The sequence below is a fragment of the Pelophylax lessonae genome (assembly GCF_965119305.1).
Source record: "Pelophylax lessonae genome assembly, chromosome: 9".
In the NCBI taxonomy this organism is placed as follows: Eukaryota; Metazoa; Chordata; class Amphibia; order Anura; family Ranidae; genus Pelophylax; species Pelophylax lessonae.
Genome location: NC_138776.1, coordinates 239,142,551 through 239,214,639, shown reverse-complemented (window position 1 = coordinate 239,214,639; position 72,089 = coordinate 239,142,551). Strand labels below are relative to the sequence as shown.

The window sequence follows — 72,089 nt, the reverse complement described above, 5'->3', positions numbered from 1 at the left end:
TATGAACTCATAATTAACTTTTAGAAAAATATAGATTATATTTATATTTATTTTAAGTTTATTTTTATGAGAGTTAATTATGAGTTTATAAATATAAATAATTGCGCTGCACTTAATTCATACATTTTTATTACACAGGGCAGTTTAGTGAGACACTGGTAAAGTGCTTTACACTTTGAGTATAAGGCGTTTATTTGTGTTCTAATTGAGGTTCACACTGTGAGAGGGTGATAGCGCTGACTGTATTACACTAAATATAAAAGCTTGCAAATTACAACAATGCAATCGACTGCACATGTGCTAAAAAAGGCCCAGACAGCTGAGCTATGGGAAGTGGGTCCGGAGACCACAGCTCCACAATGTATTGGAATAGGGTGGCTGCTCTTTACTCTTCCGTGATGGCTGCCTCGTTGGGGTTGTGCCTCACCTTCCTCCTCTGCTCTATCTAGGACCCAAGTCACGTCAGTGACCCCATCATCATCATCCCCTCCATCCTCATCACTGCAGCCATTTTGGCAATGTGCTGCGGCTGGGGGAACATGACTGACAATTTGTTGTTTACCAGTATTCTCCCCTCTCTGTAGGCTCATGTTCCTACCTTCCTCAACCTCGGAACCAACATCAGAATCAAGTAATGCTTGTGCATTGTCAAGAAGCAAGAGGCTGATGCTGTGCTTAAAAGCTCAGCTGACTCTTCCTTGTCTGGCAGGAGTAGCTGTGGACAAGGAGGCAGAACAAGCTGTTCTAGCAGCTGCGGTGGACTGCGCACTAGGCTCTGCTTGGGTGATAGAGGATGAGGAGGATGAGGATGGTTTAGTAAGCCAGCCCACCTCCTCCTCTGCATGCTGTGGCTGGATAGCACGGGCAACATCAATAAACAGAGGAAAGGGTGCCCTGCCTGAGGATAGACCACGTCCACCTTTGCCTGTGGACACAGACGCTGCTGTCCCCCTCACAGTGCCATGGGAATGTCTGCCTCTCCGTGTTGGCCTCCTAGACATGATGGGGGGCTTATTATTGAAATGTAATAGAGAAGGGGAAATGTGTTCTTGGAAGCACTTGTGTCAATGGACTTGTGTCAGTCAATGGAAAGTGGTGTTTAGTGCACTTTTACTTGAGTACCAATTACACAGACAAAACTCCACTGACACACTACAAGAAACTGCTGTAAAACTGCAATGAAGCACTTCAATATACTGTAGTAAAAGTGCACTGACTCACTTCAATATACTGCAGTAAAAGTGAACTAGCACACTTCAATATACTGCAGTAAAAGTGCTTTAGCGCACTTCAATATTCTGCAGTGAAAGTGCACTAACGCACTTCAATATACTGCAGTAAAAGTGCATTAACGCACTTCAATATACTGCCGTAAAAGTGCACTGACGCACTTCAATATACTGCCGCAAAAGTGCACTGACGCACTTCAATATACTGCTGTAAAAGGAAACTGATGCACTTCAATATACTGCCATAAAACTGCACTAACACATTTCAATATACTGTAGTAAAAGTGCACTGATGCACTTCAATATACTGCCATAAAAGTGCACTAACGCATTTCAATATACTGCCATCAAGGTACCCTGACAAACTTCAATATACTGGCGTAAAAGTACCATGTTGCAGTTCAGTATACTGCAGTAAATGTGCACTAACGCACTCCACTATACTGCCGTAAAATTACACTAATGCACTTCAATATACTGCAGTAAAACTGCATAAACGCACTTCAATATACTGTAGTAAAAGTGTACTAACGCACTTATAAATACTGCCATAAAAGTACTCTGGCACACTTCAATATACTGGCGTAAAAGTACCATGTTGCACTTCAGTATACTGCAGTAAACATGCACTAACTCAATTTTATATACTGCAGAAAAACTGCACTAACGTACTTCAATATACTGTAGTAAAAGTGCATTAACCCACTTCAATATGCTGCAGTAAATGTGCACTAACACATTTCAATGTACTACTGTAAAAGTACACTAACGCAATTCAATATACTGCAGTAAAACTGGACTGGCGCACTTCAGTATACTGCAGTAAAGGTGTACTAATGCACTTTAATATACTGCAGTAAAAGTACCCTGACACACTTCAATATACTGAAGTAAAAGCGCACTAACACAATTTAATATACTGCAGTAAAAGTACACTAACGCACATCAATTTACTGCCGTAAAAGTGCCCTAACACTTTAATATACTGCCATAAAAGTATCTGATGCAATTCAATATACTGCAGTAAAACTGCACTAACGCACTTCAATATACTGTAATGAAAGTGCACTGACGCACTTAAATATACTGCTGTAAAAAAGCACTAAAACACTTCAATATACTGCAGTATAAGTGCACTAAACCACTTCAATATACTGCCGTAAAAGTACCTTGACACACTTTAATATGCTGCAGTAAATGTGCTCTAATGCACTTCAATATGCTGCAGTAAACATACACAAACGCACTTCAATATACTGCAGTAAAAGTGCACTAATGCACTTCAATATACTGCCTTAAAAGTACCCTGATGCACTACAATATACTGCAGTAACCGTGCACTAACGCACTTCAATATACAGCAGTAAACGTGTACTAACACATATCAACATACTGCAGTAAATGTGCACTCATGCACATCAACATACTGCAGTAAACATGCACTAATGTACATCAACATACTGCAGTAACGCACTTCAATATACTGCAGTAAACTTGCACTAACGCATATCAACATACTGCAGTAAACGTGCAGTAACACACTTTCACATACTGCAGTAAAAGTGCACTAATGCACTTCATTATATTGTCGTAAAAGTACCGAGGTACTTCAATATGCTGCAGTAAACGTGCACTAGAGCACTTCAATATACTGCTGTAAACGTGTACTAGCGCACTTCAATATAATGCCGTAAAAGTGCGCCAGCTCGCTTCAATATACTGCTGTAATAGTGCACTAATGCACTACAATAAACAATATACTGCCATAAAAGTGCACTAATGCACTACAATATACTGCCGTAAAAGTTCCCTGACGCACTACAATATACTGCCAAAAAAGTACCCTGAAGCACTACAATATACTGCTGTAAAAGTGCACAAAGCACTACAATATACTGCAATAAAAGTACACTAATGCACGACAAAATACTGCCGTAAAAGTACCCTGACGGACTACAATACACTGCAGTAAATGTGCACTAACACACTTTAATATACTGCAGTAAATGTGCACTAATGCACTTCAAAATACTGCCGTAAAAGTACCCTGATGCACTTCAAAATACTGCCGTAAAAGTGCACTAATCCATTACAATATACTGCCATAAAAGTACCCTTACAGTACTAGTGATCAACTTCTCTTGCACAGAAATGTTGGAAAATTTGTGTTCAATCTGTGCATGCAGCCAAATGGCTACAGCACAAATCAGTGTATTCTGACAGTGGAGGAGGCCTGCTGTCAGAATACAATAGCACATCAGGGGAGGATTTCTACATCCATCTCAAATGTGTGGATTTGAAATCCGTTAGTTTTTTGTTTTTTTTTGACAAGCCAGCCCACTTATCAAAAAACAAACAAACTATTTATCTATGGCCAGCTTAAATAAAGTAAAAAAAAAAAAAATTAAAATGTGATCAATGGCATCATGGACAGTAATACAAAGCTAACAGACATATTTATTTTTCCTAGTCTATCTAAACATTTTTGCTGAAGTTAGGCTTTAAATCTTTTTGGCCCCTTTACATTATGCGGTTGCCTTATGTTACTGCACATACATTAACCACTTGACCTCTGGAAGATTTACTCCCCTTCATGACCAGGCCATTTTTTGCTATACGGTACTGCGTTACCTTAACTGACAATTGCACAGTCATGCAACGCCGTACAGAAATTAAATCAATTAATGTCATTTTTTTCCATAAAGCTTTCTTTTAATGGTATTTGATCACCACTGTGTTTTTTAAAACAAAAAAAGACTAAACACTAAAAAACTATTTTTTAATTTCTGCTATAACACATATCCAATAAAAAAAATAAAAATCAAAGTTCTTTATAAATTTAGGCCAATATGTATTCTGCTACATATTTTTGGTAAAAGAAAATCCCAATAAGCATATATTGATTGGTTTGCACCAAAGCTTTAGCACCTACAAACTATGGTATATACGTAAAAAAAAGAAAAAAGGGGGAAACAATTGCGCTAATCCAAAAATAAAATAAAAGCAGCAACCTCAAGTGAGACTAGCACCCAAAAAATGTCCAATATAAAATAAGTTGCGCTGTGGATGATGTATACAAGTTGATTGTATGGTGAAATAGTAAAGAATCCGAATAATGTCCAGAATGTGGAAACAAAAACGGGTAACTTGTGCAGGTACCGCTTACCGGAAGTAGGATAAACAAAGGCCCATCAGTATGTTCAAAATACGTCCTAGGGATGAGGTCCAGGTGGACTACCAGGTTCCAACGCGGATCCCTCAATGAAGTGGTAACATGTGTGATACAAAAAAATATACCGCCATAGCGTAAAACCAAAAAATATGTGTAAAGAAAGGACACCCAAAGTGCATTGAGAACACCACTACTCCCGTAGTGTAATAAACGTGATAAAGGATGCCAAAGAACCCCAATAGGTACTCCTTACCAAAATATAGATGAAAAATAGCAGATACACCAAAAAGAGGGGAAGGGGGATCACCCCAATAGGACAGCAGCTTACCACAAGGAGGAGTATGGAGAGCTTATATAAGACTGGATAGGTGTGACTTGAACATGCAAGCAAGTGGGGGGACACCTCTGATGGATAAAACACCCTTACCGACTCCCGATGATAAGGAGGCAGGAGGGATATGTATGGAACCGATCCGTTGTGTCTCCTCACTCAGATAGGGAACTCAGATAGACGGTATTGGATCAACCATAGATGATACAAAATATGGAAAACGCCATAGTGTAAAACCCACGGATGTATTTATTGTTAAAAATAGTAATGCACTTACAGACAATCAGAAGATCTAATGCAGAGAGGAAAGAAAGCCGCCTGCCGGACGGCTCCGCTTGCCCGTCCCTCGTGGACAACAACGTGTAGGTGACGTCAGCACGCCGTGACCTGACGCGTTTCATCAAAGATGATATTCTCAAAGGTACGGGCGGCGTGCTGACGCCACCTATTAATAGCCATAATGGTGATTAGATCGATGATGGGAAGTTCCCTAACCGCCATCTAGGTTGAGGTAACCCGGAACCGGAAGTTGCCTCCACGGTCCGGTAAACATCAATAGGAATAAAACAAAACAGACAAGGTGATCCTGTATAACCCAGAACCGGAAATCATGACGAACCCGGCACTGAGAGGGGTCAGGACCAACAGGATGTAAACAACATAAGGAGTAACCGAATAGTTAAACCCGCGCCCGTAGGGGTTAGGCCAACTACTGTATGATGTGAAGTAAAATTAATCAAAAATGATTAAATATTAGATATTGGATATTGAATAGATCCAACATAGTCGTTGCACTAGTTGAATAGTAAAACAAACTATGAATCCAATTTGTGCATAAATTAAATATATCAACAAGAATAATGAAAATATAAAAAATTAAATTGTATATATGTATTAAAATAAGTGGGAAATTCCGGTGATGGATTCTGACCCCAAAAGAAATTGTGCAGTGTTTATAGACCCTGTTATGAATTGAAAAAATATAATAAAATAATATAATAAAATATCCGTAACAGGCATCCAAAGATAAATTGGAAAATTAAAACAGTAACATATACCAAAAAAGAATACAGTAACATTCTATAAATTTTTAAAAAGCATATAGAGATAACAATACGATGATCTCTGGACATAGTAATGAATTGTAAATTGGACAAGATATAATCTACCACCTTGTGTGGACTATGAATTATCAATAAATGCATTGATTTCAGTATCTACATTTAAACCAAAAGGCGTGTAAGTCTTGGCCCTATAGATCCATGCCATTTCAAGACGGGAGATACCTCTAGTTTGGGGCTCCCCCCTCCAGTGTGGAGTGAACCTATCTATTCCCAGAAACAGCGTATTCCTAGGGTCACTGTTGTGGGCCTGTGCATAATGCTTGGAAACAGAGTGCTTCGGGAACGCTTTCCTAATGTTGGTTACATGTTCATTAAGTCTAACATTAAGGGGGCGTTTAGTCCTACCGATGTATTGGTAACCACATGGACATTGAAGCAAGTATACCACTCCTTTGGTGGTACAGGAGATGAAGGGGTCAATGTCAAATGTTTTCCCCGTACTTTGGGAAGTAAACGATTTGGTGTTACGCTTCCTCACAGAGTTAAGTGAACAGATTTGACACCTATTGCATCTATAGTACCCTGTAAGTTGATCTAGGAAAGTGGCCCTAGGTTTAGGGGGCTCCAATACATTGGGGGCTAGATGATGCCTCAAAGAGGATGCACCCTTAAATATGACTTTGGGCCTATCAGGTAAGATGGTTCCCAAAACTGGGTCATTGTTTAGGATATGCCAATGACGACGAATAAGATTTTTTATAGTCATATGTTGGCTAGAGAAAGAAGTAATGAAGGGTGCAATAGTCGAATTAGATGCACTAACGACATTCTCTACCTTCTTAGGTTTCAGCAGTTGTGCCCTGTCTAGTTGTTGAACTTCTGTGAGTGTCTCTTGAAGAAACTCACAATTATACCCCTTCTCCTGAAATCTTTTGGTCAAAATACCTGCTTGGGACAGAAACTCCTGGTGGTAAGAGCAATTTCTCCTAATGCGAAGGTATTGCCCCTTCGGTACTGCCTTTAGCCATGGGTCATAATGGCAACTATCCACAGAAATATAGGAGTTTCTGTCCGTTGGTTTAAAATATGTGGATGTTGTAAAAACATCATCCTTGATCGATATTGTTATATCAAGGAAGTTAATGTTGGATTGGCTGCACTCATAATTGAAATGTATACCCCTTGAATTAGTATTGAGCTCTTCCATAAATGAAATTAAATCATGGTGATGGCCATCCCAGAGGAGGAGGACATCATCAATATACCTAGCCCACAGCATCAGCTGAGGCCTATGGTGGGCATAGATGACGTCCTCCTCCCACTGGGCCATGAACAAGTTTGCAAGGGAGGGCGCATATTTAGCCCCCATTGCAACCCCTGTTACTTGGCGATAAAACCCCCCATCAAACCAAAAATAGTTGTGATGGGTGGCATACTCCAAGAGTCTCATAATGAAAGAGATTTGTAGGGGGGGGTATTTGTGAGTCTCTATTCAAAAACATTCTCACTGCATCTAGACCAAGATGGTGCGGTATGACAGTGTAGAGAGAGGATACATCTGCCGTTACCATCCATAAGTTGGCAGTAGGAGTCAGTCCAGATAACAAATTAAGGATCTGAGTCGTATCCTTGACATACGATGGAGTCTTCTGGACTAAAGGCTGCAAGTAAGAGTCAATGTACTTCCCCACCCGGGACGTCACAGAGTCTATGCCACTGACAATGGGGCGACCCGGGGGGGAAGTCAGACTCTTATGCAGTTTAGGGAGGCAGTATATGACAGGCGTACGGGGGCATTTCGGAACAAGATAGGATTTCTCCTTCTTATCCAGTATGCCCAATTCGTGGCCTTCTTCTACGATATTAACCAGCACCTTTTTGTATTTAGTCTTAGGGTCGGAAGGGAGTAAGGTATAAGTTTGACCATCACTTAGTAACCTGTTCATTTCCGCCATATAATCCTCCCTATCAAGGACGACTATTCCTCCACCCTTATCTGCCGGCCTGATTACTAGATTCTTATTATTACATAAGGAGTCTAGTCCTATTTGTAGGTCATTGGGCAAGGAGGTTTTGTGGACCTGAATACGATCTAAATCTCTTAGTATCACGTCTCTGAAAACCTTCAAAGACGGTGCTAGAGACCCAGGTGGGTTAAATACTGAAGCATTAGATAACCCCGAGTGTTGAAACTGTCGGGGTTCAAGAAGAAGAGAAAAACAGCTAGAGGTGGTGATATCCTATATTGCTGAAACTTCTGAGACCCAGTTACCTACACCTCTGGTCGGATCCCCTGGTTATTCGTAAACACACAGGCTTGGATTCAATTTGGGGTCGGTCTTTGGCTACTTGGTTTACCCTACAGGCTTGATACAACTTCATATGTGGTAAGAGGCAACTCTCACAGGTGTGAAATTGCTGGCTCCTGAGTGGTACACTGGATCTGTTTAGTGCACTTTGGCTAATCTATATCTATCCAGGGTAAGAGGCGAATTCAGCTGGTGGTGGTTCAGCACGATTACCTTTTTTTCAACGTTTTCTTCACTGTGTCATTATTTTTTCTGTTTGGTAAGAGGCCACTCCAACCGATACACATTAATCACTTAAGGCGTTAACCTTAACCTCTCTGGTAGGGGTTATTCACCCTAAGTTCCCCATATTTTTGCATGATTTATTTATTTCATTTATTGTGGTGGAGGTCATATCACATCACAAAATTCATTTACCCACACCTATGGTGATAGTCACAATTAATTTGTTTGTTGGGTTTTACGCTATTGCGGTACTTTTTTTTTTTTGCTTTTTATGATCCCATGTCCACTGAGTTGATCGATCATAGAAGCTTGGATCTACTGTCAAGGTGACAAGTTTCCACGCAGCGAGACTGCCTTTTCCTTACCTTCATCTGGTAAGCACATACCCTTAAGGGAGCTTGGTCCTGGAATCTATCAATAATATTATTTTGGACTTTTATGGACTTTACATCTCCATCTAATATATTTAGCGCGACTTATATGTATAATAATGTCGGGGTTCAATGCATTGTCGTTCTATGGGGTTACTCATAATATGCCGTTTAACACTCATCTTCCTCACAAATTTGTGGACGTCCATGTAAGTTTGAAACTTATTTAGACGTTGTGGTGGTGCAAATTTTAAGCCCTTATCCAGAATGCGTATTTCAGCTTTATTAAGTGTTACTTTACTTAAGTTAAAAATTCCTGCACCTTCTACGTCTTTGATTTCTTTTGATTTGTTGCGCCTCCCTCCTCTACATCCTCTTGGGGGTCGGCGGGCCTTTTTGTGCCTTGGTTGGCCTTGGGAAAACCCCAACCCGGATAGCTCTGTCCAGCAAACATCTCTGTACTGGAGCCATCTGAGGCCACATCCCTTGAGATAGGAGCATTGTTCTGTGTTTGGGGAGTTGCCCCCTCATTAGGTGCTTCATTATCTCTTAGGGGATAGAATCTGTTGTTGACCGGAACATTGTAATGGTAATTCCCAGGTCTATTGGGGGGTATACCCTTATTATGCTCATGAGGCTCTCTTACAGGCCCTGGAGGGCGATTATAAGGTGGATCATACCAGTGTGAATTGGATCTCGGAGGGCTATAATATGGCCGTCTATGGGGTGAACGATAATATTCTCGTTCAGGACCATATGGATGGGGATAATAATAACCAGAATCACCATAATTGTCAGGACCCCTCCTCCACTGCGGAGTGTTGGGGTAATCAAATTGTCCATACCCTCCATAGGGATTACGATCACGTCCTCTCTGCCAATCATTGTGTTGCCCTTGCCCAGGGAAATTAGTGTTATGTTTAGGTTGATTAATAATCGGTTTGTTGTTAGCCGAATTAGGTCCTCTATGGGGTGATTTAAATGAGGGACGTCTACCATTAGGTCGGGTTCCTTTTTTGGGCTTGGGAGCATTATTTGTAAATTGAGGTGGACCATTAAAGGCAACCCTAGGCGGGTTAGTGGATAACTCCATCTCCTCCTCAGGTGGCACCAATGCACCAATTATATGGTATATACGTATTTACCAATATACATTTTGTTTTTTTAATACAAGTAATGCTGGTGATCAGCGGCTTATAGCAGGACGGCCATACTGCAGTGGACAATCTGGCACTTACTGACACTTTGTGGGAACCAGTGACACTAATACAGTGATCAGTGCTAAAAATATGCACTATCACTGTACTAATGATACTGGCTGAAAAAAGGTTAAACATCTAAGGCAATCAAAGGGTTAAATGTGTGCCTAACCAGTGTTTTTGTGTGTACATTTTGGTGTTTTTACTAAGGGATAAACTGGATTGTATTCACTGCCTTGCAGGGAAACAAAATCCAGCACATCATCAGTGACAGAACAGAGCTCTGCATCGTTTACATATGCAGGGCTCAGTCCAGTGTGTCTCCTTACTGATCAGCGGGTGCCAGGGTTCATCCATTGGCCATCACCAGGTTATTGGCTTCTGCTGTGCCCTACCCGGAAGTGCACAGTGCGGCCACCCTGTAGCAGTAAAGCTAATATAGGGCGGTTGGCAACTGGTTAATGTGCTTTTTTCTTTGCAATATGTTCATGTGCTTTGTGCTAGTGAAGCCCATTTGTTTCATCCCATTCATTGATTTTGCATGGCAACTAAACAAAAACGATATCTGCATATTTTTAAAACCTGAGCACCATATGAAATGTGCATTGTAGCGTGTGGCTGTACAGATCCTTCAGCCCCTACTGTAGTGTTTTTTGGTGTCAATCTAAAAAAGTGGTACTGCAATGCCAAGCAAATAATGACCAACGACACCATAACACATGATGTGCCATGCATTACTACATTGCACAGCCTATAAAGCAGAGCAAAACCTTCCTTTCATTTTGTAGCCAAGTTCGGCACCATCTTAGCCTATTCTGCATTTTTCTTTTCAGGAAAGGGCTTGCATATTTCAGCAGGACAATTCTATACCGCATACTGCATCTATGACACCAGCATAGGTTTGTAGTAGAAGAGACTGGGTGCATAACTTGCCTGCCTGCAGTCCAGACCTTTCACCAATTGAAAATATTTGGCCCATCCTGAAAAAATATGACAAATATGACCCAGGACTGTTGAGCAGTTAGAATCCTACTATCAGGTAAGAATGAGACAACATTCCACTACCAAAACTCCAGCAAATGGTTTCAGTTCCCAGACATTTACAAAGTGTTGTTAAAAGAAGAGGGGATGCTACACCATGGTAAACATGGCCCTGCCCTCACTTTTTTGACATGTGTTGCTGCCATCAATTTAAAAATTGACTTATTTTTTCTTTAAATGGTCCATTTGATATGTTTTTCTATTTTCTATTGTGAATAAAATATGGGTTTATGAGATATGCATTCTGATTTTATGTAGATTTTGAACAGCGTCCCAACTTTTTTGGAATTGCGATTGTATTTTATTTTTTAAAAATGGCAATTGTTTATGATATACAGTGCTTTAGCAAACTAAGGGTCCTTTCACATGGTTCTGTGTTACGAATTCCACTTGCTCGGCGGGGGATCACTCCACTGGTCCCCGCTGAGCAGGTGGATGACAGGTCCGTGTCTGCTCACAGTCCTGCTCTCCTCTATGGGGAAATCGGATAGAAACAGACCGCCTGTCTGTTTCCATCCGATCCTATCTGATCCTATCCACCAGACGGATAGAAAATAGGACCACCATCCGTCTGGTTTTTGCGGGAAGGATCAAATAGGATGGCTGGGGGTATCAGCGAACATCCAGTGCACCATGGAGGAGACTTCTGGGTCCGATCAGATCCACCTGAAAACTGACGGACCTGATCGGACAGCCTGTGTGAAAGGACCCTAGGCATCATTAACCACTTACCTCATATCAACGTACCGATACGTCGGTACACTTTGCGGGTTTATACCGGGATGATGCCTCTAGTTAGAGGCATCATCCCGGTACCGTGGTTTGAAGCCGACGGTCGGCTTTCCGTCGGTAACGACCGATGCGGCTCGGGAGCCGCTCGATCGTTACCCGGGGGGCGGGAGGGGACGTCCCCCCCCTCCCGCCGCCTTCCGTGGCTTTGCCCGGGGCTCCCGTCCCACCGGGAGCCCCGAGCACCCAGCCGGCACGTCCGCCGGCTGGATGGAGTCCCGATGAATGCCGGAAACGGCATCGATCGGGGCTTCGATGACGTAACCCGGAGGCGGCGTCCATGACGTCACTTCCTGGTTACTGTGCTGCAAAAGGCGGCAAATTTAAAAAACGGCTGTTTTCGGCGTTTTGCATACAGGGAAGTGTAGTGGAGGGGTCTAGGGTCTTTTAGACCCTCGATCCCTGCATAAAGAGTACCTGTCACACATATTGCTGTCACAAGGGATGTTTACATTGCTTGTGACAGCAATAAAAGTGATCAGATTTTTTTTTTTTTTAAAAACCTGTAATAAAGTTTAAAAAAAATAAAAAATAAATAGGAAAAAAAAAAAAAAAAATTTTGCCGCCCCCATCACCATTAGCTCGCGCACAAAAAAAAACGTATACGCAAGTCGAGCCGCGAATGAAATCGCTGTTCAAACCCCACATGTGAGGTATCGCCGCGATCGCCAGAGCGTGCGCAATAATTAAAAAAAAAGAGCTACACTCTACCTCTAAACTGGTAACCGTTAAATAAATTTAAAGCGTCGCAGATTGAGATCTCTATTGACCGTAGTTTGTCGCCATCCCACGGGGGGGCGCAATTTTAAACCGTAACATGTTGGGTATATATTTACTCGGCGTGACATCATCTTTCACAATATACAAAAAAAATGGGCTAACTTCACTGTTTAGTATTTTTTAAATGCAATGAAATGTGATTTTTCAATTTTTTTCCAAAAAAATGGCGTTTTAAAGACCGCTGCGCAAATACCGCTTGACAAAAAGTTTTGCAATGACCGACATTTTATTCTCCAGAGTCTTTGCTAAAAAAATATATATATATATAATGTTTGGGGGTTCTAAGTAGTTTTCTAGGAAAAAATACTGCTTTTAACTTGTAAACAAAAAGTGTCCGAAATAGGGCTGGGGCTTAAGTGGTTAAGCACAAAGCAAGGTCCATAAAGACATGGATGAGCAAGTTTGTGATGGAGGAAGTTTACTAGCCCTCAACCCAATAGCACACCTTTGGGATGAATTAGAACGGATACTGTAAACCAGGCCTTTTCGTACATCAGTGCCTGACCTCACAAATGCGCTTCTGGAAGAATGGTAAAACATTCCCAACGATACACTCCTAAACCTTGTGGACAGCCGTCCCAGAAGAATTGAAGCAGTTATAGCTGCAAAGGGTGGGCCAACTCAATATTAAACCCTACAGACTAAGAGTGGGATGCCATTAATGGCACTTTTCCATTGCAAGTACCAGCTCGGCTCCACTTGGCCCTGCTTGGCTCAGTTTGGTTTTCCACCGCATGGTACGGTGTTGGAACGGTTCGGTATTGTTTTCTTTTCCACTAAAGTAGTAAGTGGGTGGGATAACAACGATTCTCTGACCAATCAGTGGCTAGTAGTGACAAACAGTCAAGGCTGCATGCAAAGGATTGTGGGATATGGTACCGGTACGGTCCTCTTGGAACCACAACCGAGGTGATACTGTTTAAGTGAGCCATACCGTTCGGTTCCATCCAGTGGAAAAGTGACGCCGTACCGTACCGAACCGTTCCAACACTGTACTATGCAGTGGAAAAGCACAAAAGCGAGCCAAACCGTTCGGTTCCATGCAGTGGAAAAGCGCCATAAAGTTCATCTGCGTGTAAAAGCAGGCGTCCCAATACTTTTGGGAATATAGTGCATGTGTGGCTGTGGGGTGGGGAATGCCTCGAACGCTTATGATTGGCAGTGTGCAGTGCCAGCTTCCTGTTAAGATAGCTCAAGTGGGTTCCGACTAGGATCCAAACATGCCTGAGCTCACCTCTACTCACCAGTTACAAAGAGGCAAGTATTCACAGTCCTCTATTGCAGCAATCATTCTTTAGATTTTTTTTTTTTTGGGGTGGTAGGGGGGAGAAACAATCTATTTTATCAATTAGGCAGCAAAGACAGTGTGGTATTGCAAACTACCGGTGTGTCAGTTTATAGGGAAATATCAGTAACACACAATCCATCTAAACTGGGACAGATCAAAAGCCCACTGAAAATGTATTACATTGCAAACTTGATAAGGTCACCATTGTGAAAGTAGCGTAGGAAGTCAGAGAGAGCAGAAAAAAGAGGGTGGTGGGTGAGGAGCAGAGCAAAGTCCAACAGCATATACAGTATATAAATGTATTCACGATAGCAGCACTAGAGCTAGGTTTACACCTCTGTGTTTTTCAGTGTGTTTGCAGAAACACGCCACACCCCATTTAACATTAGTTCCTATGGGTCACCTTCACATCTATGCAAGCAGCACGGTGCATTTTTGGCTCCATAGACTTCAATGAAATCTCATCAAAAACACACACACTATATTACCAAAAGTATTGGGATGCCTGACTTTACACGCATGTAGCACCCTCCAGTGGCAGCTGGTGCTCCATCAGTCGGGGGGGGGGGGGGGCATCAGGCGGCAGACGGACCCCCTCAATCACTTCAGCCCGCACCCCCATATCCCCCCCCATGCAGGTTTACTTACCTTGCTCCGTGGGAACGACAGCCGGCAGCGGCTTCCCCCTCTGTCTCCATGTTCCTTCTCGGAGGCCGTTTCCTCCCTCCTTCTTGGCCAATAGGATGCTTTCTCCTTTCGGCCAATCGGGAAACAGGTCTCAGGACCCGCTTCCTGATTTGCCAGGAAGAGAATCAGTGAGGCAATAGCGAATATTCATTTGCTATTGTCACACAACTGGGTGGGCTCAGTGCGCAGTCCTATACGCCCCGAGCCCACCCTTTTTTGAAGCCTATTAGAGCCTCTGGCTCTAATGACGTGCTTCAAAAAAAAATCCATGCATCCGGCGCCCTGCATGTAGATTAAGGGGTCGGATGCATGGATGGGGGGGCGGCGCCCCTGCGCCCCTAATGGACTGGCCGCCACTGGCACCCTCCTAGATAGGTGCTAGTGAGAATGTATAGTGCTCTGCGCCCTGAGCCCACCCTTTTTTGAAGCCTATTAGAGCCTCTGGCTATAATCACGTGCTTCAAAAAAAACAAATCGCCCATTGGAATCCATGCATCCCTGCATGTAGATTAGGGGGCCAGAGGCATGGATGGGGGGGGCAGCACCCCTGCGCCCCTAATGGATGGGCTGCCACTGGCATCCTCCTAGATAGGTGCTAGTGAGAAAGTATAGTTTGTTCTCTGTCTGCTTACCAGAGGGGCTGCAGGTAAATCTATATTGTTCTCTGCCTACCAGGGAGCAGAATCTGTTAGTGAGGTCTGCTCAGTGTGCTCAGGATGCAACTCATTCTGTTTAGAGAATGTTTCACGCTGGTCCAATAGGGAGGCATGTTGGACAGTGGGAGGAAACCTGACAAATGGGTGCATGGGCTTGTGATACAGTCCTGATGGTTGGCAGAGGAAAAGTCGCCTCAATACATGCTGGGATAATGTATAAAAGCCAGGAGCACATGTGCCCAAGGTCTTTTGGCTTGATAGCGGAGTTCCGGAAGGAGGGGGGCGGCTGCCTCCTCCTCTGTAGAGGTGCCATACGGCCTCAGAGAGTCATCCTGAGGGCCTGAAGAGTAGCAGTGAGGAGCTGAACCCAGAGGTCCAGTGAAGCTGACTGAGAGGGGAGACACTGGAGGATCTGGCTCTGCAGTACAGTGAGTGCAGCAACTCGTGTTAAGGGACCTGACCTGAGGGGGGCCACCCCTGCTCCTGGTATAGTCAGTGGACGGGTGTCAGTGGGAAGAGGAAGCTAGTAAGAGTGTCCTGAAGATAAGTTATCGTCCATCAAGTCATCTTGTCAAGGAGCAAAGAGAGCAAGAGACTTAACCCCATCTACACTTGTGGCAGCGTGGATTAACAGCCTGGCTGTTCCAAATTCTCAAGCAAAGTTTAGATTTTTACATTTTTTTTTGGGGGGGGGGGGGTTCATATAAAAATGTGAAAAATATTGTTATTTTTGCAAAATTGACGCTCTTTTTTTGTTTATAGCGCATGATCAAAAAAATCACACAGGTGATCAAATACCACCAAAAGAAAGCTCTGTTTGTGGGAAATCGCAAAATAGGCCCTGGTCAGGAAGGAAGGTAAAACCTTCTGGGGCTTAAGTGGTTAATGACCAAACCATTTTTTGCGATACGGCACTGCGTCACTTTAACTGACAATTGTACGGTCGTGCGACGCTGATCACTGGTCCCTAACCGTAGGATATACGAACACATGCGAACCACAACAGCTCCTGTCACGTTTTTAGGCATTCAGGTTTTTTTTGTTACTGATCTAAATGCAGCCTGTTGTTTTTATTGGGCTGTAGGCAAGTAGTAGTTAAGCAGGAGGGTTAGAGTTAACTCTACGAGTCCCAGCCGCATGGGAGAAGGAAAGGCTGACAGAAGAGGTCATTTATCTAGCCAGCAACCAACCACCCAAATGGAGAGGAACCGGCATGGAAACTGATGAGCAATGTAGTCTCACAAGACATCGGCTTGCTGGAGAATTCCAATATTATGGATACAAATATGAAGCAGCGCTAAAAACTGAACTGTGCAATATGTAGCAGCGAATATGGGCAGGCCTGCCCCTTGGAAGAAATCACAGATGACAAAACGCGTCGGTTCTCTCTCCCCAGCCTCTTTACTATGGCACCCGACAGCTTGCGGCTTCACAGCCGCGAGCCCACTGCGCATGCACGAGCAGCGCTGCACACCGTGAACAGTCCGGCAGTCTTCTGGGACACGGCAGGAGGGAGGGGGAAGGAGAACTTCTGCTTTTGATCGCCTAGGTCACAGGTGTCAAACACAAGGCCCGCGGGCCGAATCCAGCCCTCCAGGCCATTTTATGTGGCCCTCGCACCTCTCCTGTAGCTGCAGGAGAGCTCCAGTCCTCCTCCAGACCTTATACTTTCTGCTTTCCAGCAATGCCTCCAGCTTCTTCCCAGCAGCACCACAAGGTAAGGGAGGGTGGGGGACTCAACTTCTGATGGTGGAGAGGCTCTTGACGTCTTATGTAAGGGTAGGGAATGCTTTTGACATCTAGTCTTACAGATACAAACGGCCCTTTTGAGGGCAATCGTAATGCTGATGCGGCCCGCGATTAAATTGAGTCTGACATCCCTGGCCTAGGCGGTTGGAGCAGGAGTGGGAACAGGTACCTGTCAAAATTGGTTACCCACTCCTCCCCAAAAGCTAAATTTCACAAACAGGAGTGGGGGAAGAAGCAGAACTTCCCCAATTAAGTGGAGTTCCACTTTAAGTGAAATGCATGCATGTGCACGCATGGAGTCCATGCTAGGTGCATGGTGGGACCCCACTGTCTCTGCGTATCCCTCCTACATGCACAAGTGACCATGGGATGGTTAGTACACCAAGAAAGAGCTTATTCATGTTTATCATCTCCTGGGTCGTGAGCATGGCTCAGGTAAAGGTACCCCATGTGTATAGCAGTGGCATTGTACCCCAGAAGAGCCCACCCCAGGGTAGGCCTTCAGTGATGGCCAAAAATATTGGCACCACTTCGCTCAGAAATTGTTGCAATTACAAATGTTTAGCCATTCTCATGTTTATTTCTTTTGCATGTATTGATATGAAAAGTGGAGAAACAAAAAGCCAAATCTGACCCATTCCACGCAAAACTTCAAAAATGGACTGGACAAAATGATTGCCAACTTCTCAAAACTGTACGAAATAATTGCCTTCCAAGCTTGCGATGCTCCTGTAATTTGTTATTAAACTCACCTGTATCAATTAATAAGTGCTGACGATATAGAAATCACACCAGCAACCAGTTAAAATCGTGAAAAATTAACTCAACCTTTCTGTTGTGTGTCTCAAGGAGCATTGAGAAGAGAAAGAGCAGCAAAGAATTGTGGACAATCTCAAGGTTACAAGTCCAGTCTCCAGATCTCCAGAGATCTTAAAGGTGGGAGTAAACTCCCATGTATAATTTTTAGCTATAAGTAAGCCCAGTGGTGGCCCATGCATTGGGGGTGCAGGTGTGCTGCCCCCTCTATCAATGCATCCGGCCCCCTAATCTACATGCAGGGCACTGGACGCATGGATTCCAATGGGGTTTTTTTTTTTTTGAAGCACGTGATTAGAGCCAGAGGCTCTAATAGGCTTCAAAAAAGGGTGGGCTCCGGGTGTGATGCATACTAGCAGGGCCGCTGATAGGGGGGGACCACCAGCCCTCTTGTAGGGGGCCGAGCACACAGGGGGGCCCACACAGAGAGGGGGATTAGTGATGGACAACAAATACAGAAATATTCCTCCAGCACCTGAATCTGATCTGTCCCTCTCCCTGCTATCAGCTTTTATCTGTTGAGAAAGAGACAGTCGTCCCTCACTAATCCCCTCCCTTGTGTGGGCCCCCCTCCCAGCACTGGCTCTAATGTTATCTCTACTCAGGAGTGTATTTGTAACTTTGTTTCTGTCTCTCTGATCTCTGAGCTCCAACTGCCCAGCCTGCATATTTTTCTCATCTCATCTTCATTTTTATTTACCATATTTTTTTTTTTTTTTAGATTTAGCAGGAATTATGCGACTTATGTTATATTTGTGTCTGCTAATAGGGATTTTGTTGTAATTGTAGCTAAATATATCTTTAATATTTTCTTGGGGGGCCCTGCCAGGTAGTCTGTACAGGGCCCCGCGATTTCTAACAGCAGCCCTGCATACTAGCACATTATGACATTGCCTTGCAAGTTGCAAAAAAGTAATGTCATGTCACAAAATTTACAGCCCATGGCATTGTAGCTAATCTCCCTGGACATGGACAAAAGAGAAAAATTATTCAGAAAGTTGGCCAAAACTTACTTGAGGAAGCCTAAATCCTTCTGGGAGAATGTGCTGTTGACAGACCAAACAAAATTACAGCTTTTTGGTAAAGCCCATCATTCTACTGTTTTCAGAAAAAGAAATGAGGCCTTTAACCACTTCTCGCCCGTCATGCAGCAAAATGACGGCCGGGAAGTGGTTGCTCTATCCTGACTGGCCGTCACTCCGCACACACCGCATCTCTGATCCCGGTAAAGAGCCTATGACATAGGCTCTTTACCATGTGACCAGCTGTGTCCAATCACAGCTGGTCACATAGTAAAAAGGAGGTGGCGTTGATCGGATTTCCTCAGTTCGTGCCTGACAGGCATGAGTAGAGGAGAGCCGGTCTGCGGCTCTCCTGACAGGGGGGGGGGGGGTCTTTGCTAGTAATCAGAGCATTGATTACCAGTGCAGACCCTTGGGTGATGCCACTAGAGCCACCAGGGATCGCACACCTATGGCCACCAGGGATGCCCACCCATGGCCACCAGTGATGCCAATCAGGGCTCAGGGACCCTTTCAGTGCCCTCCTCATCAGAGCTGCCCATCATTGCCATCTATCAGTGCCACCCACCAGTTCCCGTCATTGCCATCTATCAGTGCTGCCTATCAGTGCCCATTATTGCCCATCAGTGCCACATATCAGTGCCCATCATTGCCGCCTATCAGTGCCGCCTATCAGTGCCCGTCAGTGCCACCTATCAGTGCCACCTATCAGTGCCCATCAGTGCCACCTATCAGTGCCCATCAGTGTAGCATATTAGTGCCTCATCATCAGTGCCACCCCATCAGTGCGGCCTCATCAGTGCAGGAAAAAACGTATCTATTTACAAAATTTTATAACATAAACAAAAAAACTTTTTTTTTTTTCAAACGTTTCTGTCATTTTTTATTTGTCTAGCAAAAAAGAAAAAACCTTGCGGTGATCAAATACCACCAAAAGAAAGCTCTATTTATGGGGAAAAAATGACATAAATTTGGTGTAGGTACAGTGTTGCATGACCGCGCAATTGTCATTCAAAATGCAACAGCGCTAAAAGGTGAAAATTGGCCTGGGCAGGAAGGGGGTGAAAGTGCCCGGTATTGAAGTAGTTAAAAAAAAAAAAAAGTCTCTATAGTCAAACATGGGGGAGGCCTTTAACCACTTAAGGACCACCCTCCGCAGATTTACTGTGGCAGGCAGCCCCTCCTGCGCGAACCGACGTAACTGTACGTCGGTCACGTGCCTGCAGCTAGGGGGCGAGCGTGCGCCGCCAGCGGCGCGCTCCCGCCCCCCACTTGGCAGCCGGGACTCTGATGCACGGGGCCGGCGGCTCTGATTGCCCCCTGGAACCCACGACTGCTCCCCGCTGAGAGAGAAGGATGGTCTGCTATTGTAAACACAGCTGACCGTTCTTCTCTCTGGAATGATCACAGAGTGCCTGTGATCCTTCTATGTAGGATCACAGGTCTCTGTGATCATTTCAAAAGCCACACCCCCCACAGTTAGAATCACTCCCCTAGGCTCACACCTAACCCCTTGATCGCCTACAGTGTTAACCCCTTCCCTGCCAGTGTCATTAATACAGTAACAGTGCATATTTTTAGCACTGATTACTGTAGTAATGTCATTGGTCCCCCCAAAAGTGTCAAAAATGTTAGTCAGGGGTCCGATCTGTCCGCCGCAATGTCGCAGTCCCGCTAAAAATCGCAGATCGCTGCCATTACTAGTAAAAAAAAAAACAATAAAAATGACATAAATCTTTCCTGTAGTTAGTAGACGCCATAACTTTTGCGCAAACCAATCAAAATACGCTTATTGCGATTTTTTTTTACCAAAAGTATGTAGCAGAATACAAATTGGCCTAAAATGTTAAAAAATTTTGATTTTTAAATTTTTTTGGGAATGTTATATAGCAGAATGTGAAAAATATTGTTTTTTTTTTCAGAATTGTCGCTCTTTTTTTGTTTATAGCGCAAAAAATAAAAATTGCACAGGTGATCAAATACCACCAAAATAAATCTCTATTTGTGAGAAAAAAAGGACATCAAATTTATTTAGGTACAGCGTCGCACGACCACACAATTGTCCGTTAAAATAAAGCAGTGCCGAATCGAAAAAACAGCCTGGTCATTAAGGGGGGCAAATCCTTCCGCTCCAGAAGTGGCTAAAGAAAAAAAAAGTCTCTACAGTCAAACATGGTGGAGGTTCACTGATGTTTTGGGGTTGCTTTGCTGCTCCGGCATTGGATGTCTTGACTGTGTGCATGGCATTATGAAATCTGAAGACTACCAAAGAATTCTTGGGTGCAATGTAGGACCCTTGACAGAAAGTTGGGTCTTCGTCAAAGGTCATAGGTCTTACAGAAGGACAATGACCCAAAGTAAATGTCACAAAGCACCCAGAAATGGTTTAAGACAAAGCGCCGGAGAGTACTGAATTAGCCAGCAGTGAGTCCAGATCTAAATCCCATAGAACACCTGTGGAGAGATCTCAAAACAGCAGTTGGGAAAAGGAACCCTTCCAATCTGGGAGACCTGGAGCAGTTCGCCAAAGAAGAGTGGTCCAATATTCCAGTACAGAGGTGTAAGAAACTCATTAATGGTTACAGGAAGCAATTGATCTCAGTTATTTTTTCCAAGGGGTGTGCTAACAAATATTAGATTGAGGGTGCCAATAATTTTGTCCAGTCCATTTTTGGAGTTTTGTGTGGAATGTGTAAGATTTGGCTTTTTAGTTCTCAACTTTTTTGTGTCCTACCAATACAAAGAAAAGAAAAAAACATGTGAATGCCTAAAAACTTGTAATTGCAACAATTTTCGGGGCGAGGTGGTGCATTATCTGACAAAAATGCATGGGTGCGAATTTTTTTGGCCATGACTGTATGTGCCGGAGAGGACTTCCGGGTTGACGAAACGCGTAGGGATGAGCCAGCTGGGACGTCACCACATTGTTGCTGGAGGTGACAGGGAAGCCATTTTAGTGTAGTTTTATATTGAGAAAGCAAATTAACCACTTTACCTCCGCTCACATGGAGGCTACTGCGGCAAAGTGCCGCGATCCCGTCCCGTCCATCTCGCGCGCCGCCGGAGGCTCGCTCCCGCTGTGTTCATTCACAGCGGGAGTCGGGCCAGCGGAGGGGCAGCGGCGATTGCCGCTGCTCTGCCCCGATCGTCGGGGATCGAGTCTGGAGATCCGCCCGCTGTGTGTAAACACAGCGGGCGGATCTCCATAGTGACAGGGACTGACAGATCGGAGTGTTCAGCATAGCTGGACATCCGATCTGTCCTTCTGTCACACAGTCACCTCCCCCCCCACACGTCAGTAAGCACCAGGCATACGTTAACCCCTCCCTCTCCAATAAAATTAACCCCTTCCCTGCCAGTGTCATTTTTACAGTAACAGTGCATATATATAGCACTGATTACTGTAGAAATGTCACTGGTACCCCCAAAAGTGTCAAAAATGTCAGTCAAGGGTCCGATCTGTTCGCCGCAATGTCGCAGTCCCGCAAAAAAAATCGCAGATCACCGCCATTACGCGTTAAAAAAAAAAAAAACACCAAAAATGACAGAAATCTTTCCCTTAGTTAGTAAACGCAATAACTTTTGCGCAAACCAATCAAAATACGCTTATTGCGATTTTTTTTTACTAAACATAGGTAGCAGAAAACAAATTGGCCAAAAATTTAAAAAAAATTTGATTTTTACATTTTTTTGGGGGGGAATTTCATATAAAAAAAATGTGAAAAATATTGTTATTTTTTCAAAATAAACGCTCTTTTTTTGTTTATAGCGCAAAAAGTAAAAATCGCACAGGTGATCAAATACCACCAAAAGAAAGCTCTGTTTGTGGGAAACAAAGGACGTAAATTTCGTTTGGGTACGGCGTCGCACGACCGCGCAATTGTCAGTTAAAGTCGCACAGCGCCGAATCGCAAAAAGTGGCCTGGACGGAAGACAGCAAAATCCTCCGGTGGTAAAGTGGTTAAAAAGTGGTCTGGTGAGTGACACACCTCCATCCCCATATCAACATACAAAACAAGACAAATTAGCCCCGGGACTTTCAATGAGGTGAACACAAGTGGCCATTGAATATAGAGAAAATATAATTTCAGGTTTATTAGAGTAGATAAAGTAATCATCATAGTACATCAAATGCATATACAAAGATGCCTTTACACGCACACATGAACTTTAATGGCATCCCAGTCTTAGTCCGTAGGGTTCAATACTGAGTTGGCCCACCCTTTGCAGCTTTAATGGCTTCAACTCTTCTGGGAAGGCTGTCTACAAGGTTTAGGAGTGTGTCTATGGGCATGTTTGACCATTCTTCCAGAAGCGCATTTGTGAGGTCAGGCACTGATGTTGGAGAGAAGGCCTGGCTCACACTATGCAATTTAATTCATCCCTAAATCATCATTTTAGGACCTCAAGAAATGAGATAGGCATGCCCCCTTCCTGTTCCAACATGACTGCGCACCAGTTCACCAAGCAAGGTCCATAAGGACAAGGATGAGCAAGTTTGGAGTGGAGAAACTTGACTGGCCTGCACAGAGTCCTGACCTCAACCCAATAGAACACCTTTGGGATGAATTAGAGTGGAAACTGTGAGCCAGGCCTTTTCGCCCAACATCAGTGCCTGGCCCCACAAACCCGCTTGTGGAAGAATAGTCATACATTGCCATAGACACACTCCTAAACCTTGTGGACAGCCTTCCTAGAAAAGTTGAAGCTGTTATAGTTGCAAAGGGTGGGCCAACTCAATATTGAACCCTACGGACTAAGACTGGGATGCCAATAAAGTTCATGTGTGGGTAAAGGCCGGCTTCCCAATACTTAAAGTGGAGTTCCACCCTATTTTTATACTTACCTCCATCTTCTCGCTCCGGGTCACCTGAAAAAGAAATGGATAATCGCATATTTTTTTTTTTTTTTTTACTTACCTCGTAGCGAAGAAAATATACTTACCTTACTTCCTTCTTCCTCCTTCCTCGGCCGCGGCCCGTCGTCACTTCCTGGCTCTGCAATGATTCCTGGGAGCTGGACGTCATTGCTCCCAGGAATCATTGCGCCTGCACCGGCCCCAACGTCAGTTCCAGGTCGCGCGCGTCATCCCCTTCTAAACAGCTTCTGGGCATGCCCAGAAGCTGTGGAGGGGTGACGCGCGTGACCCGGAAGTGACGTCGGGGCCGGCGCAGAGCATCGTGGGACCACAGAAGGCGGAAGAAGACGCCGAAGAGGACGCGCTGGCTTCAAGCTGCCCACATCTGAGATGGCAGCGCTGGACAAGACGTTTGCAAGGTAAGTATTTCGTCTTGCAGGTAAGTGCAACCCGGGACAGATCAGAGGCTAGCCATTGTGGAATGCACTAGCCCTGACTGTCCCGGGGGTATTAAAAAAAAAAAATAAAAAATCCAGGGTGGAACTCCGCTTTAATATAGTGTATATGTGACGGATGGTCAATTCCTTCTTGTAAGCCTTGCATGTTGTCACAGGGTGGAGGTTTGGATTACAGCACACCTTACTCAGAGATTGGTGCTACACTTTCAATTCACGATTGATCAACTCCTGGATGTAATTTTATGGACTTTTTTCTATACATTATCTTTCATTTGTATTTTTATGTCCATTGCACTTCAAGCGATATTGTGATTTCTGCTTTTCATGTGATGGACAATAGCGTAGCATTTTTAATTTCTATTACTATACTACGTTTACATTATGTGATATGCTGCAGCTGTGTTATTCTGGTTAATCTTGTACTCTCACCACAGCGTAGTATACATTTGTTACTTACATGACTGTATGTGACCCACACTTAGCGCACAATGAGGAGGGGAACATGGCGTCTGTGACGACCACCCTATAGGGTTAGCACCTTTTCTTTAAGCCAAACCCGAACACTTTTTAGTGGCGCACAGCAATTTTTTTTTTATAAGTAGAAACATTGTGAACTCTGGTGTAAGGGGGCTTCTGCTCACCAAAGACACCACATACATCAGAGTTCCCAGCATCCCCCCTTTAAATCAGGGTTCCTAATGCCCCCCTGCTCTGCAGAGCACCACTTATATCTGAGTCCCCCTTACCTAAGTGTACTCACTTGCTCCGAGGAAGGGAGGAGAGAGAAGGGAGGGAGGGAAGGGAGCGAGGAGACAGAAGGGAAGGAGGGAGAAAGATGGGAAGGAGGGGGAAGGAGGAAGGAAGGAAGAAAGGGAGGGAGGGAGAGAGAGAGGGAGGGAGGAGAGAGGGGATGGTAGGGAGGAAAAATAGGGGATGGAGGGAGGGAAGAGAAGTGAGGAGAAAGAGGGAATGGGGGGAGGAGTAAGAGGGGATGGAGGGAGGAAAGAGAAGGGATGGAGGGAGGAAAGAGAAGGGATGGAGGGAGGAAAGAGAAGGGATGGAGGGAGGAAAGAGAAGGGATGGAGGGAGGAGAGAGAGGGGATGGAGGGAGGAGAGAGAGGGGAGGGAGGAGAAAGGGGATGGAGGGAGGAGAAAGGGGATGGAGAGAGGAAAGAGAAGGGATGGAGGGAGGAGAGAGAAGGGAGGGAGAGAGAGAGGGGAAGGGGAGAGAGGGAAAGGGAAGGGGAGAGAGGGAAAGGGAAGGGGAGAGAGGGAAAGGGAAGGGGAGAGAGGGAAAGGGAAGGGGAGAGAGGGAAAGGGAAGGGGAGAGAGGGAAAGGGAAGGGGAGAGAGGGAAAGGGAAGGGGAGAGAGGGAAAGGGAAGGGGAGAGAGGGAAAGGGAAGGGGGGAGAGGGGAAGGGAAGGGGAGAGAGGGGAAGGGAAGGGGAGAGAGGGGAAGGGAAGGGGACAGAGGGGAAGGGAAGGGGACAGAGGGGAAGGGAAGGGGACAGAGGGGAAGGGAAGGGGACAGAGGGGAAGGGAAGGGGACAGAGGGGAAGGGAAGAGGAGGGAGAGAGGGGAAGGGAGGGGGAGAGAGGGAAAGGGAAGGGGACAGAGGGGAAGGGAAGAGGAGGGAAAGAGGGGAAGGGAGGGGGAGAGAGGGGAATGGAAGGGAAGGGGAGGGAGAGAGGGGAAGGGAGAGGGAGAGAGGGGAAGGGAGGGGGAGAGAGGGGAAGGGAGGGGGAGAGAGGGGAAGGGAGGGGGAGAGAGGGGAAGAGAGGGGAAGGGAGGGGGACAGAGGGGAAGGGAAGGGGACAGAGGGGAAGGGGACAGAGGGGAAGGGAAGAGGAGGGAGAGAGAGGGGAAGGGAGAGGGAGAGAGGGGAAGGGAGGGGGAGAGAGGGGAAGGGAGGGGGAGAGAGGGGAAGGGAGAGCTTCAGTAACAGACAGTAAATGGTGAGCTCAGTCAATTGAGGATGGAGGCTCACCAACAATGTAGCATGGAAGGAAGGGTCCAGGGCAGCAGGGGGTACCCGGCACACGCCTATGGGTACTCGATTTCTTGGGGAGCCAAAGTTCACTCTTAATAGTGTGTCCGGGTTTCAGGCAGTCTGAAACCCGGACACAATTCAAAATCCGGACTGTCTGAGTGAATCCCGGATGGGTGACAACCCTACCACCCTGTTACCCTGACGCAGGACAGTAGACGCAGGTGTGCAAACTTTTGCAGTGTATAGATCAGTTAAAAACAATACAAATCGGTGCCACTGGACAGTATGTTACATGTACACGCATTCTCTGCTTTCCTCAATACAAAAACAAATAAATTCTGGGAGCATGTTACACGTGTGCGGGTACGCTCAAAACACACGCATGCCATGTGCAGGGAATTATTGCCAGGAATACCAAACATCAGTACTGTGAGCAGGCACATATTACCATGACAACCATATAATCTATGACTTGTCTTTTATATGCACATGGCTACTGCAGAGGAACTGTCCCTGTCATCTATATCACTGTGCCACCCAATATAAATAACTACAAACCCCACACAGCAGGCAATGACTTTAGTATAACTGCAGCTGATGGTAAAATGCTGAGCACACCGACACCCCCATTGGCCCAGCTCTCCTGCCTGTACATGCAATCACCATGCAACACTCACTATTGCTACAATGACTACTGACAGCACTGACGTCACCAGCTCAGCGGTCAGGGCACCACGTGACGACCTCTAGGTTCTTTCCCCGCACAAGTCCGGGCGGCACACCCTCCTATGCAGATTACACATCTTGGGCGGAAGCGCCGCCCACTTTCGGCTTCCAGTCCTCGGCGCGCCGTGATGATGTAACTGGAAGCTGGACTGGAGCTGGCTGGATAGGAAGGTAAATAAAAGAGCGAGGTAATGTAAAAAGAACGTATGGTTTGCAGTGAGGGAGATATTTATTGTTCTCCTGGTTGATTTTATTGCTCTTTTTAGTTGCTATTTATGGACTAGGCTGGTGTTTTGTGTTGTGGTGCAAAGCATGCTGGGAACTTAAAGGGTTGCTCCACCTTGGTCATGGGAGGTGGTAATGTAGGGCAGCAAAGTAGTGAAACATGGAAGCATACATATGGTAGAATGGTGCCATAGGTTGGCACCAAGATAGGAAAATTGTGGTACAGTTTTCTGCCTTGGTGCCAGCTAGAGAAGGGCTCTGCCGCGTTCGGGATCGTACTCCCAACCCACCTTCCCAATCCCGCCGCGTTCAGGATCGTAGTCCCAACCCACCTTCCCGATCCCGCCATGTTGGGGATCGTAGTCCCAACCCACCTTCCCGATCCCGCCGTGTTCGGGATCGTAGTCCCAACCCATCTTCCCGATCCCGCCGTGTTCGGGATCGTAGTCCCAACCCTCCTTCCCGATCCCGCCGTGTTCGGGATCGTAGTCCCAACCCATCTTCCCGATCCCGCCGTATTCGGGATCGTAGTCCCAACCCACCTTCCCGATTCCGATGTGTTCGGGATCGTAGTCCCAACCCATCTTCCCGATCCCGCCGTGTTCGGGATCGTAGTCCCAACCCTCCTTCCCGATCCCGCCGTGTTCGGGATCGTAGTCCCAACCCATCTTCCCGATCCCGCCGTATTCGGGATCGTAGTCCCAACCCACCTTCCCGATTCCGATGTGTTCGGGATCGTAGTCCCAACCCATCTTCCCGATCCCGCCGTATTCGGGATCGTAGTCCCAACCCACCTTCCCGATTCCGATGTGTTCGGGATCGTAGTCCCAACCCACCTTCCCGATCCCGCCATGTTCGGGATCGCAGTCCCAACCCACCTTCCCGATCCCGCCCTGTACGGGATCGTAGTCCCAACCCACCTTCCCGATTCCGATGTGTTCGGGATCGTAGTCCCAACCCACCTTCCCGATTCCGATGTGTTCGGGATCGTAGTCCCAACCCACCTTCCAGATCCTACCGCGTTCAGGATCGTAGTCCCAACTAACCTTCCCGATCCCGCCAGGATGCCGACACTGCACAGCACTAATCACAGGCACCGAGACGTTACCCGGTCCGCGGCTGCACAGATCATAAAATGTCTCAGTGCCTGCAATTAGCGGTGTTCAGTGTCAGCTTCCTGCCAGGATAAGGAGGGTGGGTAGGAACTACGATCCCGAACACGCCAGACCCCATCTCTAGTGCCAGCATGGCAGCGTACCACCACATGTCCACCAATCAGCCATAACTTGATGACCACTAACCGGTTAAGTGTATAACATTGATCAGTTCCACTGATGGGGGGGGAACCACCAGCCCTGTAGGGGGCTCAGGCCCACGGGGGATTGGTGCAGTTTGACAGGGGGACAATTACAGAAGGAAGCCCTGTGCAGCTCTCTGCAGTAGCTGAAAGCCATTTTCTCCCCCTCATGCCAGCTTTTAGATACTGCAGGGAGAGACACAGACACAGGGCATCATTCCTGTAATTGCTTCTCCGACACTGATCCCCCTCCCTGTTCTGCCTGCTTCTGATCCCCCTTTCTTCCAGTGTGCCCCCCTTTCACTGTGCCACCCCCCGTCCCAGAGCACTGCAGGCTTCCCTGTCCTGTAAAAAAATATCAAATTTAAAAAAAATAATATCTATACATCGTAATAAATAATTTAAGAAAATTGTAAAATAAAATAATTGTAAACCTTTTTTTTTAAAAAAAGTAAAAAACAATTAAAAAGGACGAATTCACACAGATTCCCTGTTATGTTTGTGTCTGCTAATAATGATTTTAGTGAAAATATTGTCTTGATATATTTGGGGGGGGGGGCTGCCAGGGAGGTTCTAACAGCAGCCCTGACATTGATTATCTGGTCACAATGGCATCTGAAAATGGATAATAGGCAGAAAGTGAACATGTTGTCCATGACAAGAGCCCAATTTTAATGACTAGACGACTGGGTCAAAGCAACTCCGAAACTGCAGCTCTTGTGGGATGTTTCTGGTCTGCGGTGGTCAGGACCAACCAAGAGGGGTCCAAGGAAGGCAAACTGGTAATGGGTGGCCAAGGCTCATTGATGGGGAGTGAGGACTGGCCTTTGTAGTCTGATCCAATAGAAGAGCTACTGTAAATCAAATTGCTGAAAAAGGTAATGGTGGTTGTGATAGAAAGATGGCAGAACACGCAGAGCATCACAGTTTCTTGTGTATGGGGCTGTGTAGCTGCAGACCAGTCAGGGTGCCCATGCAGACCAGTTTCCACAGCCGAAAGCACCTACAATTAGGCACATGATCATCAGAACTTGACCACAGAGCAATGGAAGAAGGTAGCCTGGCCTGCAGAATTCAAGAATGGTTTGAGAAACACAATGAGTTTGTGGTGTTGACTTGGGCTTCCAGATTCTCCATATCTCAATCCAATTGAGCATCGGTGGGATGTGCTGGAAAAACAAGTCCGACCCATGAAGGCCCCACCTCCTAATTTATGGGACTTGAAGTAGATGTAAACCTGATTCATGAAATTTGACCTGGGCACATCTATCTGTAGTCTTTACCTATCCTCTTCAAAGCCTTAAGTCCCGTGACTTTCTCCTGCTCCGTTCTTCTGTTATCAGCATGATAACTTCTGACAAGTTCTCCGTCAACTGAGATAAAACCAGGCTGAATTTTGTGTCGGGGTGGGTGTTACAAATAGATTAGCAGGGAGCTGGTCTATTCACAGCACAGCTCTTCCTGATTCTGCCTATGTTGAGGGGGGGTATGTGTTTTTCCTCCAATCGACTTTCTCACAGTGTATGACCAAACCTCCTCCCACAAGTTAATCAGGAAGAGAACATTCTAACAGGAGGTGCACTTTCTAGAAAGCTGAAGACAGCAGATATACAAGTAAAAATTATGTAGGGAGATTTGTTTTATCTCTGTGTGTCATCTGAGGCTGTTCACTTCACTGGGTATATGTGAGGGTTTACATCTTCTTTAAAAGATCTGCTACTGACAGCTTGGTTCCAGATACCACAGCATACCTCCAGAGGTCTAATGGAGTCGACGGGTAATGGTTGGTGGTCATAATGTTATGGCTCATTGAGGTATGCTGCCATGGATTTGTTCCAGGAAAAAAAATATGGTTAGTATTTGATACCATTTTCCATTTTGGAGATGTAGTTGGCAAAGTTCCTTGGCAAATTGGTTGGGCACTTTTATTACAGTAGAAAGAAATTGCGACTTCATTGATAGCGACAACCAGTGTGCTGTCCTTTACCTGACAACACATAAGACATGGGGGGGCGGTTGGTCCATTTGTAAATTGGGAGAGTGTTCATGCTGAAAGAAAGACAGTTGACTGTTTAATATCCTTATTGTTGTGGTTTCTTACACTGGTGCAGGCTATTATGGTATCCACTGGGAACTGTTATAGCTTGTTGCTTTAGAGCAGTTGTGGTTAACTTTCTTGATATGGGGGGCCTCAAGTGTGGCCATTGACACCAATGGGCCGCGTACGTGATGCAAGAGGTGGTCAGAGACCGCGTACGTGATGCAAGAGGTGGTCAGAGACCGCGGACGTGATACAAGAGGTAGTCAGAGACCGGGGACGTGATGCAAGAGGTGGTCAGAGACCGGGGACGTGATGCAAGAGGTGGTCAGAGACCGGGGACGTGATGCAAGAGGTGGTCAGAGACCGGGGACGTGATGCAAGAGGTGGTCAGAGACCTGGGACGTGATGCAAGAGGTGGTCAGAGACCGGGGACGTGATGCAAGAGGTGGTCAGAGACCGGGGACGTGATGCAAGAGGTGGTCAGAGACCGCGGATGTGATGCAAGAGATGGTCAGAGACCGCGGACGTGATACAAGCGATGGTCAGAGACCGCCGGCGTGACGCAAGCGGTGGTCAGAGACCGCGGAGGTTGCCGCAAGAGGTGGTCAGAGACCGCCGACGTGACGCAAGAGGTGGTCAGAGACCGCCGACGTGACGCAAGAGGTGGTCAGAGACCGCCAACGTGATGCAAGCGGTGGTCAGAGACCGCGGACGTGATGCAAGCGGTGGTCAGAGACCGCGGACGTGATGCAAGCGGTGGTCAGAGACCGCGGAGGTGACGCAACAGGTGGTCAGAGACCGCCGACGTGACGCAAGAGGTGGTCAGAGACCGCGGACGTGATGCAAGAGGTGGTCAGAGACCGCGGACGTGATGCAAGAGGTGGTCAGAGACCGCCGACGTGATGCAAGCGGTGTGACAGAGACCGCGGACGTGACGCAAGCGGTGGTCAGAGACCGCCGACGTGACGCAAGCGGTGGTCAGAGACCGCCGACGTGACGCAAGCGGTGGTCAGAGACCGCCGACGTGACGCAAGAGGTGGTCAGAGACCGCCGACGTGACGCAAGAGGTGGTCAGAGACCGCCGACGTGACGCAAGAGGTGGCCAGAGACCGCGGACTTGATGCAAGAGGTGGCCAGAGACCGCGGACTTGATGCAAGAGGTGGCCAGAGACCGCGAACTTGATGCAAGAGGTGGCCAGAGACTGTGGACTTGCTATATTAGTTGTTGGAGATTGGGGTAATGCTTCAGGAGACATTCATGGACTAAAGACATGAGACTTCTAGAAATCACTGCTATAATAGGGCAATTAGTGTCTGCAGAAGCCCTAAGGGCTGCACAAAAAATGCCAAAGGGCTGCAGGTTGGGCACCAGTGCCACACGTTGGGTTATGTGCTTATGTTACCAGATTAAAAAGGTGTTCTATGTTTAGAGGAAAACTCTGTGAATCAGCCCTGTGCACCCCACTAATGGGGATCTGTGTGTCCGGAGTTCAGCTTTAAGCGTTTTGGATTACCATGACAGCTTGACCACTAGTGTTTTTAGAGAGAAATCAGCAATGACTGCCTATTTTAACCAAACATGATTGCTGCGGCAGGTTCTGTGTGCCTGAATATACATTTAAGGTATATGAGATCGACTGCATGAACTGTCTTCTCCGGTGTGCTCTAAATGCTTACTGGAGAGGGCACGTTTTTTCATATGATATGGGAATGTCAACCTATTAGAGCGTTCTGGTCGGAGGTCACTGCCTTTATTAGCTCTGTAGTCCAGATGCCCAATATTTGTAACCCTGTATGTTATATTTTTGGATATATTGATGATGAATCTCTTCCCAAAAACACGCAGCTACTTATACGTTTCGTATTGTTCTATGCTAAGAAATCTATTACCATACAATGGAAGTCCACGGCTCCCCCTACTGTAAACTTTTGGCTTACTCTTATCAATCAGGCCATCCCATTATATAAATTAACATGTGAGGCTGGAGGATGCCCCCGTAGGTTCCACAAAGTTTGGAATATATGGATGAGCTCGAAAAACACCATACCGACTAGTAATTAAACTAATACTCAAATTTATGGATTGTTCATTACTCTCCTATCTTAATCTTGTGCATAAAGGATGGATATAGTAGTACTCCTAGACCACTTGTATCACATTGTTTTGATCTCTGTCTGTGATCAAATGTTGGATATATGGTGTTTTCTTTTTCTATATATTCAATAATGACTCGTTTCCACTGAGCGGCACGGTACGGTTTGGTTCGGTACGGTACGCTATTTTTGCCGTTTCCATTGTGAATGGTACCCTAATTCCAAACCGTACCGTACCACTTTTTTGGGACCCTTTCGTTGGGGTACCAAGCACATTAGTACCGTACCAACAGGGTGGAGCTACACTCTGCAGAACTTTGATTGGTTGACAGAGAATCGTCTATCACAGCTTTCCTGCTACACCATGCAGAGCGTGCAGCGAGCGGCTGGACCGTGTGCAGGCGCACCGCATTGAGCTACCTTGAGTCATCCAAGGTGGTTGCCTTAGCTGGACGTTGTCCACTTATCAGTGCGGGAACGAACAGCTGAGCCGCCGGCAAAGAGGAGAGTACCCTACACACACCAGATCGGGGGATATCATTTCCATGCATGACACTATACTTGTTTGTGAGTACCTGTTTTTATGGCTCTAATTATTTTCATCAAATGGTGTTACACTAGGGCGGTGTGCGCTCTCTTTCTTTTGTTTTCTGCCTAGTTTCTCTGCCTCATATCCCATGGAGGGTTACGAGAGCTGCCACGCTTTTACTCATGTGTTTCACCACTGGCCAAACTACAAGGTTCCCCAGCTTGAGAATTAATCTCCAGGATCTGCGCAGGGACTGGTAATGTGTTTCTCTTTTGTGTTCCTGCTACACCACGCCTATCATGAAAGGGTACTATTGGTAGTGGAAACGCAAGGTTTACCGTTCCGAACCGTACCGTTCTGAACCGAACCGTACCGTACCACTTAGTGGAAACGAGGCATTACTGTTCTGTATATGATAAATGGATGCTTTATATACTGTCTAATGTGATGTTTGAGCATTGTTGGTTCTACCTTTTTCTTTGTTTGTTGCTCAGACTATTTTGTACATTATACTTTTATGTGCAATAAAGTTACCTTAAAAAAAAAAAAGTATATGTGAACCCCCACCTCATGAAACAACCCATTCAGTTTAAAATAGAAATGAAAGACAAAACGCTTGTGTATACATGGAGAGGCTGGCAGGAAAACCAGGGATTTCACGCAAAGGAAGCAATACAAAGAGAACAGGAGACCCATATCAGGAATACGAAATGTTGGGTGGACATATTCTTTAAGCTCACCATGCCTGCTGCAATTTGATTGTACAATCTCCTTTTGAACTGCCAACAATTTTAGAGTTCAAGAGCCCACCAGATGAGGTGCAGAATGAATAGGTGGATAAGGTAGGTCTTCACATTACATGGTTTTGCGAAGTGTGATGGAAAATCCAGAGATTGTAAATCAGATTGTGATGTTTATGGCCAAGTTTAGACTATAATTTTGTGGATCCCCCAATTCTATTATTCCTCAAATTTTTTTTTTACGCCTAAGCACAAACCCCCCCCCCCCCCCCCCCCCCCGCGGGTAAGGCAGAAGCTTCCTGGCTCATAGGAAGAGAACTGCATTGCATTGTGGGTGGCTGTTGAGGCATGCCAGCAGTCCCATATGGAGGGGAAGGCATGTGCCTGGATGGGAACACAGAACTAGATCTCTCGTCATCTTAAGGTCTTTGCAGGATCCTTTGTGGCTTTGTTCACCCTTCTGACTTAAAACATGCTACACATTTCTAATAGAACGAAGAGGACAAAAGGGTTAGGGAAGGATTCTTTAGCGATTCAATTGCTCATACTTACTTTACATCACGTCCATATGGCTTCTGAAGATGTTAAATATCTTCTCGGGAATGTAAGATGCAGATTGAGGCTTGCAGACAGTCAGGAGAGAAGTAATTTGATTTCGGCAGGGTCACCAGTGGGGGGGCTGGACTCTGTCAGACAACACCCTTCCCCCCATACATCTGGTCTGTTATCGATAACCAACCATTATCTGGCCAGCTATTGCTTAACTCATTCAGTTCCGGAGCCGAATCATCTAAGGTGGGACAGATAATAGGACAGATTTGAGACGATGTCGCATTTGGACTTTGTTGTCTTTGTGATAATAGGTTGGTTTATGCATAAAAAGATAACGAATGCACGGAGTGATGGTGTCTAGTACAGAATTGGAGTTTAAAATGTTATGGGTGGATGATGGTAAGCTTTTGTAACACTTGTCACGAATTCCTTGATTCAGTCACCTTCTGTAGTCTTTACACAAGGGTGTTGTTGGAATATTATTTAGGTTGTGGTGAAGCTTGCAGTAGGAGGAGCGAGATTCACATCTTTGGCTTCAAAATCGCTGCTACAGGAAATGCTGTACACTGGATTACTAAGGCGATAAGCCAGCAAGCTATTCATACTACCAGTAATAATGGGTTTTTGGGTGGAATGCCCCTTTTACGCCTCGTTCACACGTTGTGTACACCCATGGAGGGCCATGTTTACCAGCACAGGGATATACAGGTGTTCCACGCATCTCCACACGGGCAATCAGGATGCAGGGGCTGCATGGACTTGTTACAGATTCATATACACCTTACTGATGCATAAATCGCAAGTTCCACCATCTGTTGCACTTCAGTGGGGCAGACTTCTAATCTCTATGGTACTTATTTTGAATTCCAGGGATCGTTGTATATTTCCGCTACATCCAAATCCTGCATCCTCATCACATTTGCCTTACCTGCCCCTTCTTTCCAACATTCATCTTCCTTAGCACCAAAATTCCACATTTACTATGGTGATAGAGGTAAGAAGCCTCGTGTGCCGTTCAGAAGTAGAAGCCTAGCCTGAGCTGCTCCGACATGGTTTATATTGTCAGTAATAACCAGTCTGAATTCATTCTCTTAGAAGCCAATGGAATGTGAAAGGTGTATTCTGCATTGCCTCCCTGGACAATAATGGTTCTCTAAAGATGCATTTTTTCATTAAAAAAAAGTCTTATTTATATTATATTAGGAAAGAGAGTTGGCATCTGATGACTACTCTGTTTATCCTGCAGAGTTCGCCTTGTTACGGGATTCAGACAGTACCGATCCATGTAAGCCATGAACTCCACTTCATCGTCTCTGGGACTCCTATCAGGATACAATTCCTCCAGCTCAGATGAAGAGGACGGAGCTAAGGATGGCTCAGGGTAAATAAGCTTTGCATGCCTTAAAACTGAACCCCAGACAGATATAAAGACATGAATGCAGCTTTGTATTCCTTTATACATCATTAACCACTTACCGTTTATTGTAAAAAAAAAAACAGCAGTGCAGGTCCTCTGTTATCCTGGGTAGACTTCTTATGACGTCTTCCCGCTTGCGTGCTTCCTGTGCACCCTAGGGTCCTTGGTACCATGCAATCGCTGTGATTGTAAACAATGGCTTTCATTCATAGCCATTGTGTACCATTGTGATCTCTGTGATTGGCTACAGTGATCACATGGTACAGGGCCAGTCATGATCTCTGTGATTGGCTACAGTGATCACATGGTACAGGGCCAGTCACAGCAGACCATGTGATAGCTGTTGCTAATCACAGCTATCACAATTGTACACAATGGCACATGAATGGATGCCTTTCCAGTTTCACAGTATAAAATGATTGCTTATACAGTGATCATAACTGTAGTAAGCAATTACTGTAAAAATAAAAAAAAATACAACTTCAAAAAACTCACTGTGCCTCTTATTAAATACATTGGGGTTTTTACTTTCCAAAACAATGGACTTGTCCTGTTTTTTGACAAGCAAATAGTGCAGCGCTAATTAAGGATAATAAAACCAATAAATGAAAAAAAAAATACATATATACAGTGTATATGTATATATATATATATATATATATATATACACACACAGTATATGTAAATCATACAGAAAAGTCCATAAATAAGTGGTCAAATTCAGGAGAGAAAAGGTAAATGACACCAGCATTCCCAGAGGAACCACATACAGATAGGAGAAGAGGGTGACTGGAAAACCAGGAAGAAGCTTCACACCCTATGTGATATAGGTAATCCCCTTACCAGATCCAAATGACCACTAGCTCATAGGTGGTCAAAATAAGCAATCAACCGATCATCCATCCATAAGGCAATGATGCATAAAGGACCAGTCGTCATCCAGCTCATGAAAGGCAAAAGATAAAAACGCTCCCATAGTGCATTAAACTATTTATTTGGGCTAAAAGAGAAGTTGCACTTACAAAAAGTCAGACGATTACAGGTAAAAAAAGTAATGTGCTGCAGCATTCCTGCGGGGTTCATTCCAAAATCCTGGCTTCTAAGAGGGAAAAAGCAATCCTTCAATCAGAATCAAGAATGACGTCACGCCATAAACCATGCCCTACATGTTTCGTTATACGTGATGTCGTTTGGAGGTTGGTCTAGTCCCGTTTTTGGTTTGATAAATTTATCATCAAACGCATTTTATTATATATATTCATATAGTGTTAAAAAAAAAAATGACCAACTCTGCTCTACTATTATCAGCATTGTTCCCAGTTCTGTCTATGAGTTACTGAACACCTCCCACCTATGTTATGAGGTGAGGAGAGATGGACGTGTTCTTTAGTTCTGACGCACTTCCTGTTCTTGACTGAAAATGCTGCTCCTTCATAGAGACAGTACAGTAAGTAAGCATTGTAACCAGTGGTGGCCCCCCCTATCCATGCGTCCGGCCCCCTATTCTACATGCAGGGCGCCGGACGCATGGATTCCAATGGGGTTTTTTTTTTCGAAGCACGTGGCAGAGGCTCCAATAGGCTTCAAAAGAGGGTGGGCTTGGGGCGCAGAGCACTGCGCCCTGAGCCCACCCAGTTGTGTAACAAAAGCGAATGAATATTCGCCATTATCAAACGGATCCTCCTCCTGGCCAATCAGGAAGTGGGTCTTGAGGCCCGTTTCCCGATTAGCTGAAAGGAGAAGCCATGCCATTGGCCAAGAAGGAGACGCAGGAGACTGAGGGGGAAGCTGCCGCTGCTGCCTGCCTGCCCTCCACATGTCCAGGGTGAGTGAGGGTGGGGGGGGGGGGGATGGTGTGCGGGCTGGTGAGGTGCGGGGTGGGGGTATGGTGTGGTCTGTCTGCCCCCCCCCCCCTGGCCTATGGAGCACCAGCCGCCACTGGTTGTAACTAGGGATGCACCGAAATGAAATTCTTGGCCGAAGCCGAATAATAATAAAATGTTTGGCCGAAGGCCGAATACCGAACGCGGTGTTTTGCATTTTTTTCCATTTATTTTGCCAATTTTTTGTCCTCTCTCTTGTCCTCTCGTGTCTCTCTCTCTCTCTCTTGTCCTCTCACTCTCTCTCTCTCTTGTCCTCTCATGTCTCTCTCTCTCTCTCTCTTGTCCTCTCATGTCTCTCTCTCTCCCTAAATGTTACTGTAGGGAATGGGATTCAGTGCACACTGCAGCCTTGTACCATAGGGTTAATGTTAGTGACACTGTAGGGATTGGGAAGGATGCTGGGAATGGAAATCAGGAAGCATGCAGGACGCCTTGTAAATTTTAATTGCAGATACAGGGCACTGGGCAGGTCAGGGTTAATGTGGTAACATCAATTACTCAGTGACAGTCAGTCAGTGTCAGTGTGGACTCGATCAGATTATACAGTGACAGACAGTCTCTCATAGTGGTGGTAGTAGGAGGCTGGAGGTGGACTAGTAGTAGCCTGGAAAGGAGCACAGCCACATACGTACATTACTCACTCGTGCACTGCAGCCCGCCCCACACATTCAGTGAGTCTTACTCTCCTCCCTAGTTTTTTCAATGGCACATTCAGGAAGCCAATCACGCCGTGAGTAGCGGCACAGCGGAACCAATCAGGTGTGCAGGCACGCGTGATTGGTTCGCTGTGCAGCTAATCACGGCGTGATTGGCTTCCTGAATGTGCCATTGAAAAAACTAGGGAGGAGAGTAAGACTCACTGAATGTGTGGGGCGGGCTGCAGTGCACGAGTGAGTAATGTATGTATGCTCACCGCTGAAGTGTCCCGGCTTCCCCTGCCTAACACGGAAGTCTGTGAGTCCTCCTGTCCTCCTCCAAGTCCCTTCCCCCTGTAAATATCGTGACCTCGGCGATATGAATATCGCCTACGGCCACAGAACGATAGTCAATATCATATCGACTATCGTTCAGCCCTATTATTCGGCACAAAATTATTCGGCCTTTTGACTTATTCGGCCGAACACTGAAAGTGCTATTTTTTCTATTTTCGGCCGAATAATGTTCGGCCGCCGATTATTCGGTGCATCCCTAGTTGTAACCCTAGGATGGGAAGTGTTATTGACAAGATCACTAGAAGAAAATAAGAGGAAAGAAAAAAAATTGCTTAAAAAAAGGGGGCTTGACCTCGGTCTCTTGCAGTTTTCAGACTGGAACAGAGAGAAGCAGTGAAATAAAATTTGTATCATTTTGCTCACACAAATAGAGCTTTCTTTTGGTGGTATTTAATCACTACTAGGTTTTTTTTATTTTTTGCTAAATTAATGAAAAAAGACCAAAAATTTGGAAAAAAAAGTTACGGTTATAAAATTTTGCAAATACGTAATCTTTCTTCATACCTTTAGGCCCAAATGTACTCTGCTAATTTTCAGAAAATAACCCAAATCAGTGTATATTATTTAGTTTTCAGGAAAGGTATAGAATACTCGAACTATGGTATATATCTGATAATTGATCAGTCCTGATGTACTGATGGAATATCTCATTTTTTGAGGCCCAAAAATGTCAGGACAGTACAAATACCCCCCAAATGTCCACTTTTTGGAAAGTAGACCTTTCTAGATATTTAGTAAGAGGCACGGCGAGTCTTTTTGAAGTTGTACATTTTTTTGTCATAATTTTTTGGAAAATTAAGAAAATTAAAATTTTTGCATACTGTCACCAGTGCCTTACAGCATCCTCATATAACTGGTGTGGGGGTGATCAGGAAAACTGACTGATTACAGTATGGGGGGAGAAAAAAAAAAAAACATTTTTAACTACTTCAGCCCTGGAAGATTTTACCCCCTTAATGACCAGGCCATTTTTTTGAGATTTGGCACTGCGTTGCTTTCACTGAAATTTGGTATTTGATCACCTCTGCGGCTATTTGTTTTTGCGCTATAAACAAAAAAGAGCGTCAATTTTGAAAAACACCAATATTTTCTACTTTCTGCTATAAAACATTCCCAAAAAAAGAGAAAAAAAACGGATTTTTGTAAAATCTTACCATAAAATCCTTTTCTCTTAGCTCATTGACAGACGTAGTCCTCGGTGATTCAACACCCTCGGGTTATGCTGCCCTCCACAGGAGTAGGACTAGACAGGAAAGAAAATGCTCTGGCCACACCCTAGGGACAGTCCCCGAGGGTATATCCTCTCTCTCTCTGCTACAGCAAATCAGTTATGTCACAAAGCAGTGTTTAGAGAATTTAACCCAACCCAACTCAAAAACAGAGGGGCGGGTACTACGTCTGTCAATGAGCTAAGAGAAAAGGATTTTACGGTAAGATTTTACAAAAATCCGTTTTTCTCTGTCGCTCATTGACAGACGTAGTCCTCGGTGATTCAACACCCTCGGGACGTCCCAAAGCAGTACCACAAACGAGGGGTGGGAAAATGGAAATCAAATCCAATCTAGAAGGGTCAACCGGTGCCAACTAGAAGTTTACAATGCTCATCCTCAGTGATGAGACTCAACAGAAAATTTTCAACAGAAAAAAACCCTCGAGGTAGACCACCGGTCTCCTCAAATTGCGGCCTGCAAAACCTTGCGGCCAAATGAGGCATCCGCCGATGCCATCACATCAATTTTATAAAATTTTGTAAAGGTATGTACCGACGACCAAGTGGCCGCCTTACATACCTGGACTACTGACGCCTGATGGCGGAAGGCCCAGGAAGTACTGAGCGCTCGAGTGGAGTGCGCCCTAACAGGGAACGGAGGATTCCGACCCTTAATAGAATAAGCCTGTACCACCGTCTGTCTGATCCATTTGGAGATAGTCGCGGCAGATGCAGGCAACCCCTTTCTGGGGCCATCCGGGATCACAAACAGTGAATCCGTCTTACGGAACGATTCCGTCGCCTTCAGGTATACCCTGATTGCCCGAACCACATCCAAGGAATGCAACGCATGTTCCCGATGATGCTTGGGCTGAGGACACAAGGAAGGTAGTACAATATCTTCATTCAGATGAAAATCTGAAACCACCTTTGGAAGAAAGGATGGCTTAGGATGAAGCACTACCTTATCCCTATGAATCACTAAGTATGGGGACTGGCATGATAATGCAGCCAGTTCTGACACCCTGCATGCAGACGTGATAGCCACCAAGAAGGCTACCTTCTGGGATAAAGTAAGCAAGGGAATCTCCCTGATGTTTTCAAAGGGAGGTTTCTGTAGAACCGACAAAACCAAATTAAGATCCCAGGGCGGTAAGGGCGCGCGGACTGGTGGAGCCAGGTGCCGCACCCCCTGGATGAAATTCCGCACCAAGGACTTGGTAGCTAAAGGTTTCTGAAAGAAGATTGCTAATGCTGAAACTTGACCCTTGATGGTGCTCAAGGCTAGTTTCTGCTCAACCCCTTTTTGCAGAAAGGCCAATATTCGGGTCACCGAATAGGTACGTGGAGGAATCCCTAAAGATTCGCACCACGCGATATAAGTCTTCCATGTGCGATAATAGACCTTGCTGGAAGTCGCTTTCCTTGCTTTAATAAGGGTAGGAATAACTGAAGCTGACAACCCTCTGTCCTTCAGTACTTGGGTCTCAATGGCCAGGCCATTAAAACCAGCGACTGTAAAGCACGATGGAAGATTGGTCCTTGAGACCGCAGACACTCCCTGAGACGAAGTTCCCAAGGAACGTCCGCGACTCGCATGTCCAAGTCGGGTAGATCGGCTTGACGAGGCTAGCCTAGAATTTTTAGGACCACTGGCGCTGACTGGATCTGAATCAGGCGGCCCTAGAGCTATCTGGTCCCGACCATCCGACAAAGTCTGATCGTTCTCCGTTCCCACACATTTATCAGACACCGGATTCCTATCAGGAACGGTGATCTCTCCTGGTTGAATCTCAGGGACCGAAGTCACCCAGCTAGAGGCTTCTTGGTCTGTCTGTTCAACCGGATCCGATTCTTGTGGGGAACTGAGACTAATCTTTGGAAAAGGTAAAGAAAAAGATCTGTTCAGGGAACGGTAACTACCGCTCCCTGTAGTACTTAAATGTTGGAAGGGAAGAATCGCACCGGTAGCAGTGGTCGATGCTCGATCTAATGCCCTGAATACCGGTGAAAACGTCCCCCCACCCTCAAGCCGGGTGGGGGCGCACCTTCAGGCTGTGTAATCCTTTGCTTCAGGTTTGGCTGAGTCGGTCTTTTGTTTGTCTGACCAGCCCTTCTTGAACCCTCTTGGAGGAGCCTTGTCCTTCCCGCTTGCAGCAGTCGGGCGCAGAAACCCTTTATGGGCGGTAAAGAAAGGTCCCCGCTTGTTACGAGGTCCTTTAGCTTTAGCAGCCTGTGGCAAGAAAGTGCTCTTGCCCCCAGTGGCATCCTTAATGATCTCATCTAGGGTGGCCCCAAATAAGCGATTCCCCTGAAAGGGGAGATTCGTCAAGGTCTTTTTGGAACCTAGGTCTGCTGACCAGCATTTTAACCACAGCACACGTCTGAGGATTACCGCTGACATAGATGCATGCCCTAATAGGGGGGTAGCATCCAAGGCTGCGTCACAGACGAACTGTGGTCCTTGTATGATCTGTATCATCAAATCAGATGTTCCCTGGGGGATATCTTTCCCCTTCAGGTCCTGGCGCACCAATCTCGCCCATTCCGTTAGTGTCTGGGAAACTAGACCAATGACAATTACTGGTCTAAAGGCTGACCCTATCAGGGAAAAGATAGTGCGGGACTCCGCTTCTACCTTCCGATCCACCGGGTCCTTAAAGGACGAAGTGTCCTCCACTGGAATAACCGTGGCTTTATTCAGTCTAGAAATAGGTGGATCCACCACTGGTGGTACCGTCCATTTCTTAATGAGGGATTCCTCAAACGGATAGCGTCTAGCAATATGCTTGGAAATAGTAAAGGTATGTTTAGAATGCTCCCATTCTTCTTTAATTTTATTACCAAAACACTTGGGTACAGGAAAAACCTTCACCGTCTTGGTGGGTTTGTTAGTACCAAAGGGAATCTCTGTTTCAGTTGCCTCTGCCGGTAAAACCTCAAGTCTTAAGGTTTCCCGAACCTCCACAACTAGTGCGTCCACCAATGCTTCTTCCTGAATTATGGCGGAAGCATGAACGTCCTCCTCACTGTCTGAAGGAACTTTACCTGAGACAACAGCCCTTGCAGAGGGACCTGCAGCTGCAATGACCATCTCAGAATCTGAGTCTGAAGTGTCAGATGATATAGGGGTAGGCGGAGGTCGCTTTCTTGACCCCCGTTCCTGACAGGCCGTCTCCACCCGAGCCACCAAAGACTCCAAAATTGCTGTAAATGCATCTATACTACTGTGCACCGGCGGGTCCCGCAGCCCCCTCGAGGGAAACAGGTGGGGTTACCTGTGTGGTAGGTTCCATGATAATTCCAGTTACTACCCGGAAAACAATCATAAACTATCATATCAGAAATAAACTTTTTCTTTTTTTTTTTTTTTCAGACCCCCAGCGCCACAAAGCCCCTCAATGTTACCTGCTTAGGGACCCCTATCGAGCGAGAGAGAGAGAGATAGACTCCTAGGCTCACCACTTGATGCTCAGAGTTTACTGCAACTTGTGTCAGCACTGTCTAGAACAGACAGGAAGTATCTTGGCTGGCTGCCCGGGAAGAAAGGAGGCGGCTCCGCCCCTCTGTACGCCTTCCGGCGCCTCCCCTAGCTCCACGAGGTGTTTGAGTCACCTCAAACATGGCCGCCCCCATGCTGGAGACACGAGGCTACGCCAAAATGGCGGCCTTGTGCGATCTACCAAACAATGGCGGCGGCCTTTTACAGGATAGCGGCGTGACTGCAGAGTATCTCGGCATCAATAACCTTCTCTCTACATGGTGATCCGCGTGGCCGGCGGTACCGGACCCTGGCGGACCGCGTGGCCGTCGGGAGGCATTCTTTTGCTGGAGGAATGACCTGGAAAGCAGTATACATGTCCTGTGGCTACTGACAGGTAGGATACCATATCTATCACAGTAAGATTCTAGTACTGCCACTGATTACAATCATTTAAACATACTTGCAATTAGATTGTCAGCTCCCAAACCAAGCCTCCTGGCTTTTTGTACACAAAAATCACACTCAATAGGAGAATCTGTGCCATGTTATAGGATAGAGGGGAACCCATCCTTACCATACAGAGAGGGGCCCGCGTTCACCACAAGACCCGTCAGGGGAAAGGGGGGAACATACTACTCACCATACCGGAACCAGGCGGGCGCCAACTCCTGACAGTACCCCTCTCCACCGGGGTGGGAGGGCTGTTGACCAATACGGACGCCGTGACTCATTGTCTTTGGCGTTTCAGCGAGACGTTTAACTCGCAGGGTCAGTCCCCGTCCAGTGGAACTATGTCGCGGCCGACCCAGCGCGGAGCTATGGCCTGCACACGCTCGCAGGCTGAACTGGGGTGACCACTGGATCTCAACATCCAGCCCGTCGCCCAGTTCAGCTTTCTTGTTTGAAGATCTCACAGGAACACTGGAGAAAAAAGCTGTCTACAAAAAATCTTTCTAAGAAAAAAATCCTGCCAGGACCGAAGATCCCAGCAAGGTATCTAGGTCCTTACTCCTGACTAGACAGAAAAAAACTGATTTGCTGTAGCAGAGAGAGAGAGGATATACCCTCGGGGACTGCCCCTAGGGTGTGGCCAGAGTATTTTCTTTCCTGTTTAGTCCTACTCCTGTGGAGGGCAGCATAACCCGAGGATGTTGAATCACCGAGGACTACGTCTGTCAATGAGCGACAGAGAAATCTAATTTTTTTTTTTTTTTTAGGTTTAGGCTAATTTGTATTCTGCTACATAATTTTGGTAAAAAAAAAAATCCCAAAAAGGATATAGTAATTGGTTTGTGCAAAAGTTATCGTGTCTACAAAGTACGGGATAGATTTATGGACTTTTTATTTTTTTATTAGTAATGGCGGCGATCAGCGATAATTGTTAATAGTTCATTGGGACTGCACCATTGCTGCGGACAAATGTGACACTAAGTGACACTTTTTGGGGACCAGTGACATTAATACAGTCATCAGTGCTAAATAATATGCACTGTGTAAACACACAAGCAGCGCTGTTTAAAAAAAAAAAATTGTCAAAGTCCAACATAAATTGAGGTATTCCCAAAGCCTTTAAAATGGGAACTTCAACCCGGGTGCTGGAAAACACCACATCACACGCTGACTCTTACCGCCAAGCATGGACCATCGTCCCCACAATGGTCAAATACAGCAGTGGGTGAATTAGGATCACTCAATCCTAGACCTCTGGATTAGGGTGGAAAAAACGTCTGTGGTCCCAATAAGCCTCAAACATAGGGAAAAGATCAAAGAAAGAGGCCCATAACATTATATGTTTTCAGTATGTTTATTTAGAAAAAGCTTGGAATCGCACTCGCCAAACAGCAGATGAAATACGCAGAGTATACAATAAAAACACTCCTCAGTTCCAACCAGAGCAATTGCCGGCCTCCGGGCATGACGACGCAACGTAAGGCTAGCTCCTCCCAACGTGTTTCAACATATCCGACGTCATATGCACTGTTACTGTATAAATGACACTGGCAGGGAAGGGGTTAACACTGGGGGGTGATCAAGGGGTTAAATGTGTTCCCTATATGTGCTTTCTAACTGTGGGGGGGGGAAGGATGGAACAGAGGCACAGAGAGATCGGTGATTCAGCTTAGCTAAATCAAACAATCTTTCCCTGCCTCTCTGACAGGAGAGCCGTCTTGCATTGTTTACAACGGCTCTCCTGTCAGTTTTGCCGAATATTACGGGAGGCCAACAGCGATTGAGCCCGCTCCTCCCACGGTCTGCCTCCCACTGTGACACCTCGTGCACATAATCGCGTAGATCTATGTGATTATGCACAACCGGGCCGCCCTGCCACAGTAATTCAGCCTTAGGCGGTCAGCAAGTGGTTAAATACACTGCGACCAGAGCAATATAATGTTACAATAATAACATTATACTACTCTGGGGAAGTGATTAAGTATTTTTTTTTTTTTTTTTACACATTATGATTGCTTATAGCAATGAATTTCATTGCTATAAGTAAGCATTTTACTTCATGAAATGGATTCATTCAGTTTGTTTTATTGTGATTTGCTGACAGCTGCACACTTTACATATTTGACCTGGATGGTGTCTTCCCACGCTGATGAATGAATACAAGAAAGATCTGGCATCTATTTCTTTGAATATAGTGTTGGGCTTGTAGAACTCATTTGTTTGTGAATAAAATACTTTGAAAGATTAATAAAAAAAGTTTCATTAGGGTAATGCACTAGGCTAAAGTGAAGTGTGGGTGAGAGTACACTCAAGCTAGGAAAAAGTAGGGCTGACCAGGGGAGCAAGAAATTTAAACAGCAATAGGGACACAATACAGCCCTATCACTGCCCCTCTTCTGCAACCCTAACACTAGCCCCCACTGTCATGTTAACACTAACACATATACTAATGCTCCTTAAAACCCTAACATTGCTCACAACCTTGCAGCTAAGTCACATGACAACCTTTTCTGCACCCTAAAATTAACACGTGAACAAACCCTCCCTGTTTATTTTACACTAACTCACATACGGTACTAACCTTTCCTACAAGCCTAACACTCCTCTTGATCCCACTATTCCTAACACTACCCCTCACTCTACATAACACTAACCCTTCATTTAGTAAACTTACAGTGCATCCCGAAAGTATTCACAGCGCTTCACTTTTTTCCACATTTTGTTGTTACAGCCTTCTTCTAAAATAAATAAAATTCGTTATTTTCCTCAAAATTCTGCAAACAATACCCCATAACGACAACGTGAAAGAAGTTTGTTTGAAATCTTTGCAAATGTATTAAAAATAAAAAAAGTACATGTACATAAGTATTCACAATTGAGCTCAGGTGCATCCTGTTTCCATTGATCATCCTTGAGATGTTTCTACAACTTGGAGTCCACCTGTGATAAATTTAGTTGATTGTACATGATTTGGAAAGGCACACACCTGTCTATATAAGGTCTCACAGTTAACCGTGCATGTCGGAGCACAAACCAAGACATGAAGTCCAAGGAATTGTCTATAGACCTGAAAAGAAAAGAGGTCATGCATTAACCTGTGTAGTGCCATGCCTCATGTTTCAGCACAAATAGAAACTGCTGACACAGGATTGTAAAGATTTACACTACTATAGGCAGTAAGAACAGGGCAACAAATGACACCATTAAACTACAAGATCAATGCACATCTTATAGAAGTGAAAAACCCAGGATGCCGGTAAGTATATTTATCATGCCTTTATACCATTGTTTGCATATTCACATCTCCTACTGGTAAACCCTCTATACCAAAGACATCTGTGAAAGGTGCCAGCGCTAAAGTCTCTGTGCTGGAATCTCCTACCTTTAAAGCGGAGTTCCACCCTGGATTTTTTTTTTTTAATACCCCCGGGACAGTCAGGGCTAGTGCATTCCACAATGGCTAGCCTCTGATCTGTCCCGGGTTGCACTTACCTGTTAGGACAAATACTTACCTTGCAAACGTCTTGTCCAGCGCTGCCATCTCAGATGTGGGCAGCTTGAAGCCAGCGCGTCCTCTTCGGCGTCTTCTTCCGCCTTCTTTGGTCCCACGATGCTCTGCGCCGGCCCCGACGTCACTTCCGGGTCGCGCGCGTCATCCCTCCACAGCTTCTGGGCATGCCCAGAAGCTGTTTAGAAGGGGATGACGCGCGCGACCCGGAACTGACGTCGGGGCCGGTGCAGGCGCAATGATTCCTGGGAGCTATGACGTCCAGCTCCCAGGAATCATTGCAGAGCCAGGAAGTGACGACGGGCCGCGGCCGAGGAAGGAGGAAGAAGGAAGTAAGGTAAGTATATTTTCTTCACTACGAGGTAAGTAAAAAAAAAAAAAATATCCGATTATCCATTTCTTTTTCAGGTGACCCGGAGCGAGAAGATGGAGGTAAGTATAAAAATAGGGTGGAACTCCACTTTAATCTCCTACTCCTACCTCTCCTACCACCCTCCTTAAGTTCCTCCCCCCCGATCCTCGCTGTACTTACCTCAGGGGTTGCTGAGATGTCAGCCCCCACAGCCAGCTCTACTGGAGATTTGAAGGCCTCGCTCTTCTTCGTGCACTACTTCCGGGACAGATGAGATTGATTCTGATTGGACAGCGTCGTCACAGTGAATTGATTATGACCATCCTGGAAGCAATACATTAACCACTTAAACATATTGGACTAGGTGGGACTTTATATGAGACCCAAGCTGGTGTTGCCCGGCGTCTCCATCCCTATAACAAAACACAAAATGAGGTTGAAGGATTGTAAGAGGTGCATGAAAGTCAGCCAGCCCCCAGTCTGATGTACTCACCCTCCAGTCTGTCACCAACCAAATAAGACCTGTCTCTTGGTACAAAGAACAGGGGTTTAGTTGACACACATTTGCAAACGCATGTGAAAGCTGCAGAGCCACTTCACGGCACCCTGTTATATCTGCAGTCCTAACACTCCTAATTTAGTGTCCTCACACTGGAGGCACATGGCCGCTAATGGGTGGATGGGGGAACAGGTGAGAGGGAGACAGCTCAATCTCCCCCAACCCATCCTCATCCACGACTGGCTGTTGTCAGGGAGAGGGAGGTGACTGAGTGACACAAGGACAGATCGCATGTTCAGCTATGCTGAACACTGCAATCTGTCACTCCTTGTCACTTAGGAGATCCACCCGCGGGCGGATCTCCAAACTAGATTCCCCGACGATCGGGAAAGAGCAGCTGCGATCGCCGCCGCTCCTCCCCTGGCCCGACTCCCGCTGTGACTGAAAACAGCGGGAGCGAGCCTCCGGCGGCGCGCGCGCACGCCGCCCACAAGGGGCGGAGTCCAGCGACGTAGGTCTACGTCGCTGGACGGGAACGAGCCACTGTGCCGCAGTAGAGGCACAGTGACTGGTCGTAAAGTGGTTAAGGAGAGGGAGAAGAGCTGCGATTTTAAATCCCTTGACCAGCTTTGGGAATGTTGACAGCTCAGCAACTCCTGAGGTAGGTACAGCGATGACTAGGGGGATGAGGAGGGTGTCTGGTGGTCTTTTACCCTTACATTCTTCTGTAAAGGTGAACTAACTCTTCAAATATCTCTTTCACTGTTTTTTCTGTGACTTCTATTTCCTTTTTAGTCTCCTGCTGTCACCTTTTTTTTTTTTTTTAGGCCCTGCCCATCCAAAAAGAACTTCTTTGCAGATGCAGCCTCCAGCAGTGAAGATGAAGATGACAGTAAACGAGAATTCGAGAAACCCACAGAACCTCTTCCTTCTCCTCTACTCTCTGCACGCCTCCCCGCACCACGGCTTGGGACTCAGAGCAGAGTGAGCCCCAGTGGGGTGTTTTCAAACCCTTTCCGCGATGAGGAACGGGCCCAGCTGAGTATATTGGAACGTCATGTCAAACTGAGCGACAGCAACTGGGCAAAGGGTGTAAAAGGGGTCTGTTTGGCTTTCCAGAGAGATGGGCGGTGCCGATTCGGAACGAAATGCAAATACAGTCATGGAACTGATTTGCCACCAGGGGCTACAGTGTCAAGCCAAGGAGAACCTCCTAGCAGTGGAGGGGATGCTCCAGAGATGGTCAGAGACAGTTCAAAACTGGGGGATTTACAAAGTGTAGAGGAAGTGGGGGAAGAGACACAAGCCGAGAGGGGGAAGAGGAAAAAGCCAGGGCTTAGTAACACTCTCATGCCTCCAAAGAAATCACTGAAGAGTTACCAAAAACAACTGTCATCTGAAAGACCCTGGGCTTTGTAAATGGACAGCCGTAATACTTATTTAGGACATGCTCAACCACTGTCACTGAATGGGGCTTTCTAAGGAGCAATCGGCAAGAAGCTTTTCCCAATTCCACCCCAGTGAACTGTAATCTATAGAAGAGTGTCATTTGTATTTTCTGCTCTTTGGACTGTCACATTAAAACATCAGTTCAACCAAATCTGGTCCTGAAGTTATTAAGTGAATGCTGGTGATAAGCGTCACCTACTGGAGTTCTTAGCTCTCCATTCACCAACATAAAGCCAGCGGGTTGAGTGAGACTTCCTTGTTAAAAATATAGCAGTTGGGTTGAGGTGCCAATTCAACTGTTAAAATCGAACTACCACAGTTTTCCACAGACGGTGCAAACTAAAACCTATATTTGTGGCTGTATTGACCCTAAAATAAGCCATTTTCCTTCCTACGTGACTTACATTTGATGGGTTTTAAACTCTTACCAGTCTCTCTTTTCTTTCCCCAAAAGTTTGGAAAACCGACCGTCGTCCTCCACTACAACCATGCATGTTTGACGTTCGAGGTTAGGGGTCTGAAGTGGCAATGTTGGGATAACGTAACTTGTCACCAATACGTCTGATAGGGGCTGACTGGCAACTTTAGGCCCAGGAGGCAAGTGCAAACCAGAGGCCCATGGTGCAGCGACTTGGCCCCCCTCCCATTCCTCCTCTTCCCGGCCTCCTCCTGACTCCCATTCCAGGCTGAAGCTCCGCTCCAGGTACTCTCTACTCACCGGCCAAATCCAGGTTCCCGACCTGGCCAGCAGGGAGCGGTTTGGGGAAGCTGGGACAGCTTGGTCGGGCTAGCTAGGTGCTAGGGGAGGAGAGTCTCCAGATGGGCATGGAACCGTCCTCTGCTCAGACACAGTTTACACCATACTGGGCGGAAGCCTGCGCTCTGTCCTTGTCTTCATCAGTAGGTCAGCGGTGGGGACTTTTAACTTCTCTTCACCAGGAATCCTTTAGACATGTCTGTGGCAGAAGCAGTGCAGCCTTTTTATGGGGCATCAGAGCAGCCCGGGGGGAAATTGCCCCCCTGCCTCCTGGCCCAGTCCTCCCCTGATGTCTGATAACATCGTAATCTGAAGATCCAGAAATAAGTCAAAAGGTAACCTGTAAAAAAGCATTTTTCACAGAACAGGAGGTGGATAAAATAACAGATGCCTAAAAATATATCCAAGCCCAATTCCAACCCAAACACTTTTTTTTACTTTTAGATCTGAATATGTTTGGTGTCTCTCTCCCAATGGGAAGATTTTCCCATGTGTCCAATCGTAAATCTTGTGTCACAATGACAGGTAGTAATGGAGATCATTCCTCTCCAATGGGAGACAAACATCAAAAACACTTTTTTTTACAGTAGGGAAGTCATACCCATTCACCTAATCCATTATACTTGTAAGACCCCAAGGTCACCCAAACTGGTGTCCCCATTTGAAGATTTCCCTTCTATTACTATTCTGGGGACAACCCAAAATTTGGGATTTTCTTTTAATTTCACTTTCAATGAAAATGGTAAACCGGACAAATAGGGTGAATCTCCCTAACAGGGGCACAGAGAGCAAAAAAAAAACTGACATGCCTACTCTATCCAAAAACTTTATAAAAAAAGTTTGCATTTAGTTAGACTTTATCCACTTCTGGACAACGAAGATTTTCACCCTTAATGACCAGGCCATATTTTGCGATACGACACTGCGTTACTTTAACAGACAATTGCGCAGTCGTGCTGTACGCAAATAAAATTCATGTAATTTTTTTCCCACAAATAGAGCTTTCTTTTGGTGGTATTTGATCACCTGTGCGATTTTTATTTTTTGCGCTATAAACTTAAAAAGAGCGACAATTCTGAAAAAAAAAAAAAAAAACAATAATTTTCATTCTGCTATATAACATCCCCAAAAAAAAAAAAAAAAAAAATCAAAATGTTTTTAACATTTTAGGCCAATTTTTTTTCTGCTACATATTTTTGGTAAAAAAAAATAGCAATAAGCGTATTTTGATTGGTTTGCGCAAAGGTTATCGCGTCTAATACTACGGGAAAGATTTATGTCAGGCATGTCCAACCTGCGGCCCAGGGGCTGCATGCGGCCCGGAACCATAGGCAATGCGGCCCACTGCCCCCTGACAATTTTTTTTTGCTGGGGAGGAAGGAAGTCGAGTTGGGGGCACGGCCACCGAGGTTTCCAACTAACTGTAGGCAGAGGCTGCCTCGGAGGGGATCATCCACTAGTTGTGTTAAATTAGTGCTGGGGAGGGGAGAGGGTTGGGTGCGGCAGCGCGGGAAGGGCGCAGCAGTGTTTTATTACTTATATACCTTAACTATAGTATATATTTTATATGCGGCCCGAGAAAATTTCTCTACACTCAATGTGGCCCAGAGAAGCCAAAAGGTTGGACACCCATGATTTATGTCATTTTTATTGTTTTTTTTACTAGTAATGGCAGCTATCAGCGATTTTTAGCGGGACTGCGGACAGATCAGACCCCTGACATTTTTGACACTTTTGGGGGGACCAGTGACATTACTACAGTAATCAGTGCTAAAAATATGCACTGTTACTGTAATAATGACACTGGCAGGGAAGGGGTTAACACTGGGTGATCAAGGGGTTAAATGTAAGCCTAGGGGAGTGATTTTAACTGTGGGGGGGGGGGGGCGTGGCTTTTGAAATGACCATAGAGACCTGTAATCCTATATAGAAGGATCACAGGAGCTCTGTGATCATTCCAAGGAGAAGAACGGTCAGCTGTGTTTACAACAGCTGACCGTTCTTCTCTTTCAGCGGGGAGAGATCGTGGATGTCAGGCAGCAATCGGAGCCGCCTGCCCCGTGCATCGTAGTCCCTGCTGCCGAGAGGGGGCAGGAGTGCGCCGCCGGCGCCGCGCACTCGCCCCCTAGCTGCAGGCGCGTGACCGACGTAGGTCTACGTCATTTTCACGCAAGAGGGCAGCACTGCCGCAGTAAATCGGCGGCGGGCGGGCGGGAACCGGTTAAAGTGTAATTAACCCAGGAGCCTGCATTCACTATATCTGGTCTCCCACAGTATGCAGAACATGGGAATGCAATTATTTTAGTAAATATAAACTGCTAAATACTGTTTCTCATCAGCAGTATGTAGCAGTCTTTTGATTTCTATCAGTGCCCAGCACTAGTTAAAGCTTGTAGAAGGTGTTTTCATTCTCCTCTGACTGTCCTATGAGGCTGTATGACCCCTGACTTTCTGTCTAGACAGTGCTGATTGGCCTTGTGCTGATCACATGCACCCTCCCCTTCTCTCTAGCAATACACACCAAACTGAGCATGTGCAGAGTGCCTCCTAGGGCTCTGTACTATCAGCAGATAAATTGGGGACAGTAAAAGAAGAGGCGGATCAGAGTAGACACAATTAAACAGACTTTTTACACAATGCAGAGGTTTAACACCTTAGGTTCCACAGTGAGTATAACAAGCATGCTTTACTGCATATACACACTGATTTTACTGTTGTTGGTTTAGTAACACTTTAGTAGCAGTAAAGTTCTAACCCTTCCCAACTCTGGTCAACACTAATAAAAAAAAGGGTTTTTGTGTGGAGTCGGGGCTTATTGTTGACCTAATAATGAGGGAAACCACCCTTTGCTTGTGGAACACGGTCATTCCTTCTTGCTTTAACCACTTGCATACCAGCTGCCGCAGTTACACGGTGGCAAGTCAGCAGGTTCCCGCGAATCACCGTACCTGTACGGCGGCCCGCGGGAGCGATCCTGGGGGCACGCGTGCCGCCCACTCGCCAGCGGGGAAGCCGATCCACAGGGCCGGCGGACGCGATTGCCACTGGGCACCCGCGATCACTGCCACATTGCCGCTGTCCGGTTAAGAGCTCTGTGTTGTTTACAATCAAAGCTGGACAACACAGAATTATTTTACATATGTTTATTTTTTTATTACTGATTTTATCTTTCAAATCAGTAGGTTTGATTTGCAAAAATAAAAATCACAATAGCTGTGAGATTGCTTTTTTGTATGAATGGAGCATTTAACCACTTAAGCCCCGGAAGATTTTACCCCCTTCCTGACCAGGGGGTATTTTGCGATTCGGCACTGTGTGATTTTAACGGACAATTGCGCGGTCGTGCGACGCTGTACCTAAACGAATTTGACGTCCTTTTTTTTCCCACAAACAGAGCTTTCTTTTGGTGGTATTTGATCACCTGTGCGATTTTTACTTTTTGCGCTATAAACAAAAAAAGAGCGACAATTTTGAAAAAATAACAATATTTTTCACACTTTTTTTATATGAAATTCCCCCCCAAAAAAAAGTAAAAATCAAAATTTTTAAAAATTTTCGGCCAATTTGTTTTATGCTACATATGTTTGGTAAAAAAAAATCGCAAAAAACGTATTTTGATTGGTTTGCGCAAAAGTTATCGCGTTTACTAACAAAGGGAAAGATTTTTGTCATTTTTGTTGTTTTTTTTTTAACGCGTAATGGCGGCGATCTGCGATTTTTTTTTTGCGGTACTGCGACATTGGGGCGGACAGATCGGACCCTTGACTGACATTTGTGACACTTTTGGGGTTACCAGTGACATTTCTACAGTAATCAGTGCTATACATATGCACTGTTACTGTAAAAATACACTGGTTGTGAAGGGGTTAACTTTATTTGGGAGGGGCTGTGTGTATCCCTAGGGGCGTGCTTTCTACTGTGATTGGCTGTGGCTTGAGCTGTAAGGACACTGATCAACGGATCTACATACTAGATCCATTTGATCAGTGTCTTTACAGCGAGGAGAATGACAGGTGGCTTGTTTACACAAGCTGCCTGACATTCTCCCTCTCCCCCGCCGATCGCCGAGTGACCGGCGGACATCGGGTCCGCTGGTCATACGCGCGGGGGGGTCCGTGACCACGCGGGAGCGTGCCTCCGGGGGCGCGCGCTCGCTTCCTAGACCCTCACAAGCTAGTGACGTAGCCCTACGTCACTTTGCCTGTGAGGGGCTGACTGCCGATGTAGATCGGCGTTAGGCAGTCGGCAAGTGGTTAATTATAAATAGTCTTTCTTTCCCATATATTGGTGTTTTATTTGATAACTGATGCTTGAAATGGCTTCCTTCCCTGCTCTCTTCAATAGGTAGCCTATAGAATTTTACTGGTAAGTGTATGTATGGATATATATATATATATATATATATATATATATATATATATATATATATTTTTTTTTTTTTTTTATATATAGGTGTCCTGTCAAAATTCAAAAAATTCTAAAAAATATTGTGAAGTAGTTTTACATATTGAAAGTAATTTTGTTACACTAGGAAGGTGAAATGCAGTGTATAAAAAAGTATTATGCTTGAAATAAAAGTACAGCTTATTCAGTAAATAAACTGAACTTGCTTTTTAAAATGTTATTTTCTATTTCAAATGGAATAACAAGGGCTGTACATGTTAAAAATATTTCACACAGAGTGGGGAAAATAATTATTTGTAATTGTAATAATTGTAATATTTGTAATAATTATTTGTATTATAATGATTTCCTGCACATTTTGTAAGTTTGCCAACTTAAAAAGAAATAAAGGATCTATAATTTTTTTATTATAGGTGTATTTTAAATGATAGAGACAGAATATCAACCAAAAATTCAGAAAAATCATGTTAGAAATTGAGTTGCAGTTCAGTGAGTAAAATTTGCATTTGATCCCCCAAGCCAAACATGACTTAGTACTTGGTGGAGAAACCCTTGTTGGGTAAGACGTTTCTTGTAGTTAGTGACCAGTTTTTCAAACCTCTCAGGAGCAATTTTGATCCACTCTTCTTTACAGAATTTCCTTACTGGAGCCAATTGGAGAGTACTACCCACATCCCTACGTAAACAGTGCAGAAAAAATTCCCTCTGATTGGGATTTTAAGGGGCAAAAAAAAGACATACTTCAGCAACTTTTGCCCCTTAAAATCCCAATCAGAGGGAATTTATTCTGCACTCTTCTTTACAGATCTTCTCAAAATCCTTCAAGGTTTCTTGGCTGTCGCTTGGCAGCTCCTTCCATAAATTTTCTATAGGACTATGGTCTAGAGACTGGCTAGGCCACTTCATAACCTTAATGTGCTTCTTCTTCAACTTTGCCGCAGTAAGGGGCCAATGGACGGGGCCATGTATTGTAAAATTTTGGATGAGAGCCTTTTTCCCTCAGCCAGAACACTGAAGATGGGTTGTGGATGGGTCTTCCAGCATGACAATGACCCAAAACATACCACCAAGGCAACAAAGGAGTGGCTCAAGAAGAAGCACATTTGGGTCATGGAGAGGCCTAGTCAGTCTCCAGACCTTAACCCTACAAGAAATTTATGGAGGGAACTGAAACTTCAAGTTGCCAAAAGACAGCCAAGAATCCTTGAGGATTTAGAGAAGATCTGTAAAGAAGAATGGACCAAATCCCTCCCGAGATGTGTGCAAAACTGGTCACTAACTACAAGAAACGTCTGACCTCTGTGATTGTCATCAAGGGTTTCTCCACCAAGTACTAAGTCGTGTTTTGCTTGGGGATCGAATATTTTCTGGATTTTTGGTTAATATTCTGTCTCTGTCATTTAAAATACACCTATGACAAGAGTTATAGACTCTTCTTTTCTTTGTGAATGAGCAAACTTACAAAATCTGCAGGGGATCAAATAATTATTTTCCCCACCTTATACATGAGAACCGGTAACCACCCCCTTCTCCTCATATTAACGTAAAAGCTTCCTAACAACATGCATTTTCTGTTATTGACAAAGCTAATCCAGAAGCATATATTGCTCTTGCAGGAGCTTGATCAATGTTCTGATTTGCAGGTGTAATTTTATCTATAAATGAAGGGATTGTGTATTTTTGGGAGGCGATGGTTTGCAACACTTCCTTACTTGAAGATGCTGGTTGTGAAGAAACATTTTGTGAGGATCCAGAAGCATTATAAAGAGTGAAAAGTGATTGAAAAGCTACTTGCACTTTCATTCTGGTCCTCATCATTTCATTACATAAAGTATTTTTTAGTGTCTTTAGGTCAACTCTGGCATGCAAGGATGTGTTTTGTCATTCTTGTAGCATTTGGAAAAGAATATTTCTTCTCACAATAGGTTTGCTCTCAGTAGAAATTGCACTGTGGAAATGTTTCCAAACTGTAGATATTGGTCTCACCATTTTACCGAGAGGAAGAGAAGAAAAAACAATTTACTGAGCAGACTATAGGGAAACATTATGCGGTAACATTAATAGGAATCATTTAAAGATAAACTAATTTGACAAATTCACCCTCTTACCCATCAATTAAGGCGTGAGAGGACAGTAACTATCATCTACTGTATCCCAACAATTATCCAAATGTGGATGGAGCCCACAAGCAAACTAAACTAGAGCCTTTGCCCTGCAGTGCCCCCTACTGCCGGAAATGCATATTTCTCTTGTTTGAGAAGTACAGTGTTACTTGAACTGTATTCCAGGATTTGCTTTTCTTCAGCTGAGAGAACGTGCAGTAATTTAAGACTTTACATAAAGTCTCAAATCTTTAGTTAAGGTCTTTATGTTATATAGTTTATATACCATGTCAAAGATACATTATTTATCATTGTAAAATAATATATTCCACACTTTTTCTGGAAAAAAACCTGCTTTGAAAAAAAACAAAAAAGATCCTGTTTTTTCCAAACCTTTCAATTTTTTTTCCACAGGCCTTCCCATACCTAGTCCTGGCTGGGGAGATTTCATCCTTCTATTGGTTCTAGTGACCATTGTCGAAGGTACAGAAAGTGATAGAAAGTTCACATTTTTTTGAGTTGTCACAGAAAGTGGAGTTGAGGGAGAAATCTTGCAGTAGGAACACTTGTTCTAGTTATAGCTGTCTAAAGCCAGCCATAGACTGTTCGAATCTTTGGCGATTCAGCAGGAACAGCTGAGATTCAAACCATGTATGGGCAGGCTGAATGTACCCAAGTTGTTAGATCGATCAGTAAACTTGGGTACAACCATCCTGCCAGATTTTACATGCGATTATTGCTAGCAGCTGTGAAAGGGACGGCAGCGGGAGCCGTCCCTGCTGGGAGACCACAATGGCTCCCCAGGAGGGATTCCCCTGTCTACACTGTCTGTGTTGATGGTGGAAATCGAGCAAAGTTACTTTCCCACAACCCTTGGTTGCAAGAAAGAAATTTGCCAGTGCTATGGCTGGCCTAAGAGGTCTCCTTTGGAGAGATCCACTCTAAAGCCCCGTACACACGCAACGATTATCGGCCGCCCGATCGTCCGACTTTTGCCCAGAGTGGTTTTTTGTTGGTTGGAATGTGCCTAGACTGCACACAATTTTCTCGCCCAACAAAAATCTACTTCAGAAGTGATGTCATGTGTTGGTTTGATTTCTTTGTGTTCTTTCTTCTCTGAGCATGCCCAGACTTGCTCATCAGATTTTTTCCCTGTCGAAATCTGTACTGACTGCATGAAAATCGGCCGTGTTTTGACGGCCAACAAAAATTTTATAGTCTGCACACCAGATTTTTTTTTCGGCCGAAAAGTCGGAGTCGGTTGTCGGAAGCATCATACTAACAAGCCGAAAATCGGCAGATCGGACGTTGGCCGAAAATTCCCTGCCAATTTTCGACGCGTGTGTACGGGGCTTTACTTCCTTTGGTCTGTGAAGGTTCTCATTTAATTAGGTTATGATATGACTGGTATTAGTTAGTTACAGTCAACTAGACTTGCGCTTTAAAGGAGTAGTCTGAAGCAAACTTTTTCTGGGGGAAATCGAGCATCACACAAAGTTATAACACATTTAAATATACTCACGTTTTCCTTATGGTCTTCTTCCTGGTCTTCTCCTCGACTTTCTCTCCGGCAGGAAGCTGGGTCTTTTCATGACGCTCGACTTCTTTCTTTGCCCAGTGACTCATCGATTCCCAGGAGTCACTGCGGGCTGCGCCGGCCTCCTCACCCGGAGTCGAATACTCCCCCTTAGCTAATTTATTCATATATGCGCTGAGCTGTCATTGGCTCAGCAAATGACACACGCAGAGGCGGCCGAAAGCTCATTGGAGCTCGGCAAGCCAATAGAATAGGACGTTTTTTAAGAGGCGGGGATAGGGAAATAGGTTCGAGAGAAGGGGGAGTGTAATATTATAATTTAGGGAGAGGGCCGAGCAGAGGAGTCACAGGGGGAGGGCAGGAGATTACAGGAAGAGATGAGTGGGCATGCTGGGAGAGGTAGTTTTATCATGGCTGCCATAGAAGAAAACCAGGAAGTGCTGAAAACTTCGGGAGGGAATAAAAGAATAACCGCTGGGCCGATTTTCTTAAAAGTGGCGACATTGAAAAGGTATTTCAATTGGCTAAATTCTGGCATTTTGTGGAATGGGGCTTCAGACTACTCCTTTAATGTTAAAGATGTTTTGTAGCTTCTAAAAGCCAGTTCTTTAGTTCCAATAAGTGTCAGGAACCATACTCCAGCATTTATAGCCACTTTCACATACAATGCCGCTTTAACCTCTCTAGGCTGGCAATTTGACAACAATTTACACCTTCAGTCAGGTGACTAAAGGAATAACACTAAAGCCCCGTACACACGTACCGAATGTCGGCCGAACGATCGGCCGTCTTTTGTCCGGTGCTGTCCTGTCGGCTGAAAACTGCAAAAGACTGCACATGAATTTTGTCGGCCAACAACAGCCGACTGCAGAAGTGATGTCATGTGATGGTTAACTTTCCGTGCCTTTTTTCTTTTCTGAGCATGCCCAGTCGTGCTAATCGGCTGTTTGTCGGCCGAATTCTGTACTGACTGGCGAACAATCGGCCGTTCTGGTGTTGGCCAACAAAAATTGTAATGCCTGCATGACAGATTCTGTTCGAAATGTTCAAATGCGCTGTTGGAAGCATCATACTAACAAGCCTACAATCGGCCGATCGGTCGCCGGCCGAATATTTACGGCCGACAATCGGTACGTGTACGGGGCTTTATGCAGACTCTTTGACACCAAGGATGGGATTATGGAACTAGGTCCACAATTTTTACGCCTCTCACCCTGTTCTTGGACAATTAACATCTGCTTGACACATTCCATGATGATTGGATAAAGGTGTCTGTGCTCAGGGCCGCTGATAGGGGGGAACCACCAGTCCTCCTGTAGGGGGCCCGGGCACACAGGGGGGGCCTGAACAGCACAGAGAATCAGTGCGGTCGGGCAGAGGGGCAATTACAGGAGGAAGCCCTGTGTGGCTCTCTGCAGCAGCTGAAAGGCAGTATCTCCCCCTCCTGCCAGCTTTTAGCTGCTGCAGGGAGCCTACTTCTGATCCCCTCATCCCCATGTGCCCCCTTTTCACGGTGCTGCCCCCCCCCCTTCTCCCGCAGTGCTGCAGGCTTCCCTGTCCTGTAAAAAAAATAAAAACATTGTAATAAATAATTTAAAAAATTGTAAAATAAAATAGTTGTAAAAATTAACATTTTAAAAGAAAATTATTTTTTTTTAAATGTAAAAAACAAATAAAAAGGGCTGAGTCACACAGGTTCTCTGTTATGAATGTGTCAGCTAATAATGATTTTAGTGTATTTTTAGTGAAAATATCTTGATGCATTCGGTGGTGGGGGGATGGGGGTCCTGTCAGGTAGGCTGTACAGGGCCCTCTGATTTCTAACAGCAGCCCTGTCTGTGCACCTTGTTAAATGCTGGGGTATATTCCTGACATTTATGGCCTCACTTCCTATTGTCTCTTCAGGGCAGGGAGGGAACTAAACTCCCTAAAGAGACAGCAAAGACAGCAAAAAAAAAAAAATCCTGTCCCCGAGCTTTATGCAAAAAAAAAAAATACATATCTGTTAACACAAAAAGCAACATTGTTAGGAGCCAATACTTTGCTAATCCTTGTGATTTGATTTTACTTACATACAGTTGTGCTTATAAGTTTACATACCCTGGCAGAATTTATGATTTCTTGGACATTTTTCCGAGAATATGAATGATAACACAAAAACTTTTCTTTCACTCATGGTCAGTATTTGGCTGAAGCCATTTATTATCAGTCAACTGTGTTTACTCTTTTTAGAACATGATGACAACAGAAACTCCCCAAATGACCCTGATCAAAAGTTTACATACCCCAGTTCCTAATACCGTGTATTTCCTCCTTTAATATCAATGACAGCTTTAAGTCTTTTGTGGTTTTTGTGGATGAGGCTCTTTATCTTCTCAGATGGTAAGAGCCCATTCACACAGGGGCGACACGACTTGCCGGGGCGACCTGTGAAGTCGCGGTGCACATGCACGTACTTCATATCATTGAAGTCAATGCAAGTCGCCTCCAGGTTGCCCCAAAGTAGTACAGGACCCTTTTTCTAAGTCGGAGCGACTTGTGTCGCTCCTATTAGAACGGGTCCTGTGCTAATCAATGGCAGACGACCCACCGCGACTTGTCAGGCGACCAAGTCGCCTGACAAGTCGCGCTAGTGTGAATGAGGACTTAAGCTGCCCATTCTTCCTGGCAAAAAGCCTCCAGTTCCTGTAAAATCTTGGGCTGTCTTGCATGAACGGCGTGTTTGGGATGTCCCCAGAGTGGCTCAATGATATTGAGGTCAGGAGACTGAGACGGCCACTCCAGAACCTTCACTTTATTCTGCTGTAGCCAAAGACAGGTCAACTTGGCCTTGTATTTAGGATCATGGTCTTGTTGGAATGTCCAAGTACATCCCATGCGCAGCTTCCGGGCTGTTGAATGCAAATTTTCCTCCAGTATTTTTTGATAACATACTGCATTCATCTTGCCATCAATTCTTACCAAATTTCCTGTGCCTTTTGTAGCGCACATATCCCCAAAAGATCAGCGATCCACCTCCGTGTTTCACAGTAGGGATGGTGTACCTTTCATCATAGGCCTTGTTGACTCCTCTCCAAATGTAGCGTTTATGGTTGTGGCCAAAAAGCTCAATTTTGGTCTCATCACTCCAAATGACTTTGTGCCAGAAGATTTGAGGCTTGCGTCTGTGCTGTTTGGCGAATTGTAAGCGAGATACTTTGTGGCATTTGTGTAGTAATGGCTTTCTTCTAGCGACTCGACCATGCAGCCCATCATTCTCCAAGTGCCTCCTTATTGTGCATCTTGATACAGCCACACCACATGTTTTCAGAGAGTCCTGTATTTCACCTGAAGTTATTTGTGGGTTTTTCTTTGCATCCCGAAAAATTTTCCTGGCAGTTGTGGCTGAAATTTTAGTTGGTCTACCTGGCCGTGGTTTGGTTTCAACAGAACCCCTCGTTTTCCACTTCTTGAATAGAGTTTGAACACTGCTGATTGCCATTCTAAATTCCTTGGATATCTTTTTATAACCCTTTCCTGTTTTATACAGTTCAACTACCTTTTCCTGCAGATCCTTTGACAATTCTTTTGCTTTCCCCATGACTCAGAATCCAGAAACATCAGTGCAGCACTGGATGAAAGATGCAAGGGTCTGTCAGGAGTCCAGAAACTCATTGCCCTTTTATACCAGGGGTATTGAAATAAAAATTCACAAAAGGTCCAGTCAGTAAAATATTCTTCCAGCAGAGGTCCGAATCACATGTTTGTGCGATGATTTCCCTGTATCCTCGCAACCAATCACCTGCTTGCTAATTTGAGTAGCCCCCGCCCTCTGTCCATAGCTGTCCTGCCTCCAGCTTTTGACTCTGTGAGAATGGCCATGGTGATGGCGCAGGGCTGAACGACTCTAACCACTTTAGAACCGGAGGATTTTCCTGCTTTACGTCCAGGCCACTTTTTGCAACTTGGCACTGCGTGAATTTAACTGACAATTGCGCGGTCGTGCAACGCTGAACCCAAACGAAATTTACGTCCTTTTTTTCCCACAAACAGAGCTTCCTTTTGGTGGTATTTGATCACCTCTGCGCTTTTCATTTTTTGCGAAATTAATAAAAAAACAGCGACAATTTTGAAAAAATAACAATATTTTTCTACTTTGACAGTTAAAAAATATCCAATCTATTCAATTTTTGTCATATATTTAGGCCAAAATGTATTAAGCTACATGTCTTTGACAAAAAAATTCTCAATGAGCGTATTTTTAACCGCTTTATGACCGGAAGGTTTTACCCCATTTCTGACCAGGCCATATTTTGCGATTCGGCACTGTGTTAATTTAATGGACAATTGCACGGTCGTGCAACGCTGTACCCAAATTAAATGTATCTCCCTTTTTCCCCACAAACAGAGCTTTCTTTTGGTGGTATTTGATCACCTGTGTGATTTTTACTTTTTGCGCTATAAACAAAAAAAGAGCGACAATTTTGAAAAAATAACAATATTTTCACATTTTTTTTTATATGAAATTCCCCCCCCCCAAAAAAAATCAAAATTTTTTATAATTTTTGGCCAATTTGTTTTATGCTACATATGTTTGCTAAAAAAAATCGCAATAAGCGTATTTTGATTGGTTTGTGCAAAAGTTATCACAGCTACTAACTACGGGAAAGCTTTATAACATTTTTATTAACGAGAAATGGCGGCGATCTGCGATTTTTTTTTTTTTTTTTGTGGGACTGCGACTGCGGACAGATCGGACCCCTAACTGACATTTTTGGGGGTACCAGTGACATTACTACAGTAATCAGTGCTATAAATATGCACTGTTACTGTAATAATGACACTGGCAGGGAAGGGGTTAACTTTATTGGTGATCAAGGGGTTAAATGTATTCCTGGTGCTTACTGACGTGTGTGGGGGGAGGGGACTGAGTGACACAGGCACAGATCGCAGGTTCAGCTATGCTGAATCCTGTAATCTGTCCCTGTCTGTCACATAGGAGATCCGCCTGCTTTGTTTACACAAGCGGGCAGATTTCCTCACTCGATCCCCGACGATCGGGGAAGAGCGGCGGTGATCACCGCCTCTCCTCCCCTGGCCCGACTCCCGCTGTGTCTGAATACAGCGGGAGAGAGCCCCCGGCGGTGCGCGCGCGCCGCCCACGAGGGGAGGAGTCCAGCAACGTAGGTCTACGCCGATGGACGGAATTGAGCCACTTTGCCGCAGTACGCTGAATGTGAACGGTCGGCAGGTGGCTAAAGGGTGAGACTGCAGGGGTCCGGATGAGACATTAACTGGGTCCAAACCCGAACCGCGGTCCCCCATTTACTGATGCCTGTTTTATATACACACACACACACTAATTACAAGCAAACAGATCACAGGTGAGGATGGTTGCCTTTAATAGCCATTCAAACCCCTTTGTGTGTGCATGTTATCAGGCCAAAATCACTGGGGTATGTTAACTTTCGATCAGGGTAATTTGGGTAGTTTCTGTTGTCAATATGATTTAAAGTGGAGTTCCACCCTAATTTAATACTTACCTCCATCTTCTCGCTCCGGGTCACCTAAAAAAGAAATGGATAATCGCATATTTTTTTTTTTTTTACTTACCTCGTAGCGAAGAAAATATACTTACCTTACTTCCTTCTTCCTCCTTCCTCGGCCTCTGCCCGTCGTCACTTCCTGGCTCTGCAATGATTCCTGGGAGCTGAACGTCATAGCTCCCAGGAATCATTGCGCCTGCACCGGCCCCGACGTCAGTTCCGGGGCGCGCGCGTCATCCCCTTCTAAACAGCTTCTGGGCATGCCCAGAAGCTGTGGAGGGATGACGCGTGCGCCCCGGAAGTGACGGCGGGGCCGGCGCAGAGCATCGTGGGACCGAAGAAGGCAGAAGAAGACGCCGAAGGGGATCTCGCTGGCTTCAAGCTGCCCACATCTGAGATCGCAGCGCTGGACAAGACGTTTTCAAGGTAAGTATTTGTCCTAACAGGTAAGTGCAACCCGGGACAGATCAGAGGCTAGCCATTGTGGAATGCACTAGCCCTGACTGTCCTGGGGGTATTTAAAAAAAAAAAAAAATCCAGGGTGGAACTCCGCTTTAAAAAGAGTAAAACAGTTGAATGATAATAAATGGCTTCAGCCAAACACTGACCATGAGTGAAAGAAAAGTTTTTGTGTTATTCATATTCTCTTAAAAATGGCCAAGAAATCATAAATTCTGCCAGGGTGTGTAAACTTATGAGCACAACTGTACATGGCTTACATTCAGCAGATATGTGTGATAAAAAAAAAAAATGAATGGAATAAAAAAAAAAAATGTTAAAATGAGTTTGAGGCATCTTTCCTAATTCTCTAAATGCAAACCTGTGGGGATCAAGAATTTGTGTTTCTGTAATTTTCACCTGTAAATCTTAGTAAATATGTTAATACTGAAATATTTATGTACCTTGACATATACTATTAGCATCACTAACACCAGCTTTTTTTTTCTGCCATAGTTAACACCAAGCATTGTAAGAATTTTAATACATATGTTCAATAAAAAGGTCTTTTTTCTTCCCGTTTTGTGTAGTTAACTTCTTGAATTCTTTTCCAGCAGCTACAAATGTAACATCAGAACAGTGGGTCTACCCCAGTGTTTCTCAACCTTTTTTTCAGTTGCGGCACCCTTTAAAATTCAGCACCCCATTCTAAAATGTAAAGAAAACCTAAACTAATAGTTTTTCGTAACACAGCAACATTCATACACATGGGCCATCCAACATTAGAAGTGATTTATTCCTCCACTATTGCAAACTTGTACAGACTAGTATTCCAAGGTTTCTCTTCTCCCTCAGTTTCTTTTCTAATGTGACCCCAGTGCTGATGGAGAGGGGATGAGGAAGAGTAAACAAGGATGCTGTGCAAGCACCCATCATTCTCCTTATCAACCAGTGATGTCACTGGTTGTCAGGGTGCCAGCAGCTTGACCCGCACAGTGCCCAGGGTTGTCAGGGTGCCAGTGGCTTGACCCACTCAGTGTGCAGGGTTGTCAGGGTGCCAGTGGCTTGACCCACTCAGTGCGCAGGGTTGTCAGGGTGCCAGTGGCTTGACCCGCACAGTGCCCAGGGTGCCAGTGGCTTGACCCGCACAGTACCCAGGGTTGTCAGGGTGCCAGTGGCTTGACCCACTCAGTGCGCAGGGTTGTCAGGGTGCCATTGGCTTGACCCGCACAGTGCCCAGGGTTGTCAGGGTGCCAGTGGCTTGACCCGCACAGTGCCCAGGGTGCCAGTGGCTTGATCCGCACAGTGCCCAGGGTTGTCAGGGTGCCAGTGGCTTGACCTGCACAGTATCCAGGGTTCTACAAAGTTAAAACCTGTGGATATTTGTTGCCATTTTTGCCAAGGCACCCCTGAAGAATCCAGGAGGCACACCAGGATGCCACAGCACCTTGGTTGAAAAAGGCTGGTCTACCTGCATTTATGCTGAAACCAGAAGTGAATGAGGTTAGCTGTGTGTAGGGAGGTGGGACAGAGATGGTGTATTATGAAAACCTGGCGTGCTTTACGCTTTTCTTTAAGATCTGTGCAGTAATCCAGTATGAAATGTTGCTGTTGTGCAGGAACTTCCCGGTCAGTGCTGCTCTTTTTATCTTGTATCTGCCCCCTCCTGTAGCTTTCGACAGACGGTCAGTAGTGGAAGGACCTGCTGGACCCCTCCCACAGCTTTGCGCTCTGCACAGGTTATGTACAGCACAATAATGAGGTCATGGCTACTTTTACACGGTAATAACTGGGTTTATAAAAATAATTAACCTGCATTTGATGAAACTAGTGTAAAATAATTAAATCAAACATGCTGTGTCAGACAACCTGTGATGTCAAACACCTAAAATGTAATATAATAAATATATACAATACTAATTACATACTATATATCTCAATAAAGTGAAAAATTTAAGGCAATCAAAGTGATCAGTGTCTCATTTGTACACATATTTAAAGTGACCAACTCCAAGAAGACATGCAGCCGTTAAATGAATTAAATTTCCCACTGTGCTGCTACTGCGGCAAAGTGGCTCGTTAAGGTCTGGCGACGTAGACCTACATCACCAGACTCTCCCCTCTCTCGGCGGCAGCCACACTGCCGACGTAACAAGGCAGTGCAGCGACGGCAAGTGGTTTAAGAACTTTTGGATGGGCATCTTAATGAACACAAAATACAGGGATATGGGTGGTGGTAGACACACGCACACCCACACAGGTTGAACTAATGGACTGGAGTCTTAATTCAACCTTACCAACTAATATCAAGCATCCAATGTTTTACATCGTCTTCTTGAAGAGGAGGTCCAGCCCCCCCATTAAAAAAAGTAAAAGTCAGCAGCTACAAATACTGTAGCTGCTGACTTAAAGGAGTTGTAAAGGTAGAAGGTTTTTTAAACGTAACCACTTGCTGACCAGCCGCCGTAGTTATATTGTGGCAGGTTGGCTCTGTTATGTGAAACTACGTACCTTTACGTAATTTCGTGTAGCAGTTAGTGGTAGCGTGCGTTAAGCATGCCGATTGGCTAGAGGGGGAGCCAATCAAGCGGGTCCGGCAGACGCAATGTCCGCCGGGCACCTGCGATCGCTCCCCAGAGAGACAGCTGCGGTCTGCCGAAATAAACACGGCACATCACTGTTCTGTCAGTGATGAACGCAGGGATCCTGTGCTCCTCCTATTTAGGAACACAGGTCTCTGTGTTCATCCACCAAGCCCATCCCCCACACAGTTAGAAAGCACCCCCTAGGGACACATTTTACCCTTTGTTCGCCCCTGCTGTTTACTCCTTCCCTGCCAGTGTCATTAGTACAGTAACTGCATATTTTTAGCACTGATTACTGTAGTAATGTCACTGGTCTCCCCAAAAGTGACCTCCTGCCAGGTACACTCTTCCCCTAGGGGACAAGCCCTCCATTTGTCCATATATAAGACTCAAGCAATGAAGTCAAACCAGGAAAATCTTAAGGGTTCAGTTCCTCCACAGGAGCAGGCTTCTTTTTTGTACAACACAAAACTTTATGGCTTTGTGGTTGAATAAGGTCACCATTCCCAACGCGTATCCGGTATCCCTTATTACTGATCTCTTCAGTTGGATTCAGGGGGCACAGAAATTCACCAAACTGGATTTGCAGGGGCCTAAAACCTGATACATATCTGGAAAGTTGATGAATGAAAAATGTCATTCAACACACGAGAGGGATAATTATGAGTACCTGGTAATGACATTTGTCCTCTCTTGCTGAGCACTATAACCATGACTGTGTGGTTCTAATCAAGCTCCATCATCACTCCTTTTATATTAACTAAGTGCATCTTTAAATGTGTTGCAAGTTCCCCTCTTAGGCTATATTATATAAGAGTCTGGAATCACTATGGATCCCCATCGAGGGACAGGACATCTCTCAATGGACACAGTCCAAGGATGTGAAAGCAGTCCACTGCTTCCTGGGGTTTGCAAACTTCTACACGAAATTAATGTTTCCACCAATGTGGCCCCTATTACTGCCCTAGCCAAAAAACTAACCCTGCTCTTTGGCCTTCTGAGCCTTTTTAAAAACTTGCATCTGCTTTTGTGTCTGAACCCATTCTAATCCACCCTAATCCTTACCTTCTAGTTGTTGTGGAGGTTGACGTTTCAGACATTGGTGTTGCTGCAGTCCTCTCTTAGTGCTCATCTCCCTCGAATTTACTGCATTGTCAAGATTTTTTTCTCTGGTTCAGAATTTAACTACATAACAATTTGTGAATTTTTAGCTATCAAGTATCCTTTGGAGGAACGGCCACATTGGAAGGGGCACGCCAACCTTTTTAGTCTATATCCATCATAAAAATGTGGAGTACATCAAGATAGCCAAACTGCATAACTTTCAACAGGTCCGTTGGTTTCTTCACGCACTGTGACTTCATTACTTATCTGCCGGGCTCCAAAAATTCCAAGGTAGATTGCCTTGTTCCGTAGGCTTGAACCTTAACAAGCTTTCCACAGAAATCCACTGCATCCTGCCTGCTACTCAAATCTTGTCTATTCTTTTCCTGATCTTTCTGCTTCCATATCCGAGGCATAGTCCAATGACTCAGCCAATTTACCTTAGGAAGTTTATGTTCCCACTCCACCTCAGACTCTAAGTCCTATCCGAAAGCCAATGAGACTTTGCCAGACATCTAGGTATTGCCAAAACACTGTTTCTGATTGCTCACAACCCTGGTGGCTTACCATCTGCAAGGACACCCATGTTAAAGCCTGTGAGCTCGGTTCCTGTTCTAAGCCTTCTAGAGCCGGGCCCTCTGGTTTGCACTTTTCATTAATGGTCCCTGAACATCCTTATACTCATCTTGCCATGGATTTTATGGACCTGGTCATCTTTGTTACCGTGGGCCTTCTTTAGTAAAATAGCCCACTTTTCTACTCGCTAAACGTACCTCTTCTAAGCTGCTGGCATCCCTGTTCATGAGGGAACATTGTTTCAGAGGTACACAGTTTGTATCTAATTTATGGAGAGCTTTCAGAACTTTAATCCTGCATCAGTATGTCCTTATTTTCTGCTTACCACCCCAAACTAATAGGCAGCCTGAGTTGACATGCCCAACTCTAAAGACATACAGTATCTCTGCTGTTTTGTTTCTGGCAAACTAAAAAAATATTCCTCTGGTCCTGCCCTGAGCCATTTTCCTTTTAGGTGTTTCTCCTTTGTACTGTGTATATGGCTCAAATCCTATTCCTTTTCATTCATTTGCTGAGATATTCCGAATGCCACAAGTACTGTTTAAATTTGTTTTTTAATTTGAAACTTCTCATCCATTTCTGCCTCCCAGAAACACTTTGCAAATCGCCTTTGCCAACGTGTCCCTCAGGCTGATGATCAGGTCTAGCTCTCCACAAGAAATGTCACCCCCAAGGTTTCCAACTCCAAAACGAATCAACAGATTTCCTTTAGATTACAACTTCCTGCTTCTCTTACAACCCCTACCAATTTCCACCATGTTTATCCTAACAAGCTGGCCTCAACGGGTCCTCCTAACTCATGCTCTTCAGCCCGATGCTCTCTCGTTCCGGGCTGGGACTTTGGCAGTTGATGGGCAACCCCACTGGCTGTGGAACTCTATTTGAGCACCACAAGTCCTGGGCTTGGGATAGCGTTTTTCTACCTGGCTCCTTTACCCTTACTTGTCTTGTGTGTTCCTGTCAACCTGCCTTGCCTTTGGATCCTCCTGTTACTGATCCCTTGCCTGGATAACAAACTTCTCTTCTTAGTGCTGCCTGCTCTGTCCATCACAAGCTTCTGGACTTCGTTGCAGGATACTCACCAGTTGTGCTACAGCCCATGCCTGATACTACTAAAGACCACAGGTACTATTTCGCTTGATCTTTGCTCAGTCCCCTGTGCCATCTTGCCAGAAACTATACCAATGTGTTTTAAGCCCTGGGGACAACCAAATACTGGTAGGCCTGCTTGCCCTAAGGCCAGCAATAGATGGAGCGATTTACTTTCCTGCAACCCGAAAGAAATTCCCCTATCGACACAGTGTTGACAGGGGAATCCTTCCCGCAAAACCATTGTGTGCTCCTGGCAGGGGAAGTCGTTCCTGCCAGAACACAGTAATTTTTTGCTAATTGCTATGAAAGCCTCTAGCAATAATTACACGTAAAATCCGGCAGGCTGGTTATACCCAAGTAAATCGATCATTCAACTTGCGTACATTCAGCCTGCCCATACATGGTTCCAGCTGATATTCAAACCGTCTATGGCTGACTTAAGGGATTGGGGCTGCTATAGGTAAAGCTACATTGCCAGCTATAATTTCAGACCTCTGGTACTGGGGTGAGTATTACAGCTCTTACCAAAATAGAAAAACATTTTTTTTTAGGTGGAATTAAGCTAGTCATACATCTTTAGATTTCAGCTGATTCCCCCATTTATACTAAACAGCATGCATGAAGGAATCTCCATGGCTTTTGTATTTAGCAGCCAGCGGGACTTGTGATGGTTAAATAACCAAACCATGAATGCATACGATTGATGCAGTCACTGTTTGGCACACGATTTTCCACCTGGCTTCTTGGACAGAAATGGGATTTTTGCCTCACCGTAAAAACCATTTCTCTGATGTTCATTGACAGACACAGCTTCTGATATTCTTGGCCATTGGGTTATACTGTCCTCTACAGGAGTAGGACACTAGGCAGAAACAAAGACTGGCTACATCCATAGGCAGTCCCAGGGGGTATACTCCCTCTCTCTGCTATAGGCACTCCTTTTTGTTACAAGCAGTGTCATAAGAAAGCCAACTCCACAGAGGGGTGGGTGCTGTGTCCGTCAATGAACATCAGAGAAATGGATTTTACAGTAAGTCAAAAATCCCATTTTCGCTATCGTTCATTGACGGACACAGTTCCTTATCTTCCTGACCATTGGGACATCCCAAAGCAGTGTCAAACATGAGGGGTGGGAACAGCAAGAAACTGGAGCTCACCTGAAAAAAATAATACACCCGCAAAAAAGACCAGGTCCTCTTAACAATAGCCTGCAAAACCCTGTGGCCAAAAGAAGCATCCGCCCGACACATCCACCTTTTAAAACTTTGTGAAAGTGTGCACAGATGACCGGGTAGCAACCTTGCAAACCTGCATCATTGACGCCTGATGGCGGAAGGCCCAGGAAGCACTAAGCGCCAGAGTAGAGTGTGCCTTAACAGGGAAAGGAGGAACCTGACCATTAATTGAATAAGCCTAAATCACTGTCTGATCCATCTGGAAATGGTCGCAGCAGAAGCAGCTAACCCTTTCAAAGTCCATCCATGAGTACAAATAGCGAGTCTGACTTCCTAAAAGACTCCGTAGCTGTCAGGTACACCCTGATTGCCCAAACCACATCCAGGGAATGCAAGGTAATTTCCTTAGGATGTCTAGGCCTGGGACATAGGGAAGGCGACACAATGTCTTCATTCAAATGGAAATCAGAGATGACCTTTGGAAGGAACGACGGGCTAGGACAAAGAAACACCTTATCTCTGTGAACCACCAGGTAAGGTAAGTGACAAGAAAACACCGCCAGCTCCTGCGCTGAGAAGTAATAGCCACCAAAAAGGTTAGCTTCTGGGACAACGTAAGCAAGGGAACCTTTGACTTTCTGAAGAACTGACAGCACCAAATTGAGGTCCCACGGCGGCAATGGAGACAGCACTAGAGGAGCTAAGTGTCGAACTCCCTGGAGAAAGGTACCCATCAAGGAATGTGTGGCCAATAGAGGTTGAAAGAAAACGGCTAAGGCCAAAATCTGTCCCTTGATGGTACTCAAGGCCAGGCGCTGCTTAACCCCTCATTGGAGGAAAGCCAATATACGAGCCACCGAAAAGAAGCGAGGGTGAACCCCAGGAGACTCGCCCACGCAATGTACGTCTTCCAAGTACGATGGTAGATCTTCCTAGAGGTAGATTTTCTAGCCTTGAGAGAGGAAGTCTCCAGGGAGCTTTAGCGACTAGCCGTGCCAGATCAACACACCAAGACCGGCGAGGCCAGTCTGGAGCCACCAGAATGACCGGAATCCCTTCCACCACGATCCTGCACAGGAGTCTTGGCAGAAGTTTGAGGGGTGGGGGGGAGGCGTAAATCAGACGATACTGACTTCAAGGGGCCACTAAGGAGTCTGTGGTCGGCTAGAGGATTCCGAGTTTGTGCCACAAACCTCTGTACCTTCCTGTTGAGATGAGAGGACAACAGATCCACCTCGGGGAGTACCCCCACTGGAGACACAACTGATGAAACACCTCCGGATGAGGAGACCATTCCCCCTGGTCCAACGGCT

The 72,089-nt window shown here is 45.3% G+C and overlaps 1 protein-coding gene across 2 annotated transcripts; it reads left to right on the top strand.

The window, feature by feature from the left end:
• The first annotated feature begins 26,717 nt into the window (after nucleotides 1-26,717).
• On the top strand, nucleotides 26,718-49,913 carry LOC309563575 (uncharacterized protein). Of its 2 annotated transcripts, none has more exons than XM_082268037.1 (3): nucleotides 26,718-26,930; nucleotides 35,484-35,618; nucleotides 48,860-49,913. In XM_082268037.1, exons 2-3 carry the CDS (start codon nucleotides 35,530-35,532, stop codon nucleotides 49,449-49,451), a joined length of 681 nt encoding a protein of 226 aa, XP_082124163.1. In that variant the 5' UTR covers nucleotides 26,718-26,930; nucleotides 35,484-35,529; the 3' UTR covers nucleotides 49,452-49,913. The 2 variants fall into 2 exon arrangements, with proteins under 2 accessions (XP_082124163.1, XP_082124164.1); XM_082268038.1 differs by having other exon boundaries at nucleotides 26,718-26,947.
• The last annotated feature ends 22,176 nt before the right edge of the window (nucleotides 49,914-72,089 follow it).

Excerpts from the sequence above, each read along its gene's own strand:
- LOC309563575 (XM_082268037.1), top strand. The coding sequence starts at position 35,530 with ATGAACTCCACTTCATCGTCTCTGGGACTCCTATCAGGATACAATTCC. Across the intron at positions 35,619-48,859 it reads GGAGCTAAGGATGGCTCAGG|GCCCTGCCCATCCAAAAAGA; the intron begins GTAAATAAGCTT and ends TTTTTTTTTTAG.